Source organism: Ictidomys tridecemlineatus, chromosome 1 (assembly GCF_052094955.1).
Source record: "Ictidomys tridecemlineatus isolate mIctTri1 chromosome 1, mIctTri1.hap1, whole genome shotgun sequence".
NCBI lineage: Eukaryota > Metazoa > Chordata > Mammalia > Rodentia > Sciuridae > Ictidomys > Ictidomys tridecemlineatus.
The window spans coordinates 189,022,914-189,095,002 of record NC_135477.1 but is presented as its reverse complement, the minus strand read 5'-3'; the positions used below and the strand labels follow the sequence as shown (position 1 = coordinate 189,095,002).

At 43.1% G+C, this 72,089-nt stretch overlaps 1 long non-coding RNA gene and 2 pseudogenes across 2 annotated transcripts; all 3 read right to left on the bottom strand.

Annotated features, from left to right (window-relative positions):
* Positions 1–24,183: 24,183 nt before the first annotated feature.
* On the bottom strand, positions 24,184–25,301 carry LOC144366692 (poly(rC)-binding protein 2-like; annotated as a pseudogene).
* A 20,153-nt stretch (positions 25,302–45,454) lies between these two features.
* LOC144367318 (uncharacterized) lies at positions 45,455–50,026 on the bottom strand (annotated as a pseudogene).
* Positions 50,027–50,091: 65 nt separating this feature from the next.
* On the bottom strand, positions 50,092–65,351 carry LOC144378642 (uncharacterized). Of its 2 annotated transcripts, XR_013440558.1 has the most exons (3): positions 64,875–65,351; positions 58,884–58,936; positions 50,092–50,793 (listed from the first exon to the last, which is right to left on the bottom strand). It is a non-coding gene; the product is annotated as an uncharacterized LOC144378642 (long non-coding RNA). The 2 variants fall into 2 exon arrangements; XR_013440559.1 differs by lacking the exons at positions 50,092–50,793; positions 58,884–58,936 and adding an exon at positions 61,364–64,515.
* Positions 65,352–72,089: the final 6,738 nt, after the last annotated feature.

Sequence of the window (72,089 nt, the reverse complement as noted above, 5' to 3'; positions counted from 1 at the left end):
CTTAAGTACTTCAGAGAGCTGTGAATATCTCACTGAAGTAAGAGAAAGATCCCTGAATCCCTCAAGTCCCCCACTGTGCATGTATATTCTGCTACCACAGCATTTGGGGTACTTCTGTGCCTACAGTTACTGGCTGCTCTTTCCTAGGTTCTGGTAACTTGAGGGTAATGTCCAGCACTGCATGTGGCCACTGGGGAAATGGTCAGGGGATTGTGCAGTGACACTGAAAACACAGCTCTGTTGATGTTCCAAGAATCACAAATATTACAGGAGTGTTTTTCCAGCAGTTCCAATGACTGTGTGCAGGAGCAAAGCAGTACAGGTCCAATCCAGAGCCTCAGGAAGATTCACCAGAAGACGCAGGGGTGTTTGGGGGAGTGATGAGAAAGAGGAGGAGCAAAGGGTCTAGAGAGCCCCATGAAGCTAAAAGAAACCTGGGTGATGGGGGAGAGGTTGTTGTAGGGACAGATGAGGCAAGACACCGAAGACAGCAGGAAACAGTTTTATTTGGCTGCAGCCAGGTTCAGAGGGCACAGCTTTTGCTGTAATCAATCAATCCCCTGAACCCCGAGTTCAGGGAGTTTCAGAGTTTTATACCCAGCATGTAAGGGGAGGGGCTCAGAAGCTCACAGTCTGCAGAAGTTCACATAAAGCAGCTTTTTCTTTCACTGTTCTGGGCAAGTTAATTCTTCAAGGACAACACCTGAGAAAGAGAGAGCTTCTTCTCTCCTTTCTTTCCTCCCCCTGCCAGTTGTTACCATGGAGCCTAGTTGGTAACTTATCTTAAAAATGTAGACATCTCTGTGAAGCCCAGCTCAAGGCCAGAGGCCATGTTTGCACATTTCTACAAACTACTATACTGGATATGTTTGTGAAAAACTAGTAAGGGGGTGTCCAGCACCTGGAGTGCTGATTTCTTCCTGGCCAGTGGCCAAGTAAACAGGGCAGCGCAAAAATAGGAAGTTTATCTATATTGAACTCTTTTGCAGAGACTCTTTTTCTGACAATCCTAAAATCAGCCATGGTGAAGATTTCTGGAGAAGTCCAGTTAAGACTTTTCTGTGGAGAAAGGGGGTGCCACTTCAATTGGCGACTCCACCAGGACCAAACCTGGAACCTTTGAATTATAAATCCAATGTGCTATCCATTGCGCAAGGTGAGTTGGACATAAACTAAGTTTATGTGACAAGATCCTCATATTGAGGTGCAATCTTCATACCCCTTCTGTCTAGCATGTGTCTAGTACATAGTGAACATTTAATAAGACACAAAGTAATTTTCTAGCCCCTGCAAGAGTGAGAAACTGGCAGGTTGACTGGTTTGATTAAAAACAATAATAACATGTTTCCAACTGAAAGCTTCTAAAGAATTAGAACTCATGTAAACAAATTTACATAAACAAGTTTACCACCTGAAATTCCACGTTATATAGCAGCAAAGACTCTCACTCACAATTCCAGAGGCAAATGGATCAATCCAGACAACAGGTGGCATTGAGGGGCCTGCAGGTGTTGGTGGCTGCACCAGTGATGGATGGATGTAGTGGGTACATCAGGTGCTCAGGTGACACCCTGAAGAATGCAGGCCAGTAGGCAAGCATGAGACTGGATACATACTACAGTGCTAGTTAGTACCAGGGCATTAATCAGACTGTGTGCACAGAAGTCAGGCAGTGACAGGCAGTTTTCAAGTTATATACACTTTCCTAAGTTGCCTTTAATTTAAGGAGTTATTTTAATGGCAAGAGAAAGTTTTAATCTACAAGTATCCTGGAATTTAATTTAACCATTTCTCTACTGACATTCCAATGACTTCCAATTTTTGCTCATTGGGAATTATGCTAGACTACATCCCTTTGCATCTGAGTCACTGGGCACCTCTCTGATTACTTTCTTAGGACAGTTCCAGAACTGGAGTACTGGGTCCAGTGGTACAGTGCCTGTGGGAGTTTTGAGGAGTGCTGCCGAGCTTCTCTTCTTGGAGACTGTACTGGAGACTCCACCCTCAGTGGCAGATGAGGGTTGGGTGAATGATTTATATTGAAATACAACCTCCTACGTGGATTGTGTCAAGTTCCAGGTGTCTGCTGTTGGAGGCGTTGTCCCTGGGACAGCTGAATGAGTTGAGAATTTAAGAGGTGCATATACTTTTGGTCTGTTCTCAAGCCAAGACTCAAATTCTGGCCTTTCCCACTTAGATAAGGGTCCATGTGTCCACTCCATCCCTCTTGCTCTCAAAAAGAGGTGCTGTGCTGGGTGTGGGGCAGCTGACTACTTCCATTCTTTTCCATCTGTTGTCTCTTTTTTCCTCCAATATCTTCAAAGTCCCTGTCTTTAATAGTGTACTCCCATTAGCTTTTAAACACACTTTATTCTTGCTTGCCTTAAAAACTAAAGTAATTCCTAAAAAACTAAAGTAATGCCTAAGTTGTTGTGTGGTGAAGGAGAATCAGATAAAAAGGTCTATTGGTTTTGCTCAGAATCCATGACCACAAGCCACTGATGGCCACTTAATACTGTCTGGTAATGTTTGTCAATCAGTTTGCTTTCGGAATCTCCAAGATAGCTATTCTATGCCATTTAATTCTTTCTCAAGATGCTTTTTGATGCTTAGAAGCATCATAAGAAGAATGACTTTTTTCCTACAAGGGAGCCCTGATAAGATTAAAAACAGACTTCTTGGCAAAGTCAAATAAAGCCAGAGGGAGTGGGATGTGTTATAATTTCTGGGGATGGGGAATGAAATCCTAGAATCCTACATCTAGCAAAGGTAATTTTGAAAAACAAAGGTGAAATAAAAAATTTCCATCAAACACTGAAAGAAACTGTTGCTATCTGTACTCATCAGCCTTGTGTCACTATCAAATACCCAAGATAATTAACTTGAAAAGAAAAAAGGTTTAAAGTCAGGTGTGATGGGACATATCTATAATCCCAGCAACTCAGGAGGCTGAGGCAGGAAGAGTACAAGTTTAAACCAGCATCAGTAACTTAGCAAGACCCTGTCTCAAAATTAAATAAATAGATAAATAAATAAATAAATAAATGGGTTGGAGATATGACTTAGGGGTTAAGCACCCTGGGTTCCATCCCCAGTACACCCCCCAAGAAACACTCATTTTGGCTTACAGTCTTGGAGGTTCCAGACAATGACTGGTTGTCCCCACTGCTCTAAACCTGTAGTGAGGCAGCACAACATGGGAGAAGCACGTGATGGAGCTAAGCTGCTCATTTGTGGCTGGGAAGTGAGAGGTGGGGGAGAGCAGGTCCCACAATCCCCTTGGAGGCCATGTGTCCAATGACCTAAAGACCTCCCACTAGGGTACACCTCATGAAGGCTTCACAGCTTCCGAGAGTGCCACAGAAGGGCCCAAGCCTTTACACGTTGACTTGGGGACAGTTCAAGTCCAGCCTCTGACACTGACAGACCTTCTTTACAGGAAGTACTGAGGGACATCCTTCAGGCTGAAAGGAAGTGACCCCAGACAGTAACCTGAATCCACATCCAAACACAGGAGCACCAGGAAAACTAACTAAGCCATGTAAAAGGCACTGCTAATGCCCTAAATGTTTTCATTTGTGTTATTTTACTTAGAATAAACCATCTTTCTTGTTTTAACTGATTCAAAATTAATGGCATAAAACATGTGTGTGGCGTGTTGTTGGGCATGTAGCTTATGGAAATGTAACACAGTTCCCAGAAGCACACACAGATGGGTGGGTAAGAACCAGAAATGGTTAAGAGGGTTAGAATAAAACAGCTCTAAGTATGCACTTGCTCCACACTCTTCCCTTGGCTTCTGGAAAAGACAAAAGTTTATAAGGTATATAATTATAACAGCATATTTTTGTAGGTTTGTACAATTCTTATGTATAGTTTTTTTTAATAGTAACACCATTAAAAGAGGAAAAGTAATGGAGTCATACAGGAATGACATTTCTGTCCTTCTAGCATGAAGTATAAATATAAATAGCATTATGACAAGGTAAAATGCATATGGCCAACCCTGCAAGATAAATAAACATACATAGTGAAAGATAGCTGTGGAAATTAAAATAGTACATCAAAATTTACTTAATGTGGAAGGAAGTAGTTGAGGGGGAATAAAGGAACAACAACAACATAAATGACAAAGGAGAACAGGTAAAAAGGCAGAAAGAAATCCCCCTGTACCATGATCACATCACATGTGAATGGAATATAAAGAGAATCCAGGACTCAGCACGGGAGTCCTGGGCTCCATCCCCAACACAAACAAAACCAACACGAAGAAGAAAAACCACCACAGACCCATTGAATGCAGTGTGTGGGAGAGACAGTTTAGAATCAAAAACACATTTGGACAGTAGAAGGATGGAAGAATATGTGTTGTGCCCCCAGGAACCATAGACAGCTGGATCAGCGGTAGCAACGGGAGACAGAATGGAGTTCAAAAAAAAGTAAAACTAGAAAAGCATTTCTGGATGAGTCAGGAAGATACTTTGCTATAAACACGTACACCCAGCAACAGCTCCAGAACATGTGAAGTAAAACTCTCAGGAATGAAGGGGAAAGGGCAGTTCAACAGTAAGAGTTGGAATCTTCAATACCCACATTCATCATGATGGAACAGCTAGGAAGTCAACATGAACAGGTGACTCAGCAGCACCACTGACCAGCTGGACGTGATGGGCATGGGCAGAGCACCTGCCCAGCCCCAGGGCTCAGGGAACAGCCTCTCCAGTAGCTGCAAGGCAGATTAAAAAAAAAAAAAACAATTAGTAAGCATTTTTCTTCTGGAATGAAGCTTCTGAAGACTGGAGGTGTTCGGGTGTACACATATGTCCCAGGCAAGAGTCAGCACAACCACAGACGTGTGCTCCAGGTGGTCTTCACGGAGCCGGCCTGCTAAGGCTCAGGAGGATGAAGCTTCAGCTGGGACCCAGGCAGAGGTCGCCCAGCTCAGCCCAGCCCCAGTCGCCAACTCACAGAGACAAATAAGATGATAGTTTTTCAAAATAAATTTTGGGTCATTCATTACATATAAAATGCTAACCAGTGTCTCTAATTCCCCAGTTTTCAATGTTTTTACCATATTAAAGATTAGGGGAGAAATAATTGAATGTTGTATCAAACAAAATCAATAGAACTGCACAGGCACATGTAGAAGCTTTCATTAACACAGGAAGTGAGAACCAGGTGACCCTCACAAGGTCGCGGGCATCAAGAGAGGTTGTGTGAGCCTCCCAAAAGTGGCCTGCAGAGCAGAAGTCTGCATTGACTGTTCCCACAGCATGAGCCGGCCACCTACACAGGGGCATTACAGTGTGTTTCATTTACACTCAAATAGACTAGTTAGTAGCAATTGGGGAATTCAGTTTAATTTCTCCCAATTGTTTTTGTCAGGGATTTTGGGATTGAAGCTTCACTAGTGGTGCTTAACCACTGAGCTACATCCCTGGCCCTTTTCTATATTTTATTTAGATAAGTTGCTTAGGGCTTCACTAAGGCTGGCTTTGAGCTCATGATCCTCGGCCTCCTGAGCTAATGGGATTACAGGCTGTGCCATTGGGATTACAGGCATGTACCACCACACCCAGTGATTTCCAAAATTTTATTTTTTTATATTTTATTATTATTATTATTATTATTATTTTGTAGATGGACACAATACCTTTATTTATTTATTTTTATGTGGTGCTGAGGATCAAACCCAGGGCCTCAATGTACTAGGCAAGCACTCTACCCCTGGGCCACAACCCCATCCCCTCCCAAATTTTACATAATAGAAAATAATTTCCTTCTAATTGGCTTTAGAATTTATGGTTTTCCAAGGACAGATTACAGATATTAAGTGGGAAAAGTTGGTGTTATTAACTCCCTGGTCATACCAGCCACAAAAAACACTGGGGTGAAAGGAATAGGCATATTCAGTCAGTCTGATGAAGCAACTTTTCTCCCAAGTTGACTGTACTTCCTAAAATTGAGCTGAAAACATGGAGAAGTTTTCACTTAAGTGCAACAAACCAGATAGCACTGACCCAGACGTCGGGATGCCTGACATCCACAAATCATGTGACCTGGACATTCTCACTCATCTCTTCAAGTCCAGTGCTTTCCTTCTGTCATATGGGCCCCAAAGACCTGACACAGCTCCTAGGCCACCAGGAAAGGCCATCTGGACAGGTCTCCAGACACCAAATGGGGTGATATGCTATGCTCTAGAAAGCCCTGATTCTGGATACAGAGGGAGCTGTCCCTCACCCTGGTCACACCTCCAGACTTCTCGAACAAACAGCACGCCCCAGACTGATGCCTGTCTTCACTGGCCCAACTCTCATCCTCCTGAGCACTGGTCTACACCTTCTGACCTCATGGATTCCGTGCTGGCTCCTGGATGAGATGCTGCCACTCCAATTTCCCTCACTCCGGGCAGTGGCAGCACTAGTTGCTTGGGCCTTTCAAGCCCAGGACATTCGTCTGTCTGTAGCCTTTCTGCTGGTCACTGGGTAGATGGTCATCTGTCTATAGCCTTTCTGCTGGTCACTGGCATGTTCTTTTCAGTGTAATTCATTTTCAAGAGGTTCCTTTTCCATATTCCTAAGGACTACTTTGATCCAAAGAAAACAGGACCCTCATCCTGCCCCTGAGTGTCCCTGGTAGAACTTCTTGTCCCAGGAACAAGGTCTTGTATCAAGTTCTGCAAACTCAAGCCAGGAGTGCTAGGTAGGTAGAACATGCTGGGTAGGAGCAGAAAGGTCACTAACTCTAGAGATGTCAAGAAGTCAACCTAGTATACCTGCTTTGAGGCCAGGCTCAGTGGGCATGAATTTCACTCTTCAGTCTCCCCTAATATGAAAGCCCTTCTCCAGCCTGGGAGGGAACATGTCTAGCAGCTAGGGAAGCCAGTGCTGCCTGGAACATGAGGATGCTTCAGTGACATCAGGGACACACACCTCAGCACACACCTCCCAGGACCACACCACAGCATACACCACAGCACACACCTCAGCGCACACCTCCCAAACCACATCACAGCACACCTACAACAAACACCTCCCAGGACCACACCACTGCACACACCACAGCACACACTTCCCAAACCACATCACTGCACACACCTCAGCAAACACCTCCCAGGACCACACCACTGCACACACCTCAGCACACACCTCAGCACACACCTCCCAAACCACATCACAGCACACACCTCAGCACACACCTCCCAAACCACACCACAGCACCCAGCACACACCTCCCAGGACCACACCACAGTACACACTACAGCACGCACCTCCCAAAACCACACAGCACACTTGCCAGCCTGTGTCCCCTTGGAGACAAGCCAGGGGACCTTAGCTCCTTCCTCTTTTTCCGTTGTCACAAGCTGCCAACTGGAGTGGCCTGGACCCAGACTAGAGGAAACAGGTCTCAGCCTCCCTTCTCACTGGGGACACGTAGGACGGGGTGTAAACAGCTCTTAGTCTTTCTTCTCACTGGGGACAGGTAGGATGGGGTGGGAAGGGCTGTCAATGGGAGCTTGTCTGGGAGACCAGACAGATGCACTCCCAGGGCAGGACAGACACAGTTCTTAATGGGAAGTCCCAGCAGCTGGTGCTCAGCTCAGATGTGACTTGCAGAACTTAGAGGCATGACCAGTGCTCTGTGGAGATTAGATCAGCCCACCCCAGAGGCCAGGCAATGAGAGTCTCCACCAGTCTGCAGTCTCTCTGCAGACCCACTCAGCATGGGTCACCAAACCTGCTGAGGTGTCACACTCCCCTCTCCACAAACATGGCCTCCCTGTTCCTGAGTGCAGTAGCACTATATAGACCCTCTTCAGCTGGTTGTGTGGGCCACCAGACTATTCAGGTCATTTGCTTATTTTTCCATTGGAAAATTTATGTGGTTAATTTTTATGAGCTCTTTGTGTATTCTGGATATTAATCCTCTATCAGATAAATATCTGACATTTTGTCCAATAAGGTTTTAGCTTCATTTTAACAATTGCTTCTTTTTTTGTGGTGCTGGGAATTGAACCGAGGGCCTTACGCATGCGAGGCAAGCACTCTACCAACTGAGCTATATCCCCAGCCTCCGAGCCCCTAACATTAATTTGAACAGAATACCCTGTTTCAATTCCTCATTGTTCTTTCTGAGCAGCTGGGGTTGAGGGCAGGCCATCAGTGCCCACACCAATATCTAGAAGTGACCTCTGGGGTTCCATCTGCTTTCCCGCCAATGTCAGGATTTCAGGCTGCTTCATGACTGGCTTCTGAAAGAGACTCCCTTGACCACCATAGTTAAGAGTGATGTCTGAATACCAGAATTCAAAGTGGGACAACCTGTGACATCCACTGGAAGGCACCAAGCACCTGGCAGGTTCTGTGGACTGATGCTCATTCGCTGGCTGTCAATCTTCAAATGCCCTGTTTTATTATCATACCTGAGCCGAGGGGAGGCAGCAGGTGGATTCCCCTCCTCAGCACAGCAGTGACCACCTCTGGCCTCCATGTGCTCATGCTACCAAGGTCACTGAAGGCACTGCAAACAAGTCTACCTTGATCCACAGGCACAATTCACTGAAAGTTTAAGTGCTTTGTTAAGCACTGTTCTCAGCACACAGGGTCAAAATAATTCTACCTCCCTATGGCAAAGATTATCAAGCTTTCCCTAGAAGCCTGGCAGACAGTAAGTAATGTAGGCTCTGATACATGGCATCTGCTGCATGCACTCAGCTCAGCCCTGGGAGATGAAGATGGCTGGAGAAGGAGGCAGCAGTGTGAGTGAGCAGTCAGCAGGCCCTGAGCTGCCCGCAGTCCTGGGAGGCTGCAGAGGGGGGAGAGTGGAGAGCACAGGCTCCAATGAGCCTTGCTAAAGAGCTTTGGCAGGCCAGGCACAGACTTGATACCCCCCAGGAAGCCTGGCGCAGCAGCTATGTGGGTGGAGCACATCTGCTCTCTGCCTGAAACCTCAGGAGTCCCTCCAGGGCTGCTGCTGTCCCTGCAGGAATGTGGCCTCCCAGGATGGGCTCTGTGGCAGGAGAAACACCCCAGGGGTGGGGAGGAGTGCCTGCAGATCCTTCTGCTCCTTGGATGGACTAGTCTCCAGCAACAGAGGGATGTCCCCCAGCTGAATGTGGGGCCCTGGATGTGTCACCTAGATCTCATGACCCTCTGCTTGGAGGTCCTGAGGGGGTGGACTTCTCTAAAGGACCCTTCTAAATCCCAGGCTGCTGGTCACAGCACCCCAATTCACCAGCTGCTCCTGGGGGTCCCCATTATGCTATCCTGCCCTCTGGACTTCCTTGGCCAGGTCAGGAACCTTGGAGCCAAGACCCCCTTGGAGACCTGGTGCTACTTGCTGGAAGGCATGTGCCTCCCCGCACTGTTCCTCTCTCCGGTCCTCTCACCTCAAGCTGTCTGAGCTAAAAGGAGAGCCCCTTCCTCTCAAGGTCTCAACATTTTTTCCTCCAGGAGGAAGGGGAGGAGGATATGAGCCTGGGGCAGGTGGAGGCATCTCAGGACTGTCAGCTGGAGAAGCCTAGAGAGGGTCTTTGGGAAAGCCCCTGGGTACTTGGAAGTGAGGCATGGAACTGAAGTGAGTGGCAGGTTGACCAGTGGGGGTGGAAGCAACAGTGCTTTGTGGACTGGGGATTCCCTGCCACCTCCCTCTCACTATCCTGCCATCATATCTCCAGCGCAGAAAACCTAACAGTTCAACTGCTGAGGATACAAACTCACTTAGTTTGAACAAACACCGTCTCTCTTCTGTCCTTGGCGCTGGCCCCTCAGGCCTGGTAGGTGGCCTTCCTGTGGCTGACTGAGCCATCACCTCCTGGCTGTCACATTAGCCTTTGTCGTCCCTAGAAAGGTGTTCAGCTGAGGGAATATGCTGTGAGGAAGAAGGGAGAAGGCCCAGAGACTGAGAGCACGGAGTGTGTCCTTTCCTTTTCATTTCCTCCCCAGATGAACTTGGTACCCCTGGTCACCAACCACAGAACTTGGCATGCTCAGACTGAGTGTTTCTAAAATAAGTAGGCTACAGCTGCCACAGCCAGGCCTACAGGGACTCTGAGGACTAGGCTTGGACAGAGCATGGGGTGGGGCTGCCAGTGTACCAGCACAGGGGAAAGGGACGTGGTCAGGCCTGGAGCTGCTGGGGGACACCTGCACCAGGCCCAGGAGCATGCCTCTGACTCCTGTGCTTTGTTCAGCGGCCCTGAGTCAAGACTGAGGAGGCCTCTCTTGGTGCCTCAAGCAAACCATGGGCCAGCGAAGAGCTGTGTGCATCACCATGCCTGAAGATGGGGGACTTGACACACTTGTGGGCATGCATATCTACAAGGACAACAGTACTGCTACCCAAAGAAGTGGTCTGCGAGTTTCAGTGCCCTCAGAATCATCTGGAGGGCTCTGTGAACAGATCAGTGATCTCCCCGCCCCCGGTGTCTGATACGCTCAGTATGCAGGGAAATTATTGCAGGAAAATTATTTTTAACAAGAGAGTTAAAATAAAATACTGGGAATAGCAATTTGGAACTACTAATAAACCCATGGACACAACTCTCTTAGTTTGAAAAAATGTATTGAGTCTAGAAACAAAGATCTACAGTAAAATAGAAATGCAAATCCAGTTCACCCAGATCCTTTCCCTGGGACATGATAACTAAAAGCCTTACATTTCGGCAGCATAGAAATGGAGCCATAGAAATGGTCCCCTGCCTTATCTTACTCTCAGAAGTATCTCTGAAGTTGATATTGAACAAATTCTATCTACTACTCTCCATGTGAGAAATAAAAACCCAGATTCTCCAAGCTCTCACAGCAAGATTGGGCAAGGGTCTGAGACGGGGACTAGAGACAATCTCCCCAGTTGCTAGTAAGCCAGGGCTGGAGGTGGCATCTCGAGAGAGGTCCTGCAGCTCCATGGTGGCACCTCCCCTGGACCATGGGGCTTATGAGAGGCACAAGTACACCTGGCTTATTTTCCAAGATTTGGAGAAAGACATGCTGTTTTTTACATTTAAATGCACATTGATGGACCTTCAAGTTAATATGGCAATCATTTCAAAGACAATGTAGGACTCTCAAGGCAATTTCAGGGGGTAGTAGTCCTCTTGCTGAGATCTTCAGCAGGAATACATCAAAATCCAGAACATGACTACCATTCATTTTGTCTAATATGGCTTTAAAATTCTTGAGACAAGTGCAGAAACATGCGGATATGATGGACACAGGCTGTGGCTTGAGTCTGTTTCCCCTCTAAAGTTTTTTAGAGACATAAAACCCAGTGTTACAGTGTGAAAAAGTGTGGCATTCTGGTGACCAGGTTATGAGGACTCTGGGTGGGATGAGTGACTTGTTGTCATCTAGGACATTTTTGCCCTCTGTCCCCTGTTAAAGGAAGACACACCCAGCAGGCCCTTAGAGCAGAGAAGTACCCTTCACTGTACACTCAATCTACTGGCTTCTTGACCTTTGACTTCCTGGCATCATCTATGAGAGATTAGTTCTTGTTGTTTGTGAATTTCTCAGTCTTGGAAAGCTTTTATTCTACCACAGGAGGGATAAGACAACACTGAAGGCAAAAATCAGAAAATAGAAGCTATCTTGAAGGTTTCCACTATGCTTTAATTATCAGGCAAGGATGTGAAAGGAGCTATTGTATACACATTCATGGGTGCAAAGAAAAATAGTCTCACGGTGAATTTTATATGTGGACTATCTTCAGAGAAGTGAGAATTATAAAATAAATGAAAGAGATAATAAAATGATAAAGTTTGATTTTGAGCTTATCAGAAAGTTAAAAATAGAGAAAAAATCTCTAAGACAGAGTAAAAGAAATTTTCCAGAAGGAAGAAAATTGGTGAAGAGCTTGAAGAATGCACTTCAGATGCCTGTGGACTACTTGATTCCCAGAAGCAGAAGGGAGAGAAAAAATAATGTGGAGAAAAGAAAAGCAAATAAATGAGAGCATGCAAAAATGGTAGAAAGCTTACATTTTCACTCCCAGGAGTGCCAACATTCCCAAAGAAAACAATCAGAAGCAGACAGGTACATCATAGTCAAACTAGAAAATCTAGTGACGGATGTCATATAAGTTGTGTAAAGAAAAAATTAACATGAATGGTGAGGCATCTTCAAAACGAGGCACACAGTTTAAAATGTGGCTACACTTTCCAGGGGCAGAGAGAAAGCTAATGTCAATACAGGAATCTCTCTTCTACTGTGATCATTCAAACATGAAGCAAAATTCATGATGAGATAGCAATTAGCAATGGAAAAGGTATAAATGAAAAATAAAATTTCAAGTAGTAAATGATAGTATTGATTTGGAAAATCAACATTGATATGCAAAATAGAATAGTAATAGTTTTGAAAAACAGTTTACTAGTATTTTATGGAATTCAAAACACTGAAGAATCACATACCTAGGTATTCACCAAAGCAAAATAAGACCCACACAGAAAGACTAGTACTACATATCATACGTGGAAACAACGGAAGTTCAGCTGGAATGTGGAAGGTGATAAGTAGAGGCTGGGGAGCTTGTGGGAGGAGGACAGGTAGAGCACAGCATGTTCAGTGAGTGCAAGCTGAGTGCACGTGTGGAGACAGCACCCAGAACCACACAAATGTGAGCAATTGACACATTACCAAAATACAATAAGATTATTACAAGTAAATACATGATAAAAATATACTGAAATCTATAAATGTACACATAAAATATGGGACTTTATTTGTTTACCTGTATTTATATCTTTCAGCCTGAGGTATTTCCTCATGTTAAGTAAAAGAGAAAACCTTAATTGGTAGAAGGTGGTGAGGGGTACCTGAGGGCCAGGCCTAGCCCTGGAAGACCTGGCTGTCTCCAAAGAACCAACCCAAGTGCTAGGCCCCACTAAGGGACCACCATGGTGCTCACACCTGAAGAGCACTCCAAAGCAAACAGCTGAAAGAGCAAACCCTCTGTGGATGTGCAGAAGATCCTTAGGACCCCTAGAGAAAAAACAGTAGAAGACAGAGTGGGCAAAATACACTCAGCAGTATCGCAGAGCAGAAGCAACATTTCTCTGCAGAAGGGTAACTGGAACAGAGGGACTCCTCTCAGGAGTTGGGGCACGGTGCTCAGAGGCTGTGCCACAGGACATTGTGGAGGCCAAGGTTTCATGGGAAAAAGAGTACTGCTCCCAGGGAGACAGCAGGTCACCTGAGCCCTTAATAATGAATAAGACTCTAAACATTTTAATAAACAGAATTGACCTGTGGAAGAAAAAGGAACACAAAGTAGATGACTCCTCACCTGCAGATAAGGGAATGTTGCTGCGAACCAGATACCAAATAAAGCTGGAGGAGAAGAGCCAGGACCAGACATTACTATATCAGCAGAAAAGACAAAAATAAAGAGACAGGAAAAGAAGCCCAAGAAAAGCTCCTAGGAGGTTGAAGCTGAAGAACCAAGTGATGGAGACGAGAAACCTGAGTCCAGGGCAAAGTCAGGAACAGAGAACTTGTTTGAGATCTGGAAGATAGAATCCCAGCCTCCCACAGCAGAGGAGGAAGTGAGGGAGAGAAGCGTGGCAGTCCCCACAAGGAACCAGGAAGAGAAAGAAGCAACTGGAAATTCAGACTTCAGGTGTCTGAGGTCTAGGAAGTCGGGTCTGCAGCCTAGAATGGAGAGTGAATCTAAGGGTCACTTGAGGTGCCAAGAGATGTGGGGAAACCTGAAGAAGGATAAGGACACAGTGGGCACCAAGAGAATAAGAAGCAGAAGTCACCGGGAAAGGGAAGACACTTAGCAAAGAAATTTAAGAGGGAATAAAGTATAATAAAGTTAGCTTAGTGATAAATTTTTAGTATGATTTTTGATACCTGTATAAAAGTGAATTCTGTAAATAATGATATGGGTATGTTTAAGGGAAGAAAGAATTTTCAGGCTCTGATTTATCTTTAGAACAAGGGGCATTGCTGGCCAGTTCCTGAGTGGTAACAATTTATGTCTGGGGTAGGTGGGCAAAACATGTTTCCTCCATATTGCAGAATAAAGCCCTGCCTCCTAGAAAAAAATAAATAAATCTGTGAATATGCTGAAAATCAAATGGAATGCATATAATAGAAAATTAAGACAATTGTATTACAAACATGATATAACCCCAAGGATAATGTTGGAATGGAAAGTCCTTAGGTAAGTAATATTGGACTAGCATGTTGAGTACGCTCAGACTCAAGAACAGTGTGCAAAAACTGTACCTAGTTGCTAAAGAAATTCTCCTATATGTTGGCAAACAGATAATTATGTCTATTTTTTCACAATAGTAGAAAAAAATTACAGTAAAACAGAGAACACGGGAATAAACCTTATTGTCTGGATTTTATTGTGAACATCTGTGTGTTTTCACGTATCTGTCCAGAATTAAAGACAAACAGAAAAAGAAAAAAAAGAAAGGGAAGAGTTATGCCCAGGTTTGCATTCACACATGCATTTCCTGCATACCCAGGTTCATCTGCAACAACAGTCAAATTAGCTAAGCCATGAAATCAGTGTGTGTGACATGAATGAACAAAGGAGAAATGGTGTGAATACACAGTAGAGTGTTATCCTACCAAAAAATTATGTATTCCTGTCCTTTGTAAAAAAAAAAAAAAGAATAGAACTTGAGGATACTATGGTAAGTGAAATAAGCCAGTCACAGAAAGACAAATAGTGCATAAATGTTTTGTCTCAAATCTGGAAGTTAAGGAAAGTCAACCCGGATGTAGACTTGGGGTGACAAAAGGTTGGTAGGGGCTGGGGAAGGAGAGTGGATAAATGGATAAAGTTTGCCAAATGTGGTTTCTAACAGTGAGAAGTCAGTGTCCATAAATTCTCCAGCTCTCAGACTATGGTTTCTAAATATAGTTTGCGTCATCCTAAAAAAGAATAAAACTTCCTGTCTGTGAAATGCCCCTTCAGTTGCCCAGAACTTAGCCGAGTCAAGGGGACAATGACGGCCTACATGGGCTGGAATGCCTAGACATGCACTGTCTTACAGGAAAGGGCTTTCCCTCACACGTGTGGGGAATTCAGGCTGCTTTCTGGAATGCACTGCAGGATAGATGCTGCTCCGTGGGATGCTGGTCATACAAGGAGCAAAGCAGACTAAGCAGACTAATGATGTCACTGCTTCTGCAGCTTCGCTTATGGCACTCCTCTCTGCAGAGACCAGTGAAGAAGTACACAGTGTGGAGGCTAAAGGCTCATCCAGTCTGTTGCCAGGGACAGAGTGCCATAAGGGGGAGCGGTGCTGTTTTCTGGTGAACCGCTACAGGCAGTGTGAGAAAGGAAGGTGCCACCTGTCATCCATCACCGCTGCACCTTCTGCAACATGGCCTCCCATCCCTGCCATAGCACAAGGGAACTGCAGATGCCACATGTTCACACCCAGGATGGCCTTCTGCCTCCATGTGGGGGTACAGCAGTGATTATGGAAGTTAGGGACAACTGTGGGTACAGTGACACCATAACCCCCATATTGGGGAGGGTTACTGTTGCTCATTAGTTAGCAGTGAGCTTTACAGGAAGGGAGCGAGCTAAGATCATTGCAGCCACAGGCGGCCCCTTCCTGCAGCAGCACATTGGGCTGGAGGAGGCTGAGCTGTGGGGAGCTGCGCACAGCACTCTGCTTCCCTCCCTCTGGCCACCGTGGCTGACTCCTGGTGCAGGACTATGTCAGTCTGGACAGTCTCCTGCACGTGCTGCCTGGGTGGGGTAAAGTGTCAAGGCTCCCCCTGCCGCTTCCTCACCCTGCTTGGAATCCACGGCTGTGGCTGAGAGAACAGTTGTCTTAGTCTTCTCACCTAGAGAAAGCAGTTTAAATGCTGGTGACACATCCCCAAGAGAGAGGGCAGCTCACCAACACCTCCAATTGCAAGGACCTGGGCTTTCTGCAAACCACATTGATTGGTTAAAGATAAGGCAGAGCCAGGTGCTGCTGTAGGTGAAGTCCAAGCTTTCCCTCCCCTCCAGGACTACTCCCACATGGGTGCAGACCTCCCTATGCCAAGGTACTGGCATCTCCCAGTTCCACACTCTGAAAGCAGAGGCTGATGGGCCTGGGAGCCTGGGCACCTTGAGGCTTATTCCCAAATGCACACACCTAGAAAGCAATTGTGAGCCATGAACACATTCATCAGCCCAAGAAGGATCTTGTGAATTGTGTGATTCTAGCCACCCAGTGGGTTTGGGTGGAGACCATGGCAGTGATATGGTAATAAATGAGCTATTCCCTTAGGATCTGGGTCACAGCTATGGTTCAGGGTCTTAGAAAAGCTGAGTGCTATATAGCTGGTGGTACAAGTTGAGACCACTACTAAGACTATTGCCATCAGAGTGAGCACACATCTGCTATCTTTATATGGTTGCCAGATTCTTTCAAAAAGCCTAATTCTGGATCACCACCAACAGGCACAGCTGCCCAATGGTGAGTGTATTTTACAGCAGGGATACCACACCAATATTCAGCCCTGTAAGTGCAAGGTACATAGTACACTACACAGGTATACCAGTGCAAAAAAGGAGATATTAGATGACATGCTGGAACACACCCCTCTACCCAAGGTAAGAGGAAAGAGAGACCAGAACTTACCTGGTCTGTGGATGGGTCAGCCAGAGGAGTGGCTCTGAATTGGATGGTGCTGGCGGTCTTCTACTGCCACCATGTGGTTTGTTTGAGAACTGCATGGAGTAGCCCCTCTGTGTTTACACAAGCCAGACTGGAAAGTCAGCCTGGGCAGCTTGGCCAGGCCCTGGGCAACTTGAGATGATGATGATGATGATTGATGATGATGATGATGATGATGATGATGATATATCATATAGCAGTTGGGTTCTTTTTAACAAAATCACACATGCAAGAAGTTTGGTTTCAGTCCCCATTTCCTCCCTCCCTACCTCTCCTCCCTCCTCTGCTCTATTGATTACCTTTGGCTCTTTTACTTTCTTGTTTTTACTGGTACTTTTTGCATATGCATAAAGATGAAATTCCACATGGTGTGTTTACATATGCATGTAACATGGCTTTGTGAAATGCATTCTGTATCCTCCCCTTTCCAATCTCCCTAAAATTAAAAAAAAAAAAAATAGAAGCTATTCCAATACCTGGAGACTAAATAATATGTTACTGAATGACACATGGATAACAGAAGACATCAGAGAGGAGTTAAAAAAAATTCTTAGAGGTAAATGAGGATTCCAATACAACATATCTGGGACACTAGGAAGAGAGTACTAAGAGGAAATTTCATAGCATTAAGCTCATTCAGAAAAGGAATAAAAAGTCAACAAATAAATGACCTGACTTACATCCCAAAGTCCTAGAAAAAGAAGAACAAACAAATAATAAAAGTAGTAGAAGACAGGAAACAATTAAAAACAGGGTGGAAATCAACAAAATTGAAACAAAAGTAACAATTCAAAACATAGACAAAACTTGTTTTATGAAAATATAAATAAAATTTCCAAACCATTAGCCACCCAGTTGAAGAGGAGAAAGAAAACTCATATTACTAAAATTTGTGATGAAAAAGGAAACATCATGACAGAGACTACTAAAATAAGAGGACAATTAGAAACTATTCTGATGGATGCCTTGCTAAGTGAAATAAGGCAGGCACAGAAAATCATACTGTGTGTTGTCACTCATATGGGAGAGCTACAAGTAGATTTCACAGAAAGTACAAGAGTAGTCACCACAGACAAGAAGAGAGAGAAAGGAGAACAGGGTGGTGGTATTAGGTACTAGTACACACTCAGGAATGGCCAGCAGTGCTGCCCTCCAGCACAATAGGTGACAGGGGTGCCCAGCATGTCCCTGTGTATTTCATAATAAAGCTGGGGGAGCAGTTCACAGACAACAAGAAATGATAAAGGTTAACAGATGGAAGAGTTAAAGCCCTGATCTGATTATGATACACTGGAAGAGGTGTGCAACTAGCTCACTGCTCCTCATCTACATGTGCAACTTAAATGTAAATCAACACAGAAACAAAAAATGTTGACCTTTTTAGGACACCCCAAGGAACTGTAGAAAACACCTGCACATCATGCATCTGGAGAAGTGTAAATACATGGAAAGAATGAAAAAAAAAAAAAGCAGCCTACAAAGCTCAAGCCATCAGCATGACACAAACACACAAATACCTGGAAATAATGAAAGTCCCTAATGGGCCACAGGTCTACAATATATGAGGTTAACATTAGATTTGAGGCTGAAGGACAAAAGGCTCTCTCCATGACAACAGAAATAAGTCACGGATGCCTGCTCTCACCACTTCCAGACAAGACAGCAAAATGAGAGCTAGGGATGTGGTTAAGTGGCTGAAGGATCAATTCCTGCTATCAAAAAGAAAATAAATAAATAAGAGTAATCAGGTGAGCACACTGGTGCATGGCTCATATTCCAGAATTTAGGAGACAGAGGTGGGAGGATCACATGTTGCATCCTATCCTGGGCAACATAGGGAGAACCTGCCTCAAAATGAAAAATAAAAAGACCTGGAGATGTAGCTCAGTGGGGGAGTGCCCCTGGTTTAATCTGTACTACAGAAAAAAGAAGAAAGGAATGTCCACCAGCACCCTATGTCCCAGGGAACTGAGGAAGCCCATGCAGGCCAGGAAAAATCCTTTCAGAGAGGACCAAGACTCACATGCCCAGCACTGGCTGTCCTTGAGGCTCAGGTCTGCAGAGAACTGAGGCTGATGGGGTATAAATAGCACCACCATGTGTTAAAGCAGCAGCCCCAGCTCCACTATCCACAGGCCCTGGAGGAGCTGAGCTCTTGCTGTTTCTTCTGTTTTCTTTCCAGCTATTTCCTCACAGAACTCCATCAAAATTCAGGCTCAACACAAGCTAAGAGAGACCCTCTGAGTACACAGAGCAACTAAACTACTGTCTCCAAAATAAACTTTGTGGAACAGAGCACAGGCAGGGCTTAGGGGGCATTAGAGGTGCTGAAGGCTTACATTAGAAAAGAAGAACAAAAATTAACCATTCAACCTTCCACTTCACGATCTAAAGAACAAAGAGCAAGGAGAACATACATCTGATGCTAAGCATATAAGACATCAATGAAAGTAAAATCTTGAAATTAATAGAGAATCAAAATCAAAAGCAGGTTTATCATAGATATCCTTATAATGATACACCACAGCTAAGTTAAGAAAAAAGACAAAAACTTATGCAGTAGAAATAAAGGAAATCATTATCAATTCTACAGGGAGTAAAAGAACCATTAAGAAATATTATTAATAACTGTATGGCCACAGTTTGAGAAATTAGATATACTGGACCAACTCCTGGAGAGAAACAATCTACCACAACTCACAATGAAGAACACACAACATGGACAGGCTAATGAAGGGATAATAACTGTAGCCAGAGGAAAGGCATGGCTCAGTGGTGTCATGGTGAATTCTGCACCAAAATAAAGAGGAAATGAAAACTATCCAAATCCCTTCTAAAAGGAAGCAGGTAATACTTCCAATTCACTCCTCGAGGTGTGGCCTATATGATATGCCATGATGTGAACAGTTTCTGGTAGCCAGGCCAAGGAAACTGCCTGGACCACAGATGGCTGAATTTGTCTCCCTGGGTACAAAGAAAATAAGAAATGATGATAAAAGGATAAATAAATTGCCCATGCACTTTGATTAAACGATGGAGAGGTAGGTTGATTGTTTTTCTAGCTTCATTTCTTAAATTCTGTGAAATCCAAGACCAGGAAGGGTTTGTTGAGGAAATTCAGAAAACTACTTCTATAAGTGGAAAGACTAGAAAAATATCTAAGAGTAACCAAATGTTCAGGAGTCTTCAGCAGCATATAGAGAACATCATCAGGTAGTATTATAGACAGAAGGTCCACACAAACCCCAAAATTCACAAGGTAAAGGTGAACTCCCGTTGAGATGGTATTAGGAAGGGGAATCTGAGAGGGACATGGAAGTAGATGAGATCATGTATGATGCTTATGAATTATTAGTAATTTCATAAAAAGCTGTTCTGTTTAGAAAACAGAGATGTTATTTAATAACAATTTTCATAATACTGAATCAATTTATTTAAAAAAAGAATACATTTTAATATTTCAGGCTATTGCCATGTTTGTCTAATAAAATTTATTGTTAATCTTGCAGTTTCAGAAAACAGAAAGAAAAATAGATTTATTCACCATCGGGAGTTTTTCATTGTTCAAAGGGATTAATATTCTTATGAATCCTTATAGTTCAAATTCACCTATCATTCCTTTTTTGGATACACAATCACTTTCTCCAGCAACAAAAATTTTTTTTAAAATCTCTTCTCTAGAAGCATACTTGAGACTAGGACCTGTAATTCCATTAAATTATAAAAAGGGAGAGATCGCAGAAATGTTTTCACACAGGCTTAGAGGAAGCAGAAAGGTAAACAAAGTTTGTATCAAATATAAAAAAAAAACTAGGTATTATCTTTAGATCTTTTTATCTATTCAGAAAATTTAACTTGCTCAGCTCTGAATACATACATTTCACATTTGACAAAAACCTGGGTCTCTAATAAGTGAGCAGATCATTTCAAAGTGAGAAAAACAGAAAGGGCTGGTACCCAGGGAGCACAGATTTTTCTGCTCAAAGGGCAGGGAAGGTCTCTGCCAGCTGGACATCCTTCCACCTGGTCCTGCTCAATGAAATATTCCTTGGTGTATCACCCTCCCAGGAGATCTGGACCATGACTCCAGTCTATGAGGCTTTTCAGGATTGAAGAACACGTTAATGAAGTGGGTGGTTCTTATGCTCTGCGAGAGATTTATTTTTCTCTTGCACAACTGTGAGAGAATGCCAGGGGAAGGTATCATATTTAACCTGACTCCTCAGTACCAGTATCTACAGGCTGACTGTTCACCTGTCCCCAAGAAATGGGGAAGGGGCTTAGGAAGATAATGTTCCAACAAGGGAGCTGTCTAGATAAGGCCTACTCAAAAAGATTCCTCAGGCCCAGGCCCAGGCCCAGGCCCTCCAGATTCTCTCTTGAGATTTTACACTCCACAAATCAGGCTGTCCTCTAAAAGGAACTACCCCAGGGCCTGAAATTGTCTGCACCTGAAGTAAACTGGGCAGCTATGGACACAATTTGGTAGCCCCAGGAAAGGACAGGAAAATGGCAGAGGACACGGGACCCTGTGAAAAGTCAAATGGAATTTCAAATCAAAGTTAATACATTACCTGTGCCTGGGAAAGATAAACAAAGGGAGGCACAAAGTATTTTAACACTGGCATTCCAGGTGGCTATTCTCTGCTTTCACCACATGGCAAATTTCCAAGCAGAAAACAAATCTTTCATACTAGGCTCACCTGAATGTAATGTGAGGAGCAAAGAGTTGATAATACTGTGCACTGGATAGGGAGGTAGAGTATGGAAATGTGAGGAGAAAGCAAAAAATTTAAGGATCCACTGACCGCCCAGGCATGAGCTAGTTTGGAGAAAGCAAGGTGACTACTGGGCAAAAGATGGTACACAGACTCCTCAGACCAGTATCTTCCACCTAGGAGCTCCACACCTGAGGCAGAATCCCTTGAGACCCTCTGCCTTTACTTCACACTGAGAGCCTAAGGCTGGGGTCCACCTGTGCAGAGAGGGTTCTGCCAAAGCAGCTGCAGACCAGACAGCACACTGGGGAACCCAACCTGGACCAGCCCACACCATGACCTGAAGGAATCAAGGGCTGAACTGTAGCAGCATCTGACTCAGGTCTGGGTTGGCTGACTCTGAAGGTGAGAGTGGGAAGCCAGAGTCCAGCCATAGCTGGTTCCCACTAGTTCTAAACAGCCCACCTCCTTCCTAAGCAGTGCTAGCCCCACTTACTCACAATTTCCTGCCTTCTGGGGAGTCCTGACATCCTTCCTGTGGACCTCATGACCTTAAAACACTTGCAGGTCACAGGGAGACAGATCTGAGCCAGAGCAACTTGACCTTCACACAGCAAAGAACACACAGTCCTGGAGATGGATTCTGAGTTGCACAAGGTGAGAGATAAAGGTCTCTGAGACTGTGGAAGGCCACCCCCTCCCACCAGCTGCCTGCTGACTGGCCAGGGCACCACAAGACCCTCTCTCACCCCAACACAAATATGCACACTCTGGGGCCCTGACTGACAGGAGATGCATCACACTCCTGATACATAGGCCAGGAAGACAAGCCCTTTTTAGGCAGGACTTCCTCCCTGCAAGGGGACCTGCCCCACCAGGGGGACATTTCCACTTATGCAGAGCTGAGCGTGGCTTTCCAAAGCAGGCCCTGATGGCTAGGAAGCTCTTCTGGGCACAGAGTCCCAGGCATATGTGAGGAATTACAGCCTTGGTTCTAAGGCAGCCTACCATGACCTCAGAGAATGTGTGTGCCTGGTCAGGCCTGACTGGGAAGGAAGGAGCCAGGCATAAATCACTTGGGAAGAGGCCGGGGCTTCATGAGCAAGGCCTCCTCACATTTTTACTCTGTCAACTCATTTTAAGAAAAAAATAAATAAAAAGACAATCAGGGAATACAAATATTAAGTGCATAAAAGCTAATTACATGACAATAATAAAAAGAACTCAGTGAAAGAAAAAACAAATAATTGCACCAACTCAGGTAAAGAGCCTGCCTCACTCAGTTCAGAATGAATACCCACTTGCAGAGAGGTAAACACATTCTCATGTTGGAAGTCACACTCTGCTGAAATGTGACCCCAGGAGGGTTCATTCCTGTGTCCAGGAGGGGACACCAAAGGATTTATCTCTCAGAATCCACCATGTCCCCTGTCCTATAGGTTTTCTTAATGAGAAGATAAAGGGAATCAAATAGAAGAAAGTGATACACTCAAATCTAATAAAAATGAGGCTCCTTCATGAAACTGCAACAGGGTGCAAGATGGCTGCTCTACCTCTGGGTAAATGTCTGCAGTCTTTAAAAGAAAATTGAATTTACATAAAAGAAATATTAAAAGAAAAAAATGACCTCACATATAAATTAAACATGAGAAAATTACTGAAAAATTTTCCAAGAACATTGAAATACACAGAAAAATGCCCAAATTGTACTCAGTAAAAAGAAACATATAGCAATGTGGAAATAAACCAGGTTAGACATGTGTAAGACATAAACACACATATATGGACAGTCAGAGCTAATCCAGATATTGCACTGGAATTTTCTAGTAATTTGAATTTATCCATAGTCTATAACCTGACAATGTTTTTCCAATGTGTATAACATTATAAAGTGTGCTCACTTGAGGGCCAAATTTAAAAAAAAAAATGAAATTACCAAGAACAATAAGTTAAACTGGAAACAAGTGAGGTTCCTGAAACAGGAACATGAAAGGGACCTGGGAGACCCATAGCCTCAGACAGCAATAGGAGTCCAGCCAACTGAGGCAGAGAATCCACACAGTGCATGTTACAGCACCACAATGGTAGAGCACTAATGATAATATTCAGTTACTGAAAACTCAAATAAGACAAAACCAAGTAAAATTCTCCTTCCTTGCTGATGGTTAAAGTATAAGGAATGACAGAAAGAACTGGCACTGAGCTTATCTCCAGGCAGAGGTAGGGAAGGGCAGTGAGAGAGAGAAGTGGGCCCAGGGCCATTCACCTCTTTTCGGATGGGGACATATGGGTGTTTACATTCATACTAAACTGAGAATTTAAAAAAAAAATATTTCAGCGGGATATGGTGGCTCATGCCTGTAATCCCAGAGGCTCAGGAGGCTGAAGCAGGAGGATCAAGACTTCAAAGCTAGCCTCAGCAACTTAATGATGCCTTAATTAACTCAAGGAGACCCTGTCTCTAAATAAAATATATATATATAAACAGCTGAGGATGTATCTCAGGGTTTAAGCGTCCTTGGTTTCAAACCCCAGATTGGTCAAAGGGGAGGGGAAGGAGGGGAGAGGACCTGAGAATAGAAAAGATAGTGGAATGAGATGGGCAACATTATCCTCGGTACATGTATAGTTGAACAAATGGTTTGACTCTACTTTGTGTACAACCATGGAAATGAAAATGTGTGCTCCATATGTGTACAATGAATTGAAATGCATTCTGCGGTCATGTATAACTAATTAAAATTTTAAATCACGAGTGGATGATAAAGTGTGTAGAATATTAAGATTTACACACTATGTAAAACCTGAAATCACTGACTGTTCAGAAACTACACAGATGGATCATGGGTGTTGGTGAGCAGATGAAAGGGATAAGAGATCAATCTGCATTGTTCCAGTGGCTCCCCATGTCACCTCTCTCTGAGGAAAGGCTGAGCTTGATGAGATTCTGAGCCAGGCTAGTGCTGGCAGCAGATTCAGTGATGGTGAGCTTCTATCAGTAGAACTTCCACTGGGCTCACAATATTCACCTGTGCCCCAGACATCTGAAGGATCTCATTTGTTTTGGCAGCCAATCAAGTTGTTTGGGACACTGAGTTTAGGAGTAGCCTGACCAGGTGCATGCAAACCTGTCAGACAGCCTTTCACATCTGAAGAGCTGGAATCAATGCTGCTGAATCTGTTATGATCATGTGTCGTGGGACAATGAGACTATTGCATTGACAACTTGTGCAGCTTGGCCAAGACTAGCTATGAAATGGCAAACTGTCCTTGAATGACACAGGTCTCTAGAGGGGTCCCTCTAGATAGGGATTGAAGCAAATGGATGAGGTGCTATGGGAAAAGGTTGCACTCCCACTGCCTGTGCTGTACTTCTCCTGATCCTTTGTAAATAGGACTGCAGAAGGTGGCATCTTGGCAGTAATGGGATTGCCAACCCTACAGGGGGACTCCAACATGACCATGCACATCTGTTTGACACACTCAGTGATGGATCGTGGAATGTCTGCAATAGCAAAAGCCCACCTGCTACATTGGGGAGCATATCCTTGTCACCTGGGCTTGAGCCCCTGTGCTCTCTCAAATCTCCTTCATCTTATAACCACCTTTTCTAATAGGGGAGCCACACTGCAGAGACCACCAGGCTCACAGTGACTGGGGTCTACTGGCAGCTGTGCTACTGTTCACAGTGTTGCTGGTGTCCTCTTCCAGTTTGTCAATGATCAACAAAGATTTCAAGGTGGCATTAGTGGGTCCAGCCAGTGTGACCATTCTCTCAGGACAATTTCCTCTGCAACATTCATAGGTGCAGCACTCTCCTCCCACATCTTCTTAACTGATTCTCCTTTCAGGAAGATACTACCATCTTCCTTTATATGCATCAGTAGCTGAATGCTGAGAGTGACATTTCATCCTCCTTTAATCCCATTGGTGTCCATGTTGAGCAGAGTTATAGGGAATTGGACTTTGAGTGCTCGACTTTGGTCACTGGTGGAGGTAAAAACAGGTGTAGTGCCACTGAAGGAGCAAAAGATTGTGCAGGAAGAGGAAGGAGGGGCTGGGGATGAAGAATAAAAGAGCACAGAGGAGAAAGGGGGTGGAGGAGGAAGGGTGGAGAAGGAAGGAGCCAGGATTAGAAAAAAGATGGAGGAATATAAAGGCAGGAAGAAAAAAGGGAGTGAAGAAGAAAGAAGGGAGGGCTGAAGGGGGTAAAGGAGGGAGGGGAGGAGAAACAAGTGAAGGAAAAAAATGAAGGGGTAGAAGACTGGAGAAATAAGAGGGAGGATGAGGAGGTGGAGGAAGAAGAGAGGGGTGTAAGGAAGGGAGTGGAGGGAAGAGGAGAAGGTGGAGAAGAAGGAATGAAAAAGGGGAGGAGGAGGGTTGGAAGAGAAGGGGTGGAAGAGTATAAAATGGTGGAGTTGGAGGTGAATATGGTGAAGTTAGAGGCACAAATGAAGAGGAGGGGTTGGCGGAGGAGGGGGTAGAGGCAAAGGAGGAGAAAATGGAGGAGAAAGAAGAGGGAATGAAATTGGAGGGGGTGAAGAAAATGAATGTAGGAGGAGAAAGGGGAAGGAGAAAGGTGTTGGAGGGAGTAGAGGAAGGGAATAAGTGGTGGAGGAAGAGTAGAAATGAGGAGTGGAGGAGGAAGGGTGTGGAGGAGGAGGTGAAGAATGGGGGAGAAGAAAGCAGGGAAGAGGAGGAAGAAAATAGAAGTAGAGGAAGGGTTAAACAGGAGGACAAATGTGGACAAGGGATGAGGAGGACAGAAGGAGGAAAAGAGGGAGGAGGAGGAAGAGGGGGAAGAGGAAGAGGAGGGAAGGTGGAGGAGAAGGAAGGGGAAGGAGGAAGGGATTGAGGGATTGGAGGAGGGAAGGAGCAGGGGTAAAGGTGAAGGAATTAGTATGGAGGAGTTAGAGGGGTGAAGGAAGAGGGGGAGAGGTTGGAGGAGGAGGAGTTATAGGAGGAGTGGGTAAAGGCAGAGGAGAAGGAGATGGAAAAGGAGGAGGTAGAGGAAGAGGAGGAGGAGATAAAGAAAGAGAGGTGGGATAATGGGGAAAAGACCTGGGGCAGCAGAGGTGCTCCTGGATGCTACCTATGCTGGTCTGTATAAATCATATATATATATATATATATATATATATATATATATATATATATATATATATATATATATATATAAACTGTACCAGGAAAGAGATAATTTACATACAAAAAAATCCTAGGTAAGCTGGACACAGTAGCACATGCCTATAATCTCAGTGGCTCAGAAGGCTGAGGCAGGAGGATCAAGAGTCAAAGCCAGTCTAATTGAAAAGTGGGGTGCTATGCAATTCAGCAAGACCCTGTCTCAAAAAAAAAAGTACAAAATTAGGCTGAGGATGTGTCTCCATGTCAAGTGACTCTAAATTCAATTCCTGGTACCAAAAGAAGAAAAAAAAGTATATATATATATATATATATATATATATATATATATATATATATATATATTACATTACATATAATACACACAGACACAACATACACATACTAGGTAGGACACTGATCAGCACCATGCATCATTAATTATTCTTATGAAAGACCTTATGTAACTAGGGATACTGCCACACACATGTGCCACCAATTTTTGCCAGGGAATAAAACTACATTCCTTTATCCGGTTGTTTTATACCAAAATGCATTAAAGAATCTTCTTGAAATTATTCAAATAAACATGCTGATTGGAATAATAGTCAATGTCATTGTAAGTGGAGTTTAAAAAGTAGTGTTCTAGTTCACAGCCCACTCATCCCTCACACTCCTTCACTCAGGAAGCAGTTCAGCATGGGAGATGTTACTTTGATGGACACTCACAAAGCAAATTGTGGACACATGGTTATAGGATTTTAGATCTGACATGAAATGATTGAAGTCATGATTTTAGTGTAGGAAAGTGAGTGGCACTGGACAAAGGTCACAACAAATAGTTACAAATCTGAGAACACAGAGGGATGAATATATTGAGGAGAGGTTTGAAGTGTCATAAGGCAACCCTTATTTTCAAAAGCGAACTAATGGCTCAGATACAAAAGTTGTCACCAGAAAAACAAATACTGAGTTTTCTCAATCAAATTGTGAAATAGGTTTAGTTGTTGATTTTCAGTATTAAATTTACTAGCATAAATTTAGTGAGAGAAATGATGATTTTTGAGGCAGGTGTTCTCAGGACTGTGTATACCCTTCTGGCTGGTCCAACATAAGTTGAAGCATGGACCATTTCTGACAATAAAGAGATTGACTCAGACCTTCACCAAGGCTGGCTGTGTCACTACTACCTCTCAACCTTCCCTTCCTCATCAATTGACCCCACCAGTGTGAAGTGGAACAGCCCTGTTAGTAACAGCACAGGAGACTGAAGGAGGGGATCAGGACTTCCACAATTAAAGAAGGTATCTCGGGAAGGCATGTGCACATCCCAACCCTCTGTGGCCCAGGGAAGGGAGTGGTCATTTCTACCCTCCGTCAATGCTCCTGTCACACCAGATGGGGCCTAAGAGGAAATGCCACCTGCATTCTTATTTCAAGGCATGTCCTGCCTCAAGGCTGCATCTTATCAAGGAAAGTTCTGTCAAACTGAAACACAATCTCACACAACCATGTAAGACAAGCAAATTATTTGAGCCAATATTGAGGATGATACTGTGGGAAATCAGGTATTTCAGTTGCCCAGAAGCAGTGTCCTGGGATGGTCTCCACAGGGTCTGCCTCTTTCCCTCTTTTTCACAGGAGCAGCCTCCAGAACTCAGCCTTATAGGAAGAAGATGTGGCATGTCTCATTCTATAATTGCTTCCTCACCCACCATTGTCTGGCACCCCATGCTTCAGTGGAGACACGAGGCCCTCTTTCAGGTTCCAAAATCAGCTGTGTTTTAAGTTCACCCTTGAATCTTTCACTTGGTAAGAATTGGAAAGGAAGCTTCTGTGCATGGGCTTTCTCATCCAGTGAGGAGGTCCATGGAACATGGTAGAGGAGAGTGTGGCTGTGGAGCCACTAACCAAGACCTCCAGAGACCAAGCTGGAAGCGGGTCTTATTTTATTGCATAGTTACCATGTATATATACTCAGGCAGTAGCTAAGCAGACTACAGGCAGCCACCAATACAATTTCTTGCCAACTGTCCTTGTAGTGACCAATTGAGGACTGGGCCATGGAGCAAGTGTGGGAACTGCAACATGTGGCTTCACGCCCAGGCTGTGCCTACAGGGTAAGCAGTTTGCAGCTCACATACCTAGTGCAAGGGAGTGGTTTGCTACTCAGCCACCCTTAATGTATGCCATGTATGCAGTACTATATGCATTTATCCCCATACTTCCATATCTAAGGGAGGCCATGAGAAAAGATCCAGTTTTTGTGTCTACTGGACTGTGTTCTTGCTTCTACATTAGAAAACCAAAATTCAAAGTAGTTTAACTTAATTCTACACCCTAATTAAACACCAAGGACTCCCTATACAATTAAATACTTAATATGCCTTTCTTCTGGACACACCTTTTAAGTGTTTTTGTGTAGCCCTTTCATTGAGCACTGAATCACCACAGGTTGATTCTGATTTATGAGTTGATATTATTTCAAATAACCAGTCAAGGGAAACCCGAGGAGTCCCTAAAATCACTGATGTCTCATTGCACATTGATGTGTCCCAAAGGTGTCTCTCAGATCTCAGTTACAAATATTTTTGTGAGTTCTGAATTTACATGAGTATTTTAAAATTCAGATTATGCCCAGAAGTGGATTTGAGATCAAAGTCAGTGAGAATGGGCCTGAGACAAACTGGATTGTGCACAGCAGCAGGTCTCAGGGAGGTAGTTAAGGTCTAGAAAGACAGGAAAAAAAATATATATATACACACATATACATATATACATATATATGTATACATACATGTATAAATACTTATATTTCTATATGAATGCAAGTATTCTAAAACTTCTCCACTGTGAAACCTGTACATTTCCAGAAAAAGAAGTCATTCTTACTAAAGATCAAATAGAATTATAGTGATGAGATTAGAGATGTTTTAACCTAAAAAAGTTCTAAATCTGTAGAATACATTGGAGAACATAAAAGAGATAACAAATGCCTCTGAATCAATGAGGTGCAGTTTTTGTTCTAATAAAATGTTAAATGAGTGAAATGTCATCTCACTAAAATCTACTGACAAAGGTGAGAAGATTACTCTCTCTCTCTCTCTCTCTCACACACACACACATACACTTTCTTGCTTTTAACATACATATATACATATGACTGAGATGGCTATATGGATTAAGAGGACCCTCCATACATTTTTATACCAAAATTGTTGGTCCAACTTAAAGAATCCTCTGTTTTGAGAAATCACTAGAGTGTTGGAAGATAAACCCTCCATTGTAATGCTAGACTTCCGAAGGATGCACTTCTCAACTGGACTACTCCCCTAAGAAAAAGAGATCCTGAACCCTAGGACAATACACAACAAAACTCTGAGTTAAGAATATGTCTCTGGTTGGAGTTTCTAAAAAGTTCCAAATTAATAAAAGTAATAGCTAATCATTTGATACTTTCCCTATTCCACCAGAGTCCCCCTTCTCAAACCCCTGGTGACCATGTGCTCTGCTAACACTGTTGATCTCTTTCTTATTCTATTTCTGCTACACCACAAATTTCTTTTTGGGAAAAAGACAGGGTAAAAAGACAAATAAATGTTTTACTAGAAGGCAATATTATAAGTGCCCATGCTGAATCCAGGCATAAAAAGTACTCCATAAATACCATGGTACTCACTGTGATTTTATAAATGGAGTTGAAACTGAGCAAAAACTGAATAAATCTTCTTTCATTACCAATGCTATTATCACCTGTTCTAGAGGTCATCAGGCTGAGTGTATAATCCTATTGACTTTTCTATAGATAATACCCATGCCACATAAGTCACAATGGTAGTGGTCAACTAACTTGTTTTCATGAACTTGTGACATGGGAGTCTTAAGCCAAATGCCTCATTATGGGGCTCTCAACTAATCATCTGGCCATTCACCACCAAAATCAAATAGAAAATATAATTGTGCAAAGTATTTAAAAAACTAATAAGTATGGTCACAAAGGGAAATCAAAAGGAAACCAGCATCTCTGCTCTGTCTTCCAGCTGCTGACATGAGATTCAGGTGTAGAGGTATGAATGGGGCAGGGCTGAGAGGTCTGCATACTTTAGTAGTCATGGATCACCTCTCAGTCCTGCTTCTGTGAGGAGGCTCCCTCCATATTTTTTTTAATTGCTAAAGGAGCAATTTCCCCTTGGTACTCAGGATGCTTGTCTATCAGACCTGTGATCCTAGAAGAAGCAATTCAGTCCCCATGAGAGAACAGCTCCTGCTTAGGAAACCAGTCCCACTGTGGGTGATCTGCCTGCCTCACATCATTCTTGGAAGCTGCATGACAAATCTTAAAATCTATAGATGCCACTCCAGGTGTGGTGAGCCGTTCCTGCGGACTGTGGTCGCCATTACATGATGGCGCTGGCTCCGCTGTGGTCTGTGAAGGACAACTCCGTATCAGAGAGAGTTGGCGTGTTGTCAACTCCTTATCAGAGAGAGTTGGCGTGTCGTTTTCTAGCACCCTGTGAGAAGGGTCCACGTGGCAGCTTCGCATTGGGGTTCGCGGTGCTTTATTAAGGCTGGGAGGGGCATCCAAGGATTATTAGAAGAATTATTAGAAGAATATCAAGGGCCTGAATAAACTGCTGAAAGAAGATTCCTGAGTCGCGTCTTCCTTGCGGGCAAGGGGGTAGTGACAAGTGGTGCCGAAACCCGGGAGAAAAGAAAAAAAAAAAAAAGAAAAACCCAGGAACCAGAACTTTCAGCGGTCAGGGAGGCGCGCCGGTAAGTCCCAGGTAACGTTAAAAAGTTAAAAGTCCGCTGTTAAAAAGCGGGAAGCTCCTCTGTAAAGAGAGGGCGTTACATCTCATAGCAATTGCACTCTGTATTTTCGTTTTGTTTTCTGTGTATTTTCGTTTTGTTTTTGTGTATTTTTCTGTGTTTTCTTGTGTTGCGTCATGGGTGCCGTGACTTCAAGTCCACTTCTTCTGGCCCTAGATGGCCTTTTACGTTCCAAGGGACTGGAGGTGAAACATCGCACTTTAGAGAAATTTTTACAGAGGGTAGATACCGCTGCACTGTGGTTCGCATTTTCGGGCAGCCTCACTACACCCAGCTGGGATAAATTAGGCAAAGACCTTGATTTTGCTCGTGAGCAGGGCATGTTAGAGGGCGGGGTGATACCCCTCTGGAAGATGGTCCGTAGTTGCCTTACAGATGGCAGATGCCAAGAAGCGCTTGTTAAAGGGCAGGAAGTTTTAGAACACTTGCATGAAGAAAAGTCAGAAACGACAGAGAACGAAGTGTCTCAGGAAGAGGGGAGTGTGCGGGGCGTGGAGAACAGGAGGAGACTGTATCCAGATCTCAGTGTGCTGCCCCCATGCGAAGGTGGGTCAGAAGCAGAAGACGCTGAGGAGGAGGAGTTAAGAACGCTGTCCCGGCAGCTAGGGAGTTTAGGTACAGGGAACAGAGATAAGCAAGGGCTCAAGAACGGACGGCCTCCCGATCCACCTCCGTATGGCGGGGGTGTTTTCGGAACAAAGTTTCCACACCCAAACATGGAGGGCTGTTAACGTTGAGATGGGTCTTGCTTATCCAGTTTTTCAGGATGATAATGGGGGAAGATTTCATAAGCCTTTGGATTTCAAAATGGTAAAGACCCTGGCGGAGTCTGTGCGCACTTATGGGGTCGATGCCGCTTTTACACTAACTCAGGTGGAGAATCTGTCTCGATACTGCATGACTCCCTCTGATTGGGCTAGCCTCGTTCGGGCTTGCATCTCCCCAGACAAATATTTGGACTGGAGAGCATTTGTGCTAGAGGGCGCAGCAGAGCAGGCCGCCCAAAATCATGCAGCAGGACACCCCCATTGGGACAAAGACATGCTTTTGGGACAAGGGAGATTTGCTAATCAACAGACAGGATTTCCTCTTGAAGTATATGACCAGATTAATAATATTTGCATTCGGGCATGGAAATCACTTCCAAATAGAGGAGAGGTGTCTGGTAACCTGACTAAAATTATACAAGGCCCTACAGAACCCTTTTCAGATTTTGTAGCAAGGATGGTGGATGCCGCTGGAAAGATTTTTGGAGATCTTGATAGAGCCATGCCCCTTATCAAGCAATTGGTTTTTGAGCAATGCACCAAAGAATGTAAAACAGCGATTACTCCTTATAAAAATAAAGGCATAGAGGCATGGATGAAGGTGTGTAGAGAGCTTGGAGGACCTTTAACTAATGCAGGTCTTGCAGCTGCTGTCCTTCGGATTACAAAAAGGGGCGGTTCTGGTGCCGGAACATGCTTCCGTTGTGGTCAGCCTGGTCATCTCAAGCGTGAATGTCCCAAAAAAGACAATTTCAATGGACCTCCCCATGGTGGCTTTTCCAATGTCCCTCGTTTACCGGGGTTGTGTCCAAAATGTAAAAAGGGGAAGCATTGGGCAAAAGAGTGTAGATCAGTGAGGGACATCCATGGGCAGCCTATTTTAACTGGGTCAAAAAACGGCCGGAGGGGCCCTCGACCCCAGGGCCCACAAATATATGGGGCAATGGAGAATGTCACACCCGAACCCGAGACATGGCCATCTCTACGCCATCCCATGAGACGCGGAGAGCCACTACAGGTGCAGCGGGATTGGACCTCTGTTCCACCTCCAGACTCGTATTAACACTTAAGATGGGAGTCCAGTTGGTAGAAACTGAGTTCAAAGGACCTTTACCCCCTGGCACTGTGGGCTTATTGATTGGACGTGCTTCCTCTATTTTACAAGGTCTTCATGTTTTTCTTGGAGTCATAAGCCCTGATACTGTGGGGACAGTAAAAGTCATGGTGGAAGCTCCAAGAGGCATTGTGTCTATCTCCCCAGGGGATCGGATTGCTCAATTACTAATTTTGCCTAGTTTACATAACCACTTCCCAGCTGACTCACGGTCACGGATGGGAAGTGAGATTGGTAGCACTGGAGGGAATTGTGTCTATTTGTCACTGGGTATGAGCAACCGCCCCACCTTGGAATTAATCATAGAGGGTAAATCTATTATGGGACTGCTGGATACAGGAGCAGATCGTAGTATTATAGCCCTTAAAGACTGGTCAAAGGGATGGCCAGTACAGACTTCTGATCAATCCTTAAGAGGACTTGGATATGCCCAAGCTCCTCAAATTAGCTGCAGACATCTATCCTGGAAGGACCCGGAGGGACACAGTGGTACCTTTCAACCTTATGTGCTTGATTTACCTATTTCTTTATGGGGCTGTGATCTGATGGAAGACATGGGGTTCACCCTTAGTAATGACTATTCCCTAATGTCTCAACAGATTATGCAAAATATGGGGTATAGGCCAGGTCTAGGACTAGGAAAACATCTACAGGGGCGTAAACACCCTGTGCAAGGTCGTCAAAAACTTGACAGATTCGGTCTGGGTTTTTCATAGGGGCCACTGGGGCTCAAATACCCATAACTTAGCTCACCAAGGAGCCTGTTTGGGTGCCTCAGTGGCCCCTTCCCTCGGCTAAACTGGCAGCAGCCCATGACCTAGTTAAAGAACAACTTGACTTGGGCCACATTTAACATTCTACTTCTCCATGGAATACTCCCATATTTGTCATTAAGAAAAAATCAGGGAATTGGCGCCTACTGCATGATTTACAAGCAGTTAATGCTCAAATGCAACTTATGGGGCCCATTCAAAGAGGGCTACCGCTGCTTTCCTCTGTTCCTCAGGGCTGGCATATCATTACTATTGACATTAAAGACTGTTTCTTTTCTATTCCTTTGCATCCTAAAGACTCACAGCGTTTTGCCTTCACCCTTCCCTCGTGTAATCACGAGGAACCAGATCAAAGGTTTGAGTGGGTTGTTTTACCACAGGGAATGTCTAACAGTCCCACGATTTGTCAGATGTATGTAGGGAAGGCACTCGCACCTCTCAGACAAAAATATCCTTCCATCAAGATTATTCATTATATGGATGATGTATTATTGGCAGCCAAATTAGAACAGTCAGTTAATGAGGCCTATAAAGACTTGGTGAAGTTGTTAGCTCAGTATGGATTACATATTGCACCTGAAAAGGTTCAAACAGGGGATTCTATTAAATATTTGGGAGCGACGATTGGATATGACATGTTAAAAACACAAAAAGTTACTATAAGAACTCAGGATCTCCAAACTCTAAATGACTTTCAAAAACTGTTGGGAGATATTAATTGGATAAGAGGTTATTTACATATTCCTAATATCGTGCTCCAGCCTTTGTATGCTATTCTTAAGGGTGATCCAGATCTTACTTCCCCTCGTATCCTCACTAAAGAGGCCAGAGCAGCCCTTATAAAAGTAGAAGAAGCTATACAACATGCTACTCTATGCAGGCTCCAGAGTGATAAACCTTTCCAGTTATGTGTGCTTGCCACTATGCGGCAGCCTACTGGAGTACTGTGGCAAGATGGGCCTTTACTATGGATCCACCCACGTGTATCCCCAGGAAAATCTTTAGAATACTATCCTGATGCTGTTGCAGCGTTAGCACTTAGAGGGATTCAACAGAGCATTCAATTTTTCGGACAAGCACCTTCTTCTCTTATCATACCCTATTCTAAAGCTCAAATTAATGTTTTGTGTGCTACTCTAGACAACTGGGCCATTCTATGTTGCTCCTTTCAAGGGGATATTGATAATCATTACCCTTCTCATCCATTACTCCATTTTGTTAAAGAACATCCCATCATATTCCCTAAAGTAACTTCACCCACTCCAATTCCGGGGGCTGTTAACATTTTTACTGATGGCTCTAAGTCTGGAATGGGAGCTTATGTGATTAATGACTCTCCCCCTGTCCAACATCAATTTGCTCCTGGAAATCCACAATGGGTAGAACTACAAATTGTCATTGAAGTTTTTAAACAGTGTTCTTTTCCTTTCAATCTCATTTCGGACTCCATCTATGTGGTGCAGGCGCTCAAAATTCTGGAGGCTGTAGGAGCTATTAGTGACACCCATAATGTATCTGCTTACTTTAATCAGCTTCAACAGCTTATCCGTAGCCATACTGCCCCTTTCTATCCAATGCACATTCGGGCTCACACCTCTCTTCCTGGCCCGTTATCACAGGGTAATGCCTGTGCTGACTCGGCAACTAGAAGCCAGTTGGTATGCTTGGCCTCCTCCTTAGAAGAAGCTAAATTGTTTCATCACAACTTTCATGTCAATGCTATGACACTGCGCAGACGTTTTTCCATCTCAAGAGCAGATGCTCGTCAGATAGTATTACAATGTCCCCATTGTGTCACATTTCTTCATCCTCCTACTTATGGTGTAAACCCACGAGGATTAAAGGCATTGGTTGTCTGGCAAATGGACGTAACTCACGTGCCTGACTTTGGTAACCTCAAATATGTACATGTTTCTATTGACACATACTCTGGAATTATTCATGCTTCTGCTTTATCGGGAGAAAAGGCAAGTAATGTTATTACTCATTGCTTAGAGGCATGGGCAGCATGGGGTGCACCTGCATCCCTTAAGACTGATAATGGACCTGCTTATACAGGCAGACAGTTTACATCTTTTTGTTCTACTATGGGAGTACAACTTGCTCATGGGTTGCCTTACAATCCTCAAGGGCAAGGCATTGTTGAACGTGCCCACCGCACCTTAAAAGAAACCTTAGAAAAACAAAAAGGGGGAATAGGAGTTGACCACACTCCTAAAGAACGCCTGTCCTTAGCTCTTTTTACCATTAATTTTTTGAATTTGGATATTCATGGCCGCTCTGCGGCCGATACACATGTGTCCCCTCAGCCCTCTGTGACTGGCTATGTTAAGTGGAAGGATGTTCTTACGGGCCAATGGAACGGCCCTGACCCCGTGCTGACATGGGCACGAGGATCTGTATGTGTTTTTCCCCAGGATCGCACGGAGCTGCTGTGGATCCCTGAACGCCTGACAAGAAGAGTCTCGAGATCTACTAACCAGCAGCAGGAGGTGCCACACCAGTCCCATGATGAGGAGCTTCATTCTGATGAGTGCTCTGGCTCTGATGCTGGTGCCAACGGTACAGATGACACCAATGCAGTGGTGGGCAGTGGCACGGGCATGGCCAATGCCAATGCCAGTTCATAGTAATTCTAGTGTCCTCCCCACTCTTTTTTCTACCTCATGTGAGATGTCTGCTCCTTGTACCTCTCCTAGAGGGGACATGGAAAATATTTTTAATCAGTCTCAAGTTAATCTCACAGGAGTTTTTTGTTTCAGCCTTGGGAACACTAATTGTATTAGCCTTAAGACCAAAAATTTGACTAACTGGGAGGACCCATTGCGGTCCAGTCGAGTCTCAGGGAGTATTCTCAGTGCTGTGTTGAGCCAAGTAGTTTCAGGGAAACAATCAGGCTCAGGGACCCCCGCAACTAGCTCTGTTTTAAACATAACTACTTTAGCTATTATCTCCGAGGTACTAATCCCAATGCCTCCTTCTTCTAATAGTACTTGCAATGCCACTCATTTCAAGGCCTCTCCTTACTGTACCCCTAATTTTGGTTTTCCCCCGACATTTACGCCTTGTCAGGATCATTCTTGGGAGAAACATCAAGTTGCTAAAGGTTTCTCCTTTTCCCCCCCTCTTAAGAGATATGTTTATAACTTTAACAACAATGCCAACTCCTCTACAGGAACAGGTTGGTCCTGGTTTCAATGGCTTATTTCCAATGAGAAGGGGGCTTCAGCCAATATTTCTGCATTGGCTCAATTACTAGGAGCCAAAAGTTGGCTGGCTAATGTTTCTGGCACTACTAAGGAGAGTGAACGAGGTAATAGGCTTACATCTGTTTTGTTCAACTCTCTGTTACATTATGCCACATTGCCTCCTGCAATGGTCTGTATCCAATCCCCGTTCTTGTTCCTTTTAGCTAATGACACCTCATCGGGGATGCTGGATTGTTCTAATATTACCTGTTTCTTATCTGAGTGTTGGAATGGTTCTTGGACTGTAGCAGTGATTATGAAAATTCCAACTTTTGTCCCAATCCCAGTCACTGCGGATCCAGATAAATTTCCTATTGTAGAGCTACTTAGAGTCCGCAGAGATTTTGGAATCACAGCAGCTATAGTGACAGCCGTGGCGGCATCTGCTGCTGCAGCAGTTACGGCTGGAGTAGCCATGGCCAGTCAAGTACAAACTGCTGCCACCATTAATCAAGTTGTTCAACAAACGTCCACTATACTTGAATCGCAAAATGTGATTAATCAACATATTTTGTCAGGGATTTTAGCTACCAACCAAAGAATAGATTTTCTTCAAGCTCAGGTAGAGGAATTGGCTGACCTAGTACTTTTAGGCTGCATTGACCAACGTGCACATTTATGTATAACCTCTGTCAGATTTAATGATTCCAGGAATGCTTCCCACATCATTGGTGGATATTTGGCCGGGAATTGGTCCATGGAAGCGGAAGACATGATCCAGTCTCAACTCACCCAGATAGCTGTCTTGAATAGTACCCGTGTCGATCCTGTGACTCTGGGTCAATTCACCAATTGGATATCTTCTGCTTTTTCCTTTTTTAAGGAATGGGTGGGAGTAGGCATTTTTGGTGCACTATGTTGTTTTGGTATGTTCCTCTGTTTGTGGTTTCTCTGTCGCCTTAAAGCTCGTAGTGCTCAAGATAAGGCTATGATCATACAAGCTCTTGCAGCTTTAGAACATGGTAACTCGCCTCAAGTCTGGCTTGCGCATCTTAAGCAGTAAATCTTTGACATGGTCATTGCACCCCAAGTTATTATAACATTGCACTGGGATTGACATGTCTTTCCTCGTTATTCTCTTAGTGTTGGAAAGCCCTTGCACTCTGCAGGCCTTGCTGCCATTGCACGCAGATGGGTTTTCACACTGGTGCCTTTGACGTGGTCGTTGCACCCCAAGTTCTTATAACATTGCACTGGGATCGACATGTCCTTCTTTTGTCATCCTTCTAGTGTTGGAAAGCCTTTGCACTCTGCCGGTCTTGATACCATTGCACGCAGCTGGGTTTCCACGCTAGTGCTTCTCTATCGACTTGAAGTCCATGCCTTTCTTTCAGGGTGCTGCCAACTTGTTTGTTTAGACAGCCACAGTTCAACCTCAGCTATTCCCTCTTACTCACCATCGTCACGATACAGGATGCGAGGCAAGGCACTGCACTTGAGTGATCCATTGAGAAGAGGGACCTCAAGGGGAGCATGTCCTATTGCATGCGGGTTTGACGTGTCTCCGCCCCGCCCCACGAAAAAAGGCGTCGGCTGATATGGTGTCAGATCTGGGGAAGGCGCCCCCTAGGGCTGGGCCATACTATGCAGCCACTTCTGCACAGTGGGATAGGACCTCTACTCTCGCCTGTATTGTCTGAGTAAAACAAAAAGGGGGAGCTGTGGTGAGCCGTTCCTGCGGACTGTGGTCGCCATTACATGATGGCGCTGGCTCCGCTGTGGTCTGTGAAGGACAACTTGGTATCAGAGAGAGTTGGCGTGTTGTCAACTCTCCTTGCGGGCAAGGGGGTCTTGACATCCAGGGGTCTGAAATGGAATACCCCAATTTTGCCCATCTTGAGGGGAAAGAGAGATTATATAAATTTAGGATTGATAAAACTTGTATACCTAGTTTTTAGGTGAACACTTCTTAAATGATTACCATGCATAGATGCAGAGAAAGGAGTGAGCAGGGATCTGACCCAATGTTTACAGTAACAAAGGACAAAGAAGCAAAATGAAGGCAGATATGCCAAGCTTTATTCTGCCTGGTTACCACAGGACATCTGCAGGCAGAAGTAAAGGGTGATGGCTTTAGCAAAGCACTCCCTGTTAATTTATTCATCTCAAACTAGTAAAAATTAATAGTTCTTCATTTGGGCCTGCATATGTGTCCTGTGGGTGAACTTTCTATAAAAGAACAGAATAACAAACCACAATTGACCTCAACTTCCTGATCCTCCAGAGGCAAAGTGAAGGCTGCTTCTATCTTCTCACATCTGAACTCTGCTTGGATGAGTTCTTTCTCATTTGCACAGCTCATTCTTCCAGGGATTGGTCTACTGTGTGGCAGGCAAAATAGAACTAATTTCTTAACACAGTTAAACAAAACAAACAAAAAACAAGGAAGGAAGGGATGGAGGGAAGGAAGGAAGGAAGGAAGGAAGGAAGGAAGGAAGAAAGGAAGGAAGGAAGTAGGGAGATAGCTGAGTGTGGAGCCCCATGCTTAAAATCCTGGAGGCTCATGAGATGCAGCAGGAGGATCATGGGGTCAAAGCCTGTCTCAGCATAAGCAAGGTGCTAAGCAACTCAATTGGAACCTGTCTTTAAATAAAATACAAAATAAGGACTGGGGATGAGGCTCAGTGGCCAAGTGTCCCTGAGTTCAATCCCCAATACCAAAAAAAAAAAAAAAAAAAATTGAAAAACTAATGACTTACACAAATGAGATTTCAAAAAGTACTATTTTCAGCATATTTTAAGACATTGTTGTCTAAAAATGATATCTATAAGGGAAATTTCCACTTATACAGCATGTCTAAGCCTCAGGATGGGAAAGTGGACTGAATCTCTAAAAAATGAAAAAAAAAGGTATCTATTTAGATGTAATATTAAAAAAAAAACTTATGTCTGCTTAAGAAAAGTTTTCTTCTCATCTTGTCTTTATTTTTCAATGTCATATATATTTAGTTGTAGATGGACACCATACCTTTATCTTATTTATTCATTACTATTTGGTGCTGAGAATGGAATTCAGAGCCTCATATGCTAGGCAAGCTCTACCATTGAGCCACAATCCCATCCCCTTCATTTTGACTTAGTAAGTCTTTACCTATACTCATGTTTATTTTGCTTTTTTTTTTGACAAATGATGATATTTGACACAATGCTTAACCTGAAGCATAGGCTCTGAGCTTTTAGAAGTCAATTTTCTACCCTGCATTTCTAGCTGTCATTCCTACTGTGTAAACTTGAGGGAATTGACTCAGAAGGGAAAGAGGAGGAGGAAGGGGAGAAAAAGTTGCTAAAAATAAATTGCTTTTGTGATAATTGGTCACATAAAATGTGTTACTCTCTAGTTTATTGTCATCTTACCATAACATGTACCCTTTGTATGCCTTGGTGATGAGATTATTCTTGGAATACTTTGTTAAAAGTTAAGAATAATGCTATTAACTCAAAAGTTTCAGATAACTACAAGTTATAACATTATGTCCTCATATTAATCATGTTTTGTTACAAACGTTTTTTTTTTAACTCAAATCTTCTAATTTACTGGAACCAAATTTAAAGTTTGAAAGATTCAAATTTTACATTAACCCCAGGTAATAATAATCTTTATTATTCCATTACATTTAACAAAACAAATCCAGGTTTTATTTGGGTAAAACTACATTTTAAATCTACCATTTTAATCAGCTTTTTTTGCTGCTATGACTGAAAGACCTGACAACAATTTTAGAGCAGGTAGTTTAATTGGTGCTCATGGTTTCAAAGGTATCAGACCACAGACAGCTAACTCCACTGCTCTGGGCCCAAGGTGAGGCTGAACACCATGTCAGAAGGGCCTAGAGGAGGAAAGCAGCTCTGAATATAGCAATCAGGAAGGAGAAAGAGACTCACCAAAGACAAAACATTAAACACTGAGTCACATTTCCAACTATGTATCTCCTCCAGCCACACCCTACTTGATTAGTTGCCACCAAGTTAAGTGGATTAATGAGCTTATTAGGTTAAAATACTCATCACCCTCCATTTCAACTCTAAACTTTCTTCTGATGTCTCACACATGAGCTTTTGTGGGACACCACAAATATAAACCATGTCTACTAAAAGGAACTATATTTTGGTCAGTTTTTGTATCACTTTGATGAAATACGCAACAAAAACTTGTAGAGAAGGAAAGGTTGATTTGAGGCTCCTGGTTTCAGAGGTCTCAGTCAATAGATAGATTGACTGTGTCTCTTTGGGCTCAAGGTGAGACAGTAGGATTTGGTGAAAGAGCCAATCTGATGGAATCTGCTTGTGTCATGGTGGGTCAAGCAGCAGAGGAACTGTTTGCAGGAAGAATAACCCTTCCAGAACATGCTCCCAGTGACTCATTCCACCTACCCACACCCCACCTATCTGCTTTTACCACCCAGTCAGTCTATCCAAACTAGAATGGACAGATAAGATCACAGCTCTCATAATCTAATAATTTCACCTCTGGATATTTCAGCATTAACAGGAAATTTTTGGGAATACCACAGATTCAAACTATAACAACTCCCCTTTGGAAATCTCTTTATTTTATATACCAAACCTTTCCAGCAAAAACAAACTTTCTTCCTATGAAAAAATAAAACATGTTAACATGGGTCTAGTAAACTGCATGACAGTTTTATCATTATTCCTGAAGACAATAAGTTATGACAAATTTCCTATGACAAATATAATGGTCAGCTTATTGCAGCTGAACCCGTTTCTCAGTGCAACAAATCTGTGTGGATATCCATTCCTTGTCACTGTGGTAAACATCCCAAAATCTGGACCTAACCATATTGATCACATAAATGAACTATTATTTATGGAAACAATTTGATGGACTCAAAATCTCAGATGATGTAAAAGCTATCATCAGATGCAGAACATGCTTGGGAGCACGATGGCATATTGACTTAACCTACCTCACAATCACTTCTACTCTGTTGACTATATATATGGGATTCCCTAAGATTTTGAATCTCACAAAATAATACAAATAGAAGGAATGAGAGTTACAATAATTTGGACATTAAAGATCAACCTTTCTTAGACCCAGCCACTGAACATGACTCCATGTCCATTGACTCAAATTGGCCAGGAGAAAAAAATTAGAAATTTTTCTAATTGTTATTTTAAATACTCCAAACATCAATGGAAATCACTTAAACTGAGAACAAGCTCACAATGGCTAGTATCACTAACATCATGCAGGGATTGCTTCCTTAAAGGCATTAGAACTATTTCCCTTTCCTGAAGACTACATTCTTTTCTCTCAGACTCTTTTATCAAATACTTTGATCAAGACTTTCAAGGTCTGCATGCACATTCTTGTGCTTAGACCAAAGGGTCTGAACTTCTCTGAAGCTGGATAAGTATTGGAGATCCTGCACAGTGCAAGACTTTAATCGAGCAGGCCTTCATGACTCTGGAGGGAGGAATATTGCATGTAAAGACATAATTATATTATATAGGACTATGAGTGCCTTTAAAATGTGTATTTTCACATATTACATCTGATCTAACATTCTCATGCGATCATTATGAAACCATATCACTAAGTTTAGCTAACCTCTTCCCTACAACAATCTTTAAAAATTCTACAAGATAATATCTGACTCTATTAAGCACATCTCCTTGCCTCCTATATAAAGACTCCAAGGAAGAATTTGGTAAACCTACTGATGCACAAAATTCATTCCATGGGATCAAAATCTCACCAAAACTCTTCCATGGTTAAAAAAAATAAGTCACAAGGGTTAATATGAAACTGTGCCAAGGCCATGGTAATTCCCATATATGCCTCAGAATACAGTAATTTCTTATTTCCTTAAAGCAAAGTTCTCATTTTATGTCACCACTTCCTGAGTATTTTTCTTGTGAAATAATCATGTGCCCTATGTATGGAGGACTGGCTTGGAACACCTGCTTAGATGCTAATAGCACGTCCATGAGTTTCCAGAGCCAAGTAGAGGAAGTAGATGGACAATATAACCCAGCATAGGTCAGGAAAGGCCCATAGGGAATAACTTTCCTGGAACTGCCTAGTGTTTGCAATATGGGATTGAAGTTACCCCAGAGGGAATATGCAACCTTCACTCTCTACCTGCCTTCCCATACACTCCTTGATTCCTAAATAGTACTGGTCATGAGAGGAATACTACTCCTTATGGTTGTCTATAACAGGAGAGAACAATGAGGATGAAGAGAACTTCAGACACTGAGACTGAAGATCAGATTAAATGGACCTTTTCTTTTTTTCTGTATTTTCATTAGTGAAACATACTTATGTATACTAGTAGGGTATATTTATTAGGTAATCATACATGCACAAAATATAACAATGTAACTGCCATGATGATTTTTCAGCATTTTTCTCCTTATTCTTCCCTCCTCCATGTGCCTGATCCTTATATAATATACAATTGTATTTATTCTTTTAATAATATTTACTTTTCTCATTTATTAATTGGGTTTTATTATAAGATTTTTAGAGATCTTTATGCATACTGGATATTACTCCTCTCAGAAGTGTGGACTAAGACTTTCTCTTCTTCTATGGATTCTCCACATTTTGTTTGCTTAGCCTTGCAGAAGATTCTAAATGTGATGTCATCCCCTTTATTAACTCTTCAAATTATTTCTTCAAATTATTCTTGGCCTTCAGGGATTCTACCGAGGAAATTGTTGCTTGCAACTATGTTGGAGTTTCAACAGAGTTTATTGTCTAATTCATAGCCTTTTGATCCATACTAAATTGGATTTTGTGAAAAGTGAGAGATTGGGATCCAGTCTTGTTCTTTTATAAAGAAATAACCTATTCTCCAACAGCAGTTTTTTTCATAAAGGCTGAACTTTCTCCAATATGTTTTTGGCACCCTTGTCAAGAATTAAATCTGTGTGGGTTTCTTTGAATTCTAGTTTGCTCCATTGATTTGTCTCATTTCTCTTGTTGAACATGTTCATGTTTTAAGAACATTATATCCTGAAATTTCTCAAACTTATTTTACAAATTTGTTAAACTAATTTAAGTATTATTTCTTAAGTACTTATGTAGGGGCTCTGTGTTTGGGATTGAGGTCTCTGATAAACTTTGTGATTGTGGCATGCTTGGTGGCTAGGAAGTTTCTGTGCAAAGGCACTGAATGCCTACCTGCTAGAAAGTTTTTGTGCAAAGACGCAGAATGCTCGGCTGCTGGGAAACATCTGTATAAAGACATGGGATGCCTGGCTGCTGTAGTGTTGACCCTCATGTGGAAGCTCTATGTTAGTCTTGTCAGCTTTGACCTTCAGCTCAGGCACAGAGCTCCTGGTAATACAGGGACTCCCTTGTTAGAAAAACACAATGTTTCACTGAACCTAAATCTATCCATGTAACAGTAACTACATACAATGGATTTTCTTAAAAGCTATACAAATCTCCTGACATTGCATATGTAACTGTGAATGTAACTGTAGAATAAGCAATTTTACTGAAACAACAAGTTGGTTATGGTACTAATGATCTTATGTACCTATTGGTATAAATAAATGTGGCCACTTGGACAAGCAGTCACTTTCCTGCCTCTGCATCTCCTTTATTATTTTCCTTATATAATTAGCACTTTTGAACTTAATGATTCATTTTTTCATATTAATAAATTACTGAAATGTGAATTCAATGAATCACTGGATGATATAGCATATTTAGTCAAAATAAATTTGCAATAGTTCATCCACTAACACAATTTCTGATTGCAATAATCTGGATCCAAATATACTGGAAAAATAGTATATAAAGCAGATTCCATGATACAAGGAAGTGGCATTCAGGATTTGGACATGGATCTTTTCTTCTGGGACATTGTTCCCCATTGCCATGAGCTCAGTGACCACACCAGGAAACTGAAACACCAGGTCAAATATACTAAAAATATTTATATCTTCCTTTCCACCTACCCTCCAGATTTGAAAATGTCAATAATTTTCCTCCAAAACCCATCCCAATATTGTTCTCACTTATCCCTAGGAAATTGGATTCATTGAAAATAAGAACAGAGACATTTACTCTGATGCTGACACATAAGACCAAACCTTTAAAGACTCCAGGCCATTGTTCTGACCCCAGAACCAGGGAAGGGTATGGTCTGTGAGCTCTCTCCCCATCTCCTTCCACTTTCCATGGCTATGGCCTCTTACCTTTTGCCTTCCACCACTTCACCTTCTCCATGACACAGAAAGTTTGACCAGTGGTGCATTGGATTGCTCTTTATTCTTCTATGTCCACATGTCACAATTATTCTTGACACTTACAAATAACAAAGAGGAGTGGGGAAGAACTGGGCTGGTTCAAGACCAACTAAAGAACCATCCTGTACCTTGATACCAAGGGATCAGCATAATTGTTGTCATATTGGCATAATGCAAGTAGCAGTCAAGATATTTGACATAATGCAAGTAGCATTCAAGAACATTGGTAAGCCAGGTCATTTGTTACTAGGTTTCTAGAACTGCACACTACACATGATTACTCTTCTCTCTACATAAATTTCTTCTGAACACTTTGGGGGTACTCTTGCAAACTTGCAGGTTGCACAAATAACCTCTTCCTCATGTTCTGTGTGGTTCAGTGAAAGAGTTTAGCTTCCTAGTAACCTACAATGGAAGTCAATACCTCAGTCTTCGGGAAATGTGATCCATTCTTGTTAGGGTTAGTACAAAATGCAGAATGATTTTGTCTAAGGCCATCAAACCTTCTCATAAGACCTTTGGAATGCTGTTAAACAGTCTGCTAAGAAAACCCCACAGACTGACTAGGGATTTTCCCCTCAGAACACTTGAGGTAGCCTTTCCCATGCTTGAGTAGAAACTAGCAACATTACTTTTTCTTATTTTCCAAATCAGGACCTGGAACACTAGGCACAAATGATGTGAACTCCATCACAAGTGCAAACTACACTATCAAGGGAAGTAGAAGCACTGAAAATAGAAAGGCCACAACTACAGTCTGTACAATAAAAACTGGTTAGCAATTAGTGATGTACTTAATTCACTTTCCATCTCTCTCCTTCCCAGCTGCCATGAGGTAAGAAGTCCTTCTCTCCTACACCATCGCATATTATGTTCTGTTTCACCTCAGGCCTAAAGCAAGGTGGTCAGTTAATGATAGACTGAATGTTATGTGATCTTGAACCAAAATAAATCTTCCCTCCTTTAGGTTGAATTTTCTTTGGTATTTTTGTCAGTGCAATTGAAATCTGACACATAAATCAAACTGTAATGTGTGAAGGCAACCTGTGCAACTGTTTTATGTTCTTCAAAGGAACTGTAAAAATTGAACATTTCCACACATTTCTTTGCTCCACTACCTTTCCTGTAACAGAAGTAAATATTACATATTTAGGCAGTTTCTCTTCCACCATGAGTGAAATGGCTTTGAAAGCAACAGGGAAAAAATGATTTACCACTTTCTTAATATTCAAAGTTTTCTCAGTGTGGATCCTGTCATATATTTGAGGATGACCAGGAAAACTGAATGATTAGCCAGAATTTTTGCATTCAAATAGGATTTCTACTTTACCAATTCTTTAATGCTTATTAGGGGAACTGCACCAAAAGAAGGTGTTTCTGATTGTTTAAATTAAAATAACTTTGTTCTAATACAAGTTATTTCATGTTTTTGGATATCACTGCAACAAATGAAGGATTTAATACATAGTTTATACACAACAAACTTGTCACCAGTATGTTTGTTCTTGTATTTGAAGGTAGAAGATCAATTGAAGCCTTTTTCACACTGTTGACACTCACAAGACTTCTATCCAGTATGAATTTGTTTATGATTTGAAGCTAATAATCAGAGAGGTCAGGAGTTGTGGCTCAGCAGTAGAGTACTTGCCTAGCATGTGTGAGGCCCTGAGTTCAATCCTCAGCACCACATAGACATAAATAAATTAAATAAAGGTAGTGTGTCCAACTACAACTAAAAAATAAATATATGAAAAAAAAGAATAAGAGAAACATTTTTTACATTGCTTCCATTTACAGATTTTCAATGCAGTATGAGGGCATTATGAAACTGAAGGTGAGTGAAAGCCCTGAAAGCCTTTCCAGGTTGTTTTCTTACAGCCTCTCCCCAGTTAGTGTTTTCAAATTGAATTGGAATAAGCAAAGGTTGTACCACATAGTGTATATTCAGGAGGCCTCTCATCAAAACTTATACTCTCACCAGTGTAAGATTGTTAATGTACACGAAGATAAATACAACTTGTGAATGTTTTACCACACTGTTTACATTCACAGAGCTCTACTCCAGTATAAATGTTTTTATGTACATAAAGTCCACAGGAATAAGTAAAGGCTTTCCCACGTTGTTTACATTCACAAGGTTTTTCTCCAGTATGAGTTTTTTTCATGTACCTGAAGATAAGCCATACTCCTAAAGGCTTTACAAAACCATTTACTCTCAGAGGGCCTTTGTCCAAGGAGATTGTTCGCACATTTGAAGAAAAAGAGAGGGGAAAAAAAATGAAGATTTTTCTTTTCTTTTAAAAAACATTTTAGATGTTGATGAACCTTTATTTTATTAATTTATACGTATTGTTGAGAATCAAACCCAGTGCCTTACACATGCTAGGCAAATGCTCTACCACTGAGCCACAACCCCACCATGAAGGTTTTAATACATAGTTTACATAGAGCTTTGCTCCAGTATGAGTCTGTTCACCCACATGAAGATAAGTGGAATGATTAAAAGTTTTATCATGATGTTTACATAGTCATGTAAATATTCTTTCCAGGATGAAATTTTCATGGGAGGGAAGTTCACAGGTTGAAGCAAAGGCTTTCCCACATTGTTTACATTCATTAAGGCTTCTTTCCTATATGAGTTGGTTCATGTGAGCAAAGGTAACTAAATGAAGAAAAAGGCTTTCCCACAGTGTTTACACTGATAATGATTCTCTCCAGTATGATTTGGATTAAGTATTTGAAGGCTAGATGAAGTAGTGAAGGCTTTTCAATGTTGTTTACATTCCTAGAGCTTCTCTCTACTATGAATTCCTTCATGTGCCTAAAGGTTAAAGGACTTAGTGAAGGCTTTGCCACAATGCTTACATTCATAGTGCTTCTCTCCAGTATGAGTTCTTTCATGTGAGTGAAGGGAGGATGACTGAGTGAAGGCTTTACCACATTTCTGTACATCCATAGGGTTTCTCTCCAGTATGAGTTCTTTCATGTCTGTGAAGGGTACCAGATGAACTACAGGCTTTACCACATTGCTTACATTCATAGGGTTTCTCTCCAGTATGAACTTGTTTATGTTGCTGAAGGTAAGAAAATGAAGGCTTTTTCACATTCTTTGCTTTTATAGGGCTTCTCCCCAGTATGAGTTTTTTGATGTCTGCGAAAGTTATCAGATGAATTAAAGATTTTGCCACATTGCTTACATTCATAGGGCTTCTCTCCAGTATGAATTTGTCTGTCTTTGAAGGTAAGAGAAGGCAGAGAAAGCTTTTCCACATTCTTTGCATTCACAGGGCTTCTCCCCAGTATGAGTTCTTTCATGTATGTGAAGGGTACCAGAGGAAGTAAAGACTTTGCCACACTGCTTACATTTATAGGGCTTCTCTCCAGTATGAATTTGTTTATATTTTTGAAGGGAATACAAAGCAGTGAAGGCTTTTCCACATCCTTTGCATTCATAGGGCTTCTCCCCAGTATGAGCTCTTTCATGTGAGTGAAGGGTACCATAGGAACTAAACACTTTGCCACACTGCTTACATTTATAGAGCCTCTCTCCAGTATGAATTTGTTCGTTTCTGAAGGTAAGAGAAGGTAGTGAAGAATTTATCACATTGTTTACATCCATAGGGCTTCTCTCCAGTATGACTTATTTTATATATGCGAAGGGTAGATGACCAAGAGAAGGTTTTGCCACACTGCTTACATTCATAGGGCTTTTCACCTGTATGAGTTCGTTTATGCATTTGAAGGGAAAAGTTAGAAGTGAAGGCTTTTGTAAATTGTTTACATTCATAGGGCCTCTCTCCAGTGTGAGTTCTTTCATGCATTTTAAGTTTAGAGAACCTAGTGAAGGCTTTTGCACATTGTTTACATTTATAGGGCTTGTCTCCAGTATGAATTCTTTCTTGTAACTGAAGGTTATAGTTTATGTATTTGAAGGGAAGAGAAAGAAATGAAGGCTTTTGCACATTGTTCACATTCATAGGGCTTCTCTCCTGTATGAGTTCTTTCATGTGAGTGAAGGTAAAAAGACCCAATGAAGGCGTTGCCACACTGCTTACATTCATATGGCTTCTCTCCTGTATGAATTTTTTTTATGTATTCGAAGGTAAGAGAAAGTAGCAAAGGCTTTAACACATTCTTTACATTCATAGCGCTTCTCCCCAGTGTGCATTTGTTCATGCTTATGAAGTTTAGTGGATGAAACAAAGGCTTTACCACACTGTTTACATTCATAGGGCTTCTCTCCAGTATGAGTTCGTTTATGTATTTGAAGGTAAAAAAATGTAGTGAAAGCTTTACCACATTCTTTACATTCATACTACTTCTCTCTTGAATGAATTCATTTATGTATTTGAAGGGAATATGAATAAGTGAAGGCTTTCCCACATGGTTTACATTTGTAAGTTGTCTCTCCAGTAGGAGTTTGATAATGCATTTGAAGGTTATTTGAAATAGTAATGGCACCTCCACATTGCTTACATCCAGGTGGCTGCTCTCCAATATGAGATGGTTGATATTTTTGAAAACACCTGGAACAACTGAACTCTCTTCCACATGTCAGACCTTCATTAGGACCATTTACGGTATGCTCTGATTCGTGGCATTGAACACTTGTGAGAGATATGGAGGATTTTCTCTTCTCCTTACATTCATATAGCTTTCCGCCACACTCCTCATTCTCATATGGTTTGTTTGCAGAGTGAGATATGATGGGCCTATTAAGGAAACGTGACATGTGAAGACCTGTCCATACATACTGCTTTCACATGAACTGACTAGCAGGAATGGTCTTTTAAGACTAAGATTTGGAATCTCAATAAAGGTTTTTCTGCACTGAATACCTTTTCAAATTTTTCCAGAGCCTACCATATGACTTCTGTAAAAAAATTAAAAGTACAATTTATGGTTGGATCATTAATACTTTATATTTATTAATAAGCATTGCACTTGTACTATTACCAATATCAGGTAAAGTATGGGTTTTCTGCCATGTCTATATTGTATACTCTTTGAAAGTCAATGTAACAATTATTTTTTAAATATTTGTTTAATATTTAACAGCTGCTACTAAAGCAGTGCTATCATAAATGAAGTTTGTTGACACTGTCAACAAGTCAATATTTTTTTGAAAATAGTTAACATTTATCTTTCATTAAATTTTATATTTGGTGAAATAAGAATAAATATAATTTATCTCATGATTGTTTTTGTTGCTTATTTGTGAAACTATATGATGTGCTAGAATTCCCTCATGGTGCTGTTTCCTCATATGAGTACAAATTACCTTAAGTCTCTCTCAGTATTTGTGTTCTAATATTCCATGTTCTGATCCTCCCATCCATCTCCTGAAATGTAGTTCATGAAAAGTCAATATGAATCACCATGATTTCAAAATGTATTATGGGATTTACAATTTAAACAACTATAATGCACCCATTAAAGAAAAAGGAAAAAAAAAAAACAGGAGTATGGTATTTACGCTGCAGCAGAGTGCAATGACATTAGATCCAATTTATTTTCCAAAGTATTCCCTTTCCCACATTCCAATTAATGAGGAAAAAAAAAAAACTCGCAAGTGCTCTGTCTTTGATTATGCAATGAAATTTCATCCTTCCCTACAGAAGCCAGGTTTCTAAGGACTTCCTGCATCACATCTCTGTAGAGACTCTTCTGGGAAGGTTCCAGCAAAGCCCACTCCTCACGGGTGAAGTTCACAGCCACATCCTCGAAGACCATTGAATTCTAAAATACCCCACAGAAATGTAGTGCAGGCTAGGACAAATGGTCAGCATCATGAGGGCTCTACTCTTAATATGTGAGATGTTCTCACAATTGTGATCTCTAAATATTCAGTCTATGATTTGGTTGTTAAACATGTACTCTGTTTGCACTTACTTCCCCAAATGCACATTTCAATATAAGAACTGAACTATCCATGAAAGCATAAACAGTTTTAGTCCAGGGAGTAAGGCATGCTCCTGGGTCACCCCTAAGATCTTTGTAGGGTGAATGTCTAATACATGGAATAATGAAACCCTACGACATCATGTGCACAGAGAGTTAATATTAGTTACCTTTCAGTACCTACCCTGAGAAATGCCTACTGGCTACGTTGTACTTTAGCTGGTAGACAGAGGTAAAGATTTGGATGGGATCTCACCAAACTAAGCATTTACACTGAGTCACAGTGCTTGACAGTGCAAGTAAGCAACACAGTATGTGCTGAACGATTGCTTTACTCTGGAATTTGTTTTATTTTGTCCCACTCATACAATGTAGAACCTCCAGGATCAATGATCGCCAACCCATTAAAAAAAGAAAAAGAACCCTCTGAAAACAGAGTCTAAGAACTTCCTTAGTAGACAACATTTCATTGAGGTGGTCATAACATGGTAACTGGGGATTGAGCTCACCAAGAAAACCAATTGGAATTTATTGGTGCTTTACTGCAGATGAAATGTAACCTACTAATTAAAAGAACAATCATGAATAAAGAATTTATAATATCCTCCAATTAATATCGAATACAATGGAAAAAGTGTTAAACCCTTTTCTGACATTTCACAAATCAAATTCCTAATCATCAATGAAAGGTACTTGTCCTAGCCCAATAAGAATAAGAAATATGTAACACCTGTCAATATGCTCTAGATAGCAGACTGTTTGGCTTATATAATATATAGTCATGTGCCACATAACAATATTTTGGTCAAAGACATTTTTGGATAATAATGGGCTACATAAAAATGGTTATCAGTAGAAAAGGGATTATTGCGGTGTTTGTAGTGATGGTGGTGCAAAAAAAATGTAATGCATGATCAACTTTGGTAGCTTTTTAAGTGAAATGCTGTGTGGGGCTGGACTTAGGAAGCACTGACATGATACAGCCTAGGTATGTAATAGCTATTCCTTCTAGGACTGTGTGAATACACTGTGGTGTATGTGCAATGGTAAGGCAGCCTAAATATAAACTACCAGAATGTTTAAGTGACACCTGAGTATAAATAGAGAACTTTAAATAATACTATTGGACATAGCTAGCATAGGGTTACCTGTAGGTATTCTGACCGTGGAAATGTACAGGGAAGCGTTCTTCTGGTGAACAAACTCCTGGGGGCTGGGGGGGGGTGGCGGTTACAGGCGCTCTATTTCCTGTGCTTGGAATATCCAGCAATTTCTCTTTGAAGCTATTAAGATAACTATACAGGCTCACTATCTAGTTTCTATGGTGATGTCCTTAGAGAAAAGGGATTCTGTGTTTATATTAACCTGGACCTTATGTCAGTTAGTTAGCACTTGGGATTAAAGGAAGACTAAATCACAATGTAGTCATGGTAACAACAAGTTATGTAACTTGGGAGATAAATAAACATGGTGCTTAGAAGGAGCAGCCACTTGTTTCTTGCCTCTGCATCGTATGGGTAAGTCTCTGTTGTATTCCACGACTAAAACACCCAGTCCAGTGAACTGGGCTGCACAAAATAATCAGAGACAGAAATACCTTTTTCTTTGGGTCCTGTCATGGCTCCTCTGACCTTTGAGGTCCATGGAAAGAGAGAAGAGCAGGTGCTAAACCCTTTTAATGGAAAGAAGCCATTCAAATGAGGCAAGAAGTAGGATTACAAGGGAACAGGTGAGTGTAGCTCAACCCCTCTGGGTGCATCCTATTCCTAGAGCCACTCCCAGTGCCACACGTTATTATCTGAATGAGGGAAAAGACCGAGTCACCAGTCATGCCACTATTACACCAGACTACAGTGATCTTTCGGATCCTCGTGGTGCATCAGGATTTAAAGGTGTGTGTGTGTGTGTGTGTTTGGAGTGGCTCCCCACAAGCCTTCTTTGTTCCCTTCTTTACAGTTAGCAGAGAGATGAACCATGAGATGGACCAAAAGAAAAGAAAGTTTTCAGTGGTTTGAAATTCATATAAAAAATTGACTAATTACAGAATGCATTGTTGAGAAGTGGAAACATTCACATGCAATTTTAAAGATGAGTCAACACAAAATGGTATTAAACTGAAAAAATGCATTATTTCCTCATTCCTTGCACACATGTTAATTCATTAGACATTCTGGTGTGAAATACAAAACTAAAACAGTTTCGAAATGTTTTTTTCTAGAGAAATAGAAAAAAAAGATTTTTATATAAGAAGAGTAAGCAAGAACAAAGAATGAGAAATTCAAATGCATTTAAAAGATGAAAATGAATTAAAAAGTAGCCTGAAATAGATGGGACATTAGAGGGTGTGGGTGCATAGTGATATGAATAAATGCACAACTGAAATGGAAAAGAGCCAGGATTTCAGCAGGAGGAGAAAACCACGTTAACAACAACAACAACAACAACAAAAAGGTTTAGAAATTATCCACAAAATCTGACACAACTAAAACTACAAACTACTTCAGGGAAATGATACATGTAAAGATATCTGGTATTTGCAAGCAAAAGGAATTGTAAATCTACACAAAAATTAACCATGAAGTCAGTTCAATCACTTTCTAAATAACAATGACATTTTTTACATAAAAGTAAGAAGTATCGTTCTAATGTTCACTTGGAAATACAAGAAAATCAACAACAGAAGAAAAAAAAAATAAACTGCAGAGCACCACATTTCCAGCTTTCAAAACCTCCTCCAACTATACTAACAAAGACAGAGTAGCACTGGTTTAAAGGCAGACACATACAACAATAGGAGAAAATGGGGGACCAGGACACTGCTGACCCATGGAGAAAAAGAAGAAAAAAAATGTTGCACAAGGGACCAGGGTCATTCCAGTAAACAGGACCTTCAGGAAAATGAATGGCTGAGAAACTGTGTGTTCACGTCCACTTGTGAAGTTAGACCCTCCCCTCACAGCACGTGCCTACATGAAATCCACATGGACAAAAGCCTTGAAGAGATGAACCTCACCCGTTCTTAGAAGACAACACAGAGCACAATCTCACAACACTAGAGCACAATCTCATAACAGTGGATTTGGGAATGGTTTCTGGGATACTGTTGCATCCATGTGATTCATGAAAGAATAGATGAACTTGATTTCACCAAATGGCTTTCAGTCCTATGGTTTGCAGCAATGAGAGTGAAACTATGGACACCACACTGAGTAGAACAAGCCAGGCACAGAGAGACACATCTGTGTGTACAAACTCACTCAGAGAAGCTGCAAGTTGAATTCAGAGAAAGTACAAGAGTAGTCACCAGAGGCAAGGAAGAGAGAGGAGAAGGGACAGGGAAGGACTGGAAGAGCAGACTGTGTATCAGGTACTAAAATACACTCAGACGGGGCCAGCAGGACTGCTCTCCAGTACAGTAGAGTGACCAGAGCATGTAGTGCACAACATGTCACTGTGCATTTCATAATAAAGCAGGGGGAATAGTCCACAGACACCCAGAAATGATAAATGTAAGGGTCAGAAGGGCTAAAGCCCTGATCATATCATGACACACTGGAACAGGCGTGCAACTAGCTCACTGCACCTAATCCACATTTGCAATTTAAAAGCAAATCAACACTAAAGAGTGAAAATTTTATCCTTCATTGGACACCACCAACAGAGTGAAATGGCACCCCAAAGAAATGTGGAAAACAGGGGCACATCATGCATCTGGAGAGGGTTGATACCTAGAAAAAGCAGCTGACAAAAATCAAACCCATCTTCATGACATCAACATGCACATACCAGGAAAAGAATGAAAAACCCTAAAGAGCCACAGAGATCTACAAAACCTGAGGCTACACTGAAGAACAAAACCCTGTCTCCGTGACAGAAAAACAAGTCAAGGATTCCTGCTCTCACTACTTCTAGATAACACAGCAAGAGGGAGGCTCCCAGGGAAGCTAGGAACAAAATCACAGCATTCCAGACCTCAGGGCCAACTCACACAGCACCAGATACTGAGACAAAACCAAGGACTCCACCATATAAAGGTGGGAAAGGTAAAAACGCAGACCCACTCATGGGCTGAGACAGCTGCACAGGCACCAAGACAGGAGGAGAGAGGGACACCTCTGCACCCTTCTCCACCTCTCACTCCATCAACAGTGACCACCTGACACAGTGCCCATTTGCCCATTTCTGGTTTCCTGCTCCCTACAGTCTCTACTACCAGTGGATAAGGACATCTGACAGGGTTTCTTGACTGCTGAGCCTACCAGAAAGCCTGGACACGGAGAAGATCAATACCTGAGAAGTCCCAGGGCTCTAACACACAGAGGCCTCACACAAACCTCCTCACAGGCCCACAGCCACTCAACTGTCACAGGCTGAAGTGATCAACCCTATCTCATGTGTCAGAGAGGTGGCTCCTGGACCCCAAGCCATTTCGCAAAGTTGGGGAAACCCAAATGAGTTCACAATGTAGGTCCACATGACATCCTGCCCTACAAAGTTCGGAGCACCAGCACTCATGATTTTCAAAACCTGGAAGCACCCAAGAGGAAGATGTGTTCCCAAGGTCAGGAGTGAAAAAAATTAATAAACAAAACTCTTAACTTTAATAATCAAAAAATCAACTTTTTACTCAAAAAATTCTGAAATGCAATTTAAAAAGTTCATTTACAATGACATTCAAAAAATAAACATAGAGAATAAACAATATAATAATATATAATACATACATAATAAATAGCAAATAGAAAATTTTAAAACTTGTTTTCTAAACTGTAATGCTTGGTGGAAGTAGCTCAACATCCAAATAAATACCATTCTATGCTCATGGACTAAAGATTTAATGTTATTAAGGTGGTGATACTCCCAAAGAATCTACCAATTATATTTAAACCCATCAGAATCCCGGGTGATGATTCCTTTTTAGAAATTGAAAATGTCATTCAACATTACAAGGGAATCAGAATACCACAGGACTCTGAAAACAAGAACAGCAGTCTGACTAGCACTTCATGAGTACAGAGCTCACTTCAAGTCGGCAGTAATCAAGGGTGCAGTAATGGTACCTGGAACACCATGTAGAAGAGAAATATCAGCAGCCTCAGGGAACAGAAGGTCAGCCAAATAGTAGTGGAGCTGCTCCACACGGAAACAGGGAAAATGAAGCAGGACAAATGTGATCCTGGAACAGCCTCAAATTTCACATAACTTCATGATGCACCTCAGTTCTTACTGCAAACCCTGGGACTCAGCACCATCCTGCAGGGAGCAGCCTGAGCTCCCTGTGTAACACCAACATGCTACAGTGATAAAGTCACACCACAGTTCACCATATCAAGGCCAGCCCAGGATGCCATCAAGAGAAAAAAGAATAAAGAAAATGAGGTACACATACACAATGGGATTTTGTTCAGTCATAATGAATGAAGTATGTCATTAGCATGAAAATGGGTAGAACTGGAAGACAACATACTAAGTGAAATAAGTGAGAGCCAGAAACTCAGATGCTGAATGTTTTCTTTCCCATATATGGAAGCTAGAGCAAAATCAGACAAAAAGTGGGATAGGCAGGATCCCGTGAAAATAGAAGAGAGGGAAGTGAAGAAGAGGACAGAGACTGAGATAAAGGAGGAAACAGGAAATGAGAGAACACTGGAGTGGAGTTGAACAGATCATCCTATGAAAATAGATGACATATCATGATGAATTCCACCATTATGTTGATCTATAAAGCATAAATTTAAGAAAAAAAATATATATATAGAAGGAAGTCTAATGAGAAGAGGTAAGGAAACAGAAAGAAAGTAGGAGAGAAAGGAAAATTACTGGGGACTGAAGTGGAATAACTTACACCAACCTAATGCTTGCACATTATGTAAAAAATAAAACCCAACATTAACCAGGCAAGGAGGTACACACCTGTAATAGTAGCAACCCAGGAGCCTGAGGCAGAGGATGCAAGTTTGAGACTAGCCTCAGCAATGTAGTGAGGCCCTAAACAAGTGAGGGAGATAGTCTAAAAATAAAATATAAAAAGGGCCCTGGATGTGGCTCAGTGGTAAAGTTCCTCTGAGTACAATTCCTGACAGCAAAAAGAAATATAAATAAAACAAACCCTAATATTATGTATAACTAATATACTAATACAAATGGAGGGAGGAAAAAAGGTACAATTTGTGAATACATGAGAATTACTGCCCTGAGTTAGACATTCAGCACAACAAAGGAAATGAGAATAACAACATAACCTATTAGGAGCGTTTTTTTCTTAAAGTCCTAAAAACAAGTCCAATGAAAACAATAATCAAATAGAAAGTTTTTCTTCTCTTTCTTTTTTTTTTTTTTAACCTCACCCCTGAATAAATACATTTGACATTTAAGGAATACCTAGGTCTCTGATAAGTAAGCAGACCAATTTGAAGTGATAAACACAGAAAGGGCTGGTGCTGAGGGAGCACAGATGTGTCAGGCTCAAGGGGAAGGTAAGGACCACCCACTGCACTGCACTGGGGTGGGTGGTCCTATGCTCTGGGAGAGTTTTCCTCCTTCACAACTGTGAGAGAATGCAAGGGAAGGAATCACTGCTGTCCTGGCCCCTCAGCACCAGCATCCACAGGCTCACTGTCCACCTGTCTCCAAGGAATAGGAACAAGGCTTGGGGGAGACAGTGTCTCTAGGAGGCAGCTGTCTAGATGAGGCCAATTCCAAGAAATTCCTCAGCCCTAGGGCCTCCAGCTACTCCCCTCACAAGCTGAATGAAACACCTCACAATGTCCTCTAGAAGGAGCTGACCCAGGGCCTAAAATTGCCTGCTTCCTGTAGGACACAGGGTGCCTACAAGACTTGAGGCAGCCCCAGGCAGGACAATACAGTGGCTGAAAACATGGGACGCTGTGAGGGGTCCAAAGAAAACCTCTCCACAATTTGATAAGGTATCAATTCCTGGGGAAGGAAAAAAACAAAAGAGAGAGAGAGAGAGAGAGAGGCACAAGTTCTCTTAACAGTGAAGTTCCAGGTGACTGTTCTCTCCTTTCATCATATGGGAAATTCACAAAAACAGATGAAAATGCTGTGAACTTGGAGGGAGAGTCAGATTTGTAAATATGAGAAAAGTACAGGAATATTAAGAATGTACCAAAAGCCCTGGTAGGGCATAGGAGGGGGAAAGGAGGGTGACTCCTTGAGAAGAAACAGATCCCTCACACTAGCATCTTCTACCCAGGAGCCCCACACCTAAGGCAGGATCCCCTGAGACCCGCTGCCTTCACTTCACACTGAGAACCTAGGGCTAGGGTCCAGCTGGGCAGAGAGGGATCTGCCAAAGTGGCTACAGACCAGGCAGCACACTGGGAACCCACCTGCACCAGCCCACACCATGGCCATCAAGGGCTGAGCTGAAGCAGCATCTGACTCAGATACTCTTGGCTGACACTGATACTATAGAGATGACAGTGGGAGGCCAGAGGCCAGCCACAGCTGGTTTACCACTTGTAACAAGCCTACTTCCCACCTGACTAGACCTGCCCCACACACTCACCATTTTCTGCCATCTGGGGAGACCTGACATCCTTCTTGTGGACCTCATAGAACCTGCAGGTCACAGGGAGACAAATGTGAGTCAGAGCCACTTGGGCCTCACACAGCAGAGAAGACACAGTCCTGGAGACGGATTCTGAGCTCCACAGGGTGAGAGATACAGGCCTCTGAGACTGTGGAAGGCCACCCCCTCCCACCAGCTGTCTGCTAACTAGCCAAGGCTCCACAAGACCCCTCTCTCATCCCAACCCAAATATGCACACTCTGGGGCCTTGACAGGAGATGCATCATGCTCCTGGATACATAGGCCAGGAAGAAAAGATATTGGCAAAAGCCCTTTTCAGGCAGGACTTCCTCCCTGCAAGGGGACCTGCCCCACCAGGGGGACATTTCCACTTATGCAGAGCTGAGCCTGGCTTTCCAAAGCAGGTCCTGTTGGCTAGGAAGCTCTTCTGGGCACAGAGTCTCAGGCATATGTGAGGAATTACAGCCTTGGTTCCAAGGCAGCCTACCATGACCTCAGAGAAGGTGTGTGCCTGGTCAGGCCTGACTGGGAAGGAGGGAGCCAGGCATAAATCACTTGGGAAAAGACCAGGACTTCATGGGCAAGGCCTCCTCACACTTTTCCTCTGTCAACTCATTTTCAGACAATAATAATAATAATAATAATAATAATAATAATAATAATACAATCAGGAAGTACAAGTATTAAGTGCATAAAAAACGAATTACATGACAATAATAAAAAGAACTCAGTGAAAGAACAAGCAAACATTTGAACCAGCTCAGGTTAGAGCCTGCCTCACTCAGAGTTCAGAATAAATACCCACTTGCAAAGGGGTAATCACATTCCCATATTGGGAGCCAGACTCTGAGTGCTGAAATGCGGCCCCAAAAAGGCTCATTCCCTGTGTCCAGGAGGGGAAACCTAAGAATTTATCTCTCAAAATCCACCATGCTTCTTGTTCTATAGATATACTTAATAAGATAAATTCAAAGAAAAAAAAGAATGACACATCTATAAAAAGGGGGCTCTTCCACCAAACTGCAACAGGGGGCAAGAAGGCTACCTTACCTCAGGGCAGATGTCTGCAGTGTTTACAAAGAGACATGAATTCATTTGAAGGGAAAATTAAAAGTCAAAAAAATATAACCTAAAAATAAATTCCATGAGAAAATGACTGAAAACCATTTCAAAGAACATGGAAATACACAGAAAAATGTTCATGCTAATGGTATTCAGTGAAAAGCAATATACAGTCACATGGAAGTAAAAAAGGATAGACAGGTAAGAGGGTAAACACACAAGGATGAATAGTGAGAGAGCTGCTCCTCACACTGCAGTGCAGATTACCCATAATCAATAACCTGAGAATTTCCCTAAGTGTACAAAATTATAAAGGGTGCACACATAGGGACCAAATTTAAAAATAGAATGAAATTATCAAAAACGTAAAAATGAAACTGGAAATGAGTGAAGTTCCTGAAGCAGGAACAGGGAAGGAAATTGGGAGACCCAAAGACTCAGACAGCAAAGGAGTCTAACCAACTGAGGCAGAGAAACCACACATTGCACATTACAGAACTCCAGTGATAGAGCACTAATGGTAACATTAAGGTACTGAAAACTCAATAAGACAGAACTAAGAAAAATTCTGCTTCCTCACAGCTGGTTAAACTAGAAGGAATGACAGAATTGGCACTGCACTCACCTCCAGGCAGAGGGTGGAGAGAGCAAGGAGAGAGGGCAGCCTGCCCAGGGTCAACCCATCCCTATTTGGACAGGAATATATGGGTATATAGATTCTTACTAAACTGAGCATTGAAAAATTATTTCAAGAACTCTCTGTGCTTGTTACATCCAATTACTGCATCCAAATAAATGTTAATGGATAATATAAAAATCTTCCACTAATGAAGAAATGAAATTCTTGGTGGGGTGACACGGTACATGCCTGTTTTCCCACAGGCTCCTGATGCTGAGGTTGAAGGATCATGAGTTTAAAGCTAGGCTCAGAAACAGGGAGACATAAGCAACTCAGTGAGACCATGTCTATAAATTAAAAAAAAAAAAATTCAAAAAAAGTGGCACAGATGTGGCTCAGAGGTTGAGTGCCCCAGGACTTTTGGGGGCACTCAAACATTCTTGAGACAAACTGGAATTTTATGGCACCAAGACTTGATAAAGAAAACAACACAAACCAGCTCAGGGAAGCACCCTGTCACCCACAGTACACCAGGAACCACCACTTGGTGATTAAACTCTTCCTCAAGCTTGGAGACCATTCTCACAGTAGATGCAACCCAGGTGGCTTCTTCTAGGGAATAAAGGAAACCCGACCAGCTGAAACATTTGGTCCTGGAAGGTCACTGTGCTCTCCTTTCCCTAGAGTGGAATGTTCCCTCCTGCAGGACCTCAGTTCTCACTGTCACCCAAGCACCCACCAGCAGGCACATGAATGTCCTGGCCTATGAGGCCTTTTTCCTGAAACCACTTCTGACACCTAAAGTGTGAGGCTGCTGAACACCAATCCATTCTCCAAAACCACTGGTCACTCAAAAGTTCAATTCTGACACCACCAGTCAGCACAAACCCTAGTTCAGGGTCAGCTCCAAAACACTGCCTCATTGTAGATGCCAGCTACAGGGCAGGAGTGCCAGTCACACTGCTGAGAGCAAAGAACTATAAACTGGGGACTCCCGTCACCCCCTCCTCAACTTCAATGATTTGATTTTAACAAAGCACATCCCTTATGTTCAGTTTAAAAGACTCAACTCAGGATTGGCCAAAATGAAGATATGTAAGAAAAAGAAAGTGCCAAAGGGACTCCTGTGAAAGATCTATAATTGAAGAAATCCCCCTCCTCTGCATTCTGCTAGAGCAGTTCCTGCACAGACACCCCTTCCCATTATAACTCAGAAGATGCTCCCTTTTTAGCCCATGGCAGAAGAAACAGACTGATCCTGAAAATCCCTCCCCTCTTTCTTCCCTCATAACCAATTAGAGGAAGTTTTCTCTTCAGTGATCAGAACAAATTACTTGTTAATCAAACTTGACTCGAGTTTCCCTCCTTCCTCCAGGACCCTGAACTCTAAACCACTGGCAGCTGGAAACAACATACAGCCTCCTTCCTGACCCCTCCTGAGAACAGGCTGACTTCTGGGAAACACTCACTGACCTGGGATCTGACCTGCCCCCCTCCTCGCAGCCCTCCCCTCCAGCTTCTTCCTAACCTGTTTGCCCCTCCCTAGGAAAGCAGCCCTTTCTGCAGGAGCTGTGGGTGCTTGCAGAGCTCACCTGTGGTTCTCCCCCGTTGTGCAGTGCTCCTTAGAATAAGTTGCTTCTCACCCAAATCTGCCCTTGTTTCAATGCACACTCTGGGACAATATGCACCTTCAGAAAGGGAATCCCCTTAGCCTTCCCATCCAGTCCCCCACCACATCTGCCTAAGGACCCCAGCTTTCCAGAGCTCTGTAGCTTCTCAGTCTAAAGGGCTCCTTCCAGGTTTGGTCTGAGTAGCCTGGGCCTCCGTAGAGGAGGCTGCCCAGAGAGCTCTGACTGGACCTTCAGTGACCTCCTCTTGGGTTACAAATACAAACCAGCTCAGGGAAGCACCCTGTCACCCACAGTACACCAGGAGGAACCACCACTTGGTAACTAAACTCTTCCCCAAGCTTGGAGACCATTCTCACAGTAGATGCAACCTTGGCCTTGGGTTACACTCATTGAGATCACAGATCTCTGTTCCTCAGCCGTTTTCAATCTAAAGAGACTCAGTGTTTACAGAACCCAGAAAATCACAAACTAGATGTTTGTGTTTATAGGAGAAAAAAAATTTAAGACATTTATATTTAATATTTCAACAGGAAAACCTAGGTACTCCTTTTCAGATAATAAACATGTTATTTAATTGCTATATCCCAGATAATATTTGGTAATCATTCGTCATATGTGACTACTATTAGGAATTGCCTAGTTCTGTCAACAGAATCAGTGTTAAACATTCACCTGCAGTTCATAGGGTACAGAACAGACCCATCCACTGCCAAAGCCCTGCAAACTACAGAAGCAGATGTTTTGGTGAATTTTTGTAATGAAACAATTCATCGACCATAATGAATTGGGTTAATGTACTCACTTTTTGCAACCATATTGGAAGAAATCTTCCCTGTTTCTTTTCCTAGGTAGCATTCCCAAAGCCAAGCCCTGGAATTCTATTTTAAACCACTCTCCCACCCCCACTTTCCCATAAAGAACACATCTGAAAGGAGAAAAAGGGTACTGTGCAGGCCTGTAATCCCAGTGACTCCGGAGGATGATACAGAAGGAACATAAGTTCAAAACCATCCTCAGCAACTTAACAAGGCCCTCTTCAACTTAGTGAGGTTGAATCTTTGTAATAAAGAAACCAACATCTCTACCACACTTTCTTCTGGGGCATTCATATCTGCAGCCACACTGAAACATAGGTTTTCCCTTTTTCTATTCCTAGGTAGCATTCCCAAAGCAAAGTCCTGGAATTCTATTTTAAATTAGCAACACCTGCTCCCCCCCGAAAAAAGAAGGCATCTGAGAAAGTCGGTAAATTCACTCTTGTGAACAAAAACATTCATAAGTATTTTTAACTAAGGGAATATAAGGCCAAGTATTTCTTTCTTTTCTGTTTCTAGCCTTCATTTTTTCCCCCTGAATTGTATCTCTATCTTACCCTTTAGGGATATTTCCTAATCAGCTCTACTAATAAACTATGTTTTATAGTTCATGAAAAACTGACACTAAAATACCTGAGCCAGTCTTTCCAAGGCAACAAACCCGGGGAGCTGTAGCACCACTGGACACTGACCTGTCAGACTCTAGCTTCAGGTCAGGCTTCTGTCACCAGGCACAACCTCCCACCCCCTCCTGCTGCTGAAGAGCTTTGTAGGGCTTTGCTCCACCTTGCTGGGGTCAGTTTCCCCTGCTCTTTGAGAAAATTGTTCTTCCTTCAAAGCTCTGAGGGCATCCAGAGGGCAGGAACCAGGAGTGTCATGTTCTCTCAACACCAGCATCTCATTGCCTGACCTGGGTGTCTCCAGCTGCTCCTCTCACCAAACACCTCAGGCTGTCCTCTAGGAGGAGCTGATGCAGAGCTTGAAATTGCCTGCACCCTGAAGGGCACAGGGAAGCTTAGGGCAACTTGCAGCAGCCCCAGGAAAAGATAGAACAATGACTGAGGACACAGGATCCTGTTCAATGTCCAAAGAACTCCTCTGCACAAAGGCACTGCACAGGTGCAGGGCAAGATGAAGAGAAGAATAAGTACTTTTTAAACTCAACTTCCAGGTCATTCCTCTCTGCATTCCACTCTTGGGAAATGTTTGTGCATGTTAAAAAATATTTTTTTTAAATGACATTCATTAATAAGTGAAACTACCACAATTAAAACACTGTCTATTTGAATGTAGAGTGGAACAAATGGTTGTCAAAGTGTGATCTGGAGGGTGCATTTGGCATTTGGGAATGTGGGAGGGAATAGGAATTTCAGGTGTCTGCTGCCAGCCTTAGGAGGAGCCGGGTCCCAGAATGGAAAATGGATTTGATACCGGTTCCTGCACATTTAGGAGTATGTGTCTGTAGGACTCACAGGTTAATCCTGGGGATAAAGAGGGACAGTCAGGGACCCCTAAGGCCAAATGTTACAATCAGAACACACCTGGGTCCAGAACCCTGACCTTCCCCTGCTCACCACACACTCTGGGAGCATCAGGCCACATAAGCTGCCCAGATCTGAACCAGGGAGGTCGCCAACAGGAAAGGAGAAAAGATGGCAGGGACCTGCTGCCCAGCTCACCCATGGGACAGGGGCCCAGGGCGACCCGCCAGAGAGGACTGGGCCATGCTCTGCAGCTGACCTGGGGAACCTGCCTCCCAACGCACCCAGCGGGAGGGACCAAGGGCCAAAGTCAAGGGCCACCCGCCAGAGGGGACTCGGTAATACACAGTGCAGCTGACCTCGGAGACCCGGCATCTACCACCCCCGCGGCAGGACCAGGGAGCAGGGCTCAGGGCCACCCGCCGGTGGGGACTCGCCCCAAGCGCCGCAGCTCAAATGCACTGAGGTCCCCAAGGCAGGTGATGACCGGGTCCCGCCAGTCCTGGCCGCACGCTCGGCGTGACTCGCCGACCTCCTGAGGATCTCCCGGTACCGGAGCTGGTGGGGACTCTGGTTATGCAGGGTCACCTGGGGATCCCGTAAGAAGACTCCGGAGCAGTGGAGGACGAGCTCAGCAAGGGAGAAAGAAAAGATGCGAGATTGTGAGAGCTCGCCCTTCCCCTCCGCCTACGCACCTGATTGGACAGTTCCTCCCCAGCGTCCCTGATTTCCGCCTCCAGGCACCAACCCAGTCTTGAGTGACAGCTACCCTAGCCAATCAGTGACTGAAACAGGCCAGAGTGACAGGTCCAGGCTTTTAGGCTGGGCTTTCTTTCTGTGTTGGGACCTGACCTGGGTAGGCGGGAAACGTTTGTATTTAGCCTGGTGTAGAAGGCAACATCTAAAGAGGAGGACTTAGGAAGATCAGCGATATCTAGAAACCGTGCTGTCCACGATTGGGAGCAACTTGAGAATTTTATTAAGGTTTCAAATTGCATGACCTTGCTCACCTGTGTTCCTTTCAGGAGATGGCCTGAGCTATGGAAAGCAAGGCTCTGTTTAATTGAAAAGAAATTTGTGTCATGTATTCTTAAATTTTCTGAAAGCCACACAAAAACGTTAAGAAAACAGGTAAAATAACTCAGGCATAGCTCAGTGGTAGAGTGTTTTTATAGCAAATGCAATTCCCTGTGTTCCATTCTCTGCAAAAAATAAGATGATTCAAAAAGTGAGAGAAAGTCACAGATGAAATTGGTTGTTATTTATTTAAGGCAATATATGTAAAATAACATTGCTTTTCTATGCAATTGATGCAATGAGGTATTACTGTAAGCACGTAGCCCACAAATGATGGAGGCTGGAGAAGGGAAACTGTTGAGAGCCAAAGACAAGTCAAGATGGCGCCTGGCACTTTGCTAAGAAGAGTGGTTTGAGAAATAATGCCAGTGAACCATTAAGATGATAGAGATTCCTTAATGACTGACTGCTGTGTCTAGATTATGTCAATTAAGTTAACCTGTGTGTAATCATTAAGATGATGAGAATTCCTTATTGGTTGACTGCTGTATCTAGTTTATGTTAATTAAGATAAGCTGTGTGTAATTAGTTACGTATATATACCTATATACCTCTGTTGTCCTGCAATAAAGCGACTCCATATCAACTTTCACAAGTTCCTTGTCACTTGCCCCCTGGTTATTTTATTATTTATTATTATTATTATTAGTTGTTCAAAACATTACAAAGCTCTTGATATATCATATTTCATAAATTTGATTCAAGTGGATTATGAACTCCCATTTTTATCCCATATACAGATTGCTGAATCACACCGGTTACACATCCACTTTTTTACATACTGCCATACTAGTGTATGTTGTATTCTGCTGCCCTTCCTATCCTCTACTATCCCCCCTCCCCTCCCATCTTCTCTGTCTACCCCATCTACTGTAATTCATTTCTCTCTCTTGTTTTTTTCCCCCTCTTTTCCCTCACTTCCTCTTATATGTAATTTTGTATAACAATGAGGGTCTCCTTCCTTTACCATGCAATTTCCCTTCTCTCTCCCTTTCCCTCCTGCCTTTTGCCCAGTTAATGGTGATCTTCTTCTCATGCTCTTCCTCCCGGCTCTGTTATTAGTTGCCCTCCTTATATCAAAGAATACATTTGGCATTTGTTTTTTAGGGATTGGCTAAGTGAAGCCCCCTGGTTATTTTGACCAGCCAGCCTGCGGCAGAAAGCAAACCTCTTTATTCTGCAGCAAAGTCAATCCATCAGACCTGGGCGGGTTCATTTTCTGGGTAGAGCAAATTGTCCCCAGGTTACAGAAGGAGTTTGGGTTTTGCAGTTTACAATGAGGGTAAATATTAATTCATTGGAGACTGAGGTTGTGCCCTTTGGACAGTCAGGGACCTAGTTACGCAGGTTAAACTTTTAACTCAGGAAGGTGCTGAGGGCCATTACCAAGTAGGAATGACGCATCGAAATTTCCTTGCCAAGCGTACCCCATGCTGCTTAGAGGACGTTTGATGGAACATTGCATGTATGCTTTAATAAGGTGACCTTGCTCAAGGACCAAGGCGGATCCGGGTTTAGAGCTGATCAGGTTTGAGGAAGTAACTGGTTCCTTGAGTTTAAGGCGTTGCCAGTTTAAGATAATGGGTTTTAGGGAAGTTGGAGGTTGAACATTATTGCTGGGATTAGGGTGTTCCTGCTGCTTGTTCCTGTTGAGTTCTCGTGAGATTAAAATGGGATTTGGAGATAGCCTCGTGGAGTAGGTGAATTGTGGGGGAGACGGCAGAACGCGATTGCTCCTGGACCTGTGTGGAGGCGGTGTGAGAGCGGGAATAAAGAATTGCTGTTTGAACCTACAAAGCTGTGTGGTGGCTCGTGATTCTGGTGCCAAGCCGAGACATTGGCACTCAACGGGAACAAGCAGCAGGAACACCCTAATCCCAGCAATAATGTTCAACCTCCAACTTCCCTAAAACCCATTATCTTAAACTGGCAACGCCTTAAACTCAAGGAACCGGTTACTTCCTCAAACCTGATCAGCTCTAAACCCGGATCCGCCTTGGTCCTTGAGCAAGGTCACCTTATTAAAGCATGCATGCAATGTTTCATCAAATGCCTCTAAGCAGCATGGGGTACGCTTGGCAAGGAAATTTCAATGCCTCATTCCTACTTGGTAATGGCCCTCAGCAGGAAGGCAGTTGTAAAAAGTTTAAAACTTGTTGTCACTGGGGAAAGCCCACAACTAGGTGTTCTCTGCTAATCTCTGGAACCCCCTGGAGCCTCACTATTTGCTTTTCTCCTTCCAGGAGTCATCTGCAGTGGGAAAGGGTAAAAGTCCAGGCCCCAGCATTTCAGTATTTGCCTCCTTCCTTCAGGACCCTTTTGGTTGGTGTTAGGGTAGCTGGCACAAATATCCAGGAGAGACACAGCTCTGAGTTCAAGCAAAGCTTTATGGACAGAGAATATCTGCCAGGGGGAGTGTGTTTACAAAAGCAGAGTGCAGGAAGGGAGCCTGTGGCCTCCAAGGAGCCTCTAGCTCTGGGCCCAGAGCCTTCCTTGGGTGTTTAAGCTCCAAAGGAAAGAAGTCAGATCTTACTTAAAGTCCTTTACAATCCACAGATAAGAATGAAAGGTGCTAATTAGGTTCACTGAAAGCCAGCTGGCAGGGACAGAGGAAGGGAGTCTCCCCCTCCCCAACACTAATGTTCAAGGGGTCCTTGGGGCATTTTGTATTGAGGCCTGAGTTAGTCACTCACTATGAGATCACAGGACCTGCACCTTTTCAGGAAAGATAAAAGTAATCTCAAATGTGAAAAGAAGATCCTGACATTTTTAAAATTCAAATTCCCCATGGAAGAATGTTAACTCATTATTACTCAATACCATAAGTAAAATTAAATGTCACCTAAGTGCTGCCCCCACTCTTCTACCTACTCATTAATTTTAGGTTACTACATTCCCAATACTTCTCTTCCCAGTCAAAAAATCTAAAGTGGAACACGACTTCACTATTTTATGTAGGAGGTGGCGCAATGTCATCTGCCCTCTGTCACACATTTCTGATACTTTGAACTTTGCTGCAGCTGCTGCACAGGAAGTCAACTGGCTGGGGCTGAGAGAAGTTGCACAGCCCAACCACAGCTTACAGGACAAAACTGAGTGCCCGTGGGCAGGTGCACAGCAGCACTCCAGGGGAAGCTGCTGGATTGCATCTGCCTCTGAGTGATCAGGCCAATGAGCTCCCTCAAGTCCCTCATTAGAATTCACTTAAAAAAAAACATGTTCAGAGACTAAAATATTAAGAGTTTTAAGATAGTTGGGCTGAGGACATAGCTCAATAGCAGAGGCTGGCCTAGCACATGTCACTTTAACCATCAGTATTGGAAAGAAAAAAGAAAAAAAATTAAGATGGCAGCAATAGCAATAAACCTAGCACAAGGCCCTTCTGAGCAAGGTCAGAGGCCCACAAAGATGGTCTTATTCAAGGTTTTTGGGTGGAGGATTTGGGTCTCTAGAGTCCCCAGTGCACCATGCAGAGTCTGTGGTCAGTGACTGGATGCGTGTAGGAGTCACTCATTTTGAATGCTGAAGTTTGAATTAGATGAACAAGCTCTGAAATAAAGCCTGCCAAGAAGCAAACTTGGAGATTCAGCTGAGATTTCCAAGCAGAATATTAAGTGTAACCTCATTCTTTAAATAGTGGTATGATTCTTCATAGGAAAACTGTGAGGAAAGACACACTAAAGGAAGGACTCCTAAACAGAAAGAAGCCGCCAGTGGTGATCTAAGAAATTATGAGGACATTCCCTGCTTGTTTACTCTCTGGCTGGGGAACTCCAAGGGTCATGGTCATCCCTACCCTAGCTACCTGGCTGCTGATCTAGGACATGGCCCACACGAGGAGAGGAACAGTGGGAAGAGGGACCTATGCCCTGTAAGGACCCAGGTGTCCACTATAGGCGACTATCCAGTTCAGAGGGACACAGCTGATGAGAGCCAGTGGCTGTGGCATGCTTGGTGACTGGGAATCTCCAGAGAGCAAGCAGGAAATGCTGGTTCACATGACATATGGCAGGGGGGGGGCAGGGGGAGAAAGCCAGAATCACTATGACCTCAGGGTCTGCCATGTGGCTGCTTCTTCTGTGCAAATCCACAACTCCTCAGGGCTGGGGTGTGGGTGCCTGCTGATGGGCTTTCACCTGCTGTGCTCCTCTGGACTGGATCACCTGCTGCTCACAGTTGTGTAAGGTCCCAGCAGCTGCTCCTCCTTGGCCTTCCCATGGCCAACCTCTGAAATAACCCATCAGCACCCTGTGTATAGACACTCAGTCTCAGCATGGAGCAGAGATCACCAAGAGTGGAAATGAGTTGGCATGCCCAGCCCCTCTTCTTTCAGGTCACTGGGGAAGATGAGAGAGACTTCAGCCAAGCAGCCCTGCTCTGGGGCTCCAGGGGGCTGATTGGCCTGGACTCCCTCCTCCTGTGCTCCTCTTGCACTGGCAGGTCGGGACAGGCCTCAGAGACAGGGACAGCCTTAACCTGTGTCAGCCCCTCTGTCTCAGACCACCAAGCAGTTTACCCCTGGCCTCTGGCCCATCACCCTTGTATGCCTGTCTGCATGTCCCTTCCCAGCCTGTGCTGGCCCATCACCCCTGAGGTCTGCAGGTCCCTCCCCAGCCTGTGCTGGCTCAGCCCTCCTCCACCTCTGCATCCCCTGGAGCATGAGCCAGATTCACCTGCACCTGAGCAGTGGCCTCAGTCCTGGTGACTGAAGGACATGCAGGTTCCAACAGAAGCCATGGAGCCCTCCCAGGTACCTCTTCAACTATACATGCAGACAAGGCACTTCTTTGGATCCAAAGATGTGCAGGTGAGCTCAGGTGTTGTGTGGACCTCTGGGCTCTAGATGGAGGATGAGGCCACTGTTCCTGTAGCCCTCCAAGCTGTGGTCCTAGGACGTCATGGTGCTCCAGAGCCATGGGGGAGTGGGACCAGCCGACCTACACTCTCCTGGTCTGCTGCAGGCAGCCCTGAGCGGGCTCTAAGGAGGTGATTTCTGTGTCACATCTTCATTAAATCCTGGTTTCCTTGGCAGAGTAGATCTGATGATGTCACAGCCCTTTAGCTCAAACCAATGGACACTTTGGAATAAATCAAAAAGAGGTGATTCCACCTCCTCCACAGTTAGCCTCAAGAAATGACCCCAAAAGTTCTCTAAATGCTTCAACTTGTTTTGGGGAAAAAAAAGGTCAACATGAAGAAAAAAACTGTTTCCTAGAAATAAGCCACAAGCAAGTCAAAAATAAGGCTGTGTTCTATCCAGTGTCCTTGGCACCTTTGTTAGGAGCCACTTGGATGTCCATGTAGGCTTATTTCTGGAACTCAGTTCTGTTCCACTGGTCTGTGTCTGTTTTTATGATGGTACCATGCTGTTCTGGTTACCATGGCTCTGGGACACCTAGAAATCAGATATTGTGATGCCTCCCACTTTTTTATTTTTGTTCAAGATTGCTTTGGCTATTTGGAGTTGTATGTGTGTGTGTGTGTGTGTGAGAGAGAGAGCGAGCTTGCATTTGAATTTTAGTATTGTTTTTTACTAGCTCTGTGAAGAATATCATTGAAATTGGTAATCACATAAAATATTAAATATTTGAAGAAAAACTGACAAAAGTGGAAAGTTGCATCCTGTGGAAACTAATGAAACCTCACTGAGGACAATGCAAGAAGTGTTGAGCGAATGCAGAGGGACACTGAGTGTGGTCATGCTGGGAATCTACAAAGTCAAAGGCTCCACATTTCCAGCAGAGACCCCTCCCCAGCTCTGCCAGCTCCTCTAATTCAGCCCCAGAGCTGTGTTGCTCCCTGTGGTCCCAGAACCTTCCTGCTCCTGGTCTCTCTGCACAGGTAGCATCAGTGATGGCTGGGCTGAAGGGTGCACTGACCCCGACCAACTGCATGGTGGAGAGAGAGGTGGGCTCCTCTGTAAGGCCAGTGGGGTGGCAATAAGACAGTCCCAGGGAAGCCCAGGCACACTGTGGACCCTGGAAGACGGTGTCCAGGGGGCCTGGACTGCCCTGTCCTGCTGCTCTCTCACTGCATGGGTGGGACTAGTCTCTTCCACCATAGCTAACTCCCAAACATGCTCCAGAAATTGTTTCAGATCTCACCAGCTGCTCTCCGCTGGTCAGTGCCTGAAAGCATGTCTCCTGTGTCTGTAGATGTGGAGAGTGGTGACAGTGACTGAGAGACCAGTGTCTGAGATTGGGGTCTCTGATGACTTCATGGCTGTGGCATGCTTGGTGACTTGAAAGTTTCTAACCAAAGATGTAGGATGCCTGGTTGCTATGACAATGCTTTCCATGGGGAGACTCTGTTTTGAGAGTCTTATTAGCTTTGACCTTATTCTCAGGCACACAGCTTTTGGGAATGAAGGAAATTCCTTGCTAAAATAACCACAATATTTCTCCAGTTCGCTGCTTCTGAATCTGCTATGAATTAGTAACTTTAAACAACGGACTTTCTTGAGAGCTGCACAATGCTCCTAACATTGTACATTGCAA